Source organism: Triticum aestivum, chromosome 2A (genome assembly GCF_018294505.1).
Source record: "Triticum aestivum cultivar Chinese Spring chromosome 2A, IWGSC CS RefSeq v2.1, whole genome shotgun sequence".
Taxonomy (NCBI): Eukaryota; Viridiplantae; Streptophyta; class Magnoliopsida; order Poales; family Poaceae; genus Triticum; species Triticum aestivum.
Window position 1 is genome coordinate 103,825,760 of NC_057797.1, and position 71,758 is coordinate 103,897,517.

Sequence of the window (71,758 nt, forward strand, 5' to 3'; positions counted from 1 at the left end):
TCTCTAATACCGCGCACCTTTCGCCGGTATCATACACCCACCATATACCTTCCTCAAGACAGCCACCATACCTACCTATCATGGCATTTTCATAGCCATTCTGAGATATATTGCCATGCAACTTCCCACCATTCCATTTACCATGACATGCTCCATCATTGTCATATTGCTTTGCATGATCATGTAGTTGACATTGTATTTGTGGCAAAGCCACCCTTCATAATTCTTTCATACATGTTACTCTTGATTCATTGCATATCTCGGTACACCGCCGAAGGCATTCGCATAGAGTCATATTTTTTTTCTAAGTATCGAGTTGTAATTGTTGAGTTGTAAGTAATAGAAGTGTGATGATCATCATTTTTAGAGCATTGTCCCAACTGAGGAAAGGATGATGGAGACTATGATTCCCCCACAAGTCGGGATGAGACTCCGGACGAAAAATAAAATAAAATAAAGAGGCCAAAAAAGGGAAAAGGCCCAAATAAAAAAATGAGAGAAAAAGAGAGAAGGGACAATGCTACTATCCTTTTACCACACTTGTGCTTCAAAGTAGCACCATGATCTTCATAATAGAGAGTCTCCTATGTTATCACTTTCATATACTAGTGGGAATTTTTCATTATAGAACTTGGCTTGTATATTCCAATGATGGGCTTCCTCAAAATGCCCTAAGTATTCGTGAGCAAGCGAGTTGGATGCACACCCACTTAGTTACTTTTGTTGAGGTTTCATATACTTATAGCTCTAGTGCATCTGTTGCATGGCAATCTCTACTCACTCACATTGATATCTATTGATGGGCATCTCCATGGCCCATTGATGCGCCTAGTTGATGTGAGACTATCTTCCCCTTTTTTGTCTCCTCCACAACCATCATTCTATTCCACCTAAAGTGCTATGTCCATGGCTCACGCTTATGTATTGCGTGAAGATTGAAAAAGTTTGAGAACACCAAAAGTATGAAACAATTGCTTGGCTTGTCATCGGGGTTGTGCATGATTTAAATACTTTGTGTGGTGAAGATAGAGCATAGCCAGACTAAATGATTTTGTATGGATAACTCTCTTTGGACATGTTATTTTGAAGAGACATAATTGCTTAGTTAGTATGCCTGAAGTATTATTATTTCTATGTCAATATTGAAATTTTGTCTTGAATCTTTCGGATCTGAATATTCATACCACAATTAAGAAGAATTACATTGAAATTATGCCAAGTAGCATTGCACATCAAAAAAAATTATCATTTACCTACTCGAGGACGAGCAGGAATTAAGCTTGGGGATGCTTGATACGTCTCCAACGTATCTATATTTTTTTATTGTTCCATGCTATATTATATTCTGTTTTGGACATTATTGGGCTTTATTATACACTTTCATATTATTTTCGGGACTAACCTATTAACCGGAGGCCCAGCCCAGAATTGCTGTTTTTGCCTATTTTAGGGTTTCGCAGAAAAAGAATATCAAACGGAGTCCAAACGGAATGAAACCTTCGGGAACATGATTTTCGGAACGAACATGATCCAGAGGACTTGGACCCTACGTCAAGCAATCAACGAGGAAGGCACGAGGTAGGGGGCGCGCCTACACCCCCTCCCCCAGGCGCGCCCTCCACCCTCATGGGCCCCCTGTTGCTCCACCGACGTACTCCTTCCTCCTATATATACCTATGTAACCCCAAACTACCAGAGAGGAGCCAAAACCCTAATTCCACCGCCGTAACTTTCTGTATCCACGAGATGCCATCTTGGGGCCTTTTCCGGAGCTCCGCCGAAAGGGGCATCGATCACGGAAGGCTTCTACATCAACACCATAGCCTCTCCGATGAAGTGTGAGTAGTTTACGTCAGACCTACGGGTCCATAGTTATTATCTAGATGGCTTCTTCTCTCTTTTTGGATCTCAATACAAAGTTCTCCCCTCTCTTGTGGAGATCTATTCGATGTAATCTTCTTTTGCGGTGTGTTTGTTGAGACCGATGAATTGTGGGTTTATGATCAAGTTTATCTATGAACAATATTTGAATCTTCTCTGAATTCTTTTATGTATGATTGGTTATCTTTGCAAGTCTCTTCGAATTATCAGTTTTGTTTGGCCTACTAGATTGATCTTTCTTGCAATGGGAGAAGTGCTTAGCTTTGGGTTCAATCTTGCGGTGTCCTTTCCCAATGACAGTAGGGGCAGCAAGGCACGTATTGTATTGTTGCCATCGAGGATAACAAGATGGGGTTTATATCATATTGCATGAGTTTATCCCTCTACATCATGTCATCTTGCTTAAAGCGTTACTCTGTTCTCTTGAACTTAATACTCTAGATGCATGCTGGATAGCGGTCGATGTGTGGAGTAATAGTAGTAGATGCAGGCAGGAGTCGATCTACTTGTCTCGGATGTGATGCCTATATACATGATCATACCTAGATATTCTCATAACTATCCTCAATTCTGTCAATTGCTCAACAGTAATTTGTTTACCCACAGTGAATACTTATGCTCTTGAGAGAAGCCACTAGTGGAACCTATGGCCCTTGGGTCTATTTTCCATCATATTAATCTTCCAATACTAAGTTATTTTTATTGCCTTTTATTTTACTTTGCATCTTTATCATAAAAATACCAAAAATATTGTCTTATCATATCTATCAGATCTCACTCTCGTAAGTGACCGTGTAGGGATTGACAACCCCTTATCGCGTCGGTTGCGAGGATTTATTTTTTTTTGTGTAGGTGCGAGGGACTCGTGCGCGGCCTCCTACTGGATTGATACCTTGGTTCTCAAAAACTGAGGGAAATACTTACGCTACTTTGCTGCATCACCCTTTCCTCTTCAAGGGAAAACCAACGCAAGTGCTCAAGAGGTAGCAGGGCCTTTAATAGGCCGAAAGGTAGATTGGGCCCTGATTGTGCCAAATAACCCACTGGTCTCAGCAGGCCGAAATGGTGGCCCGTTTACAATGCAGATCGTCCACAGGCCGAAATTCAGATGGGCCGTAAATGCGCCGACCTACTACACGAGCCTTTAACAGGCCGGAAGTTCGGCCGGGCTTGATTAGTGTCATTTTTATATAGGCCGTTAGTAGGCCCGATGTGGCATTGGGACACATATGGCTCATGGATTTCGTCCGACATTAACATGCCGAAAGTCACAACAGGCTGAAAGTGGCCCAAATCTGTAGTGGGCCTCTAACAGGCCAAATGTCAGACATGGCCGAATATGACCCATATCCTTCACGGTCATCTATGGGCCGAAAGTTTCAATGGCCTATAAATGGGCACAAATGAAGCAAGACCTTTAACAGGCCGGAAACACACCGGGTCGTAATTCGGCCCAAATTCTTAGCGGACTGTTAACGGGCCAGAAGTGACCATGGGCCGCGATGATGACAAGTTTAGGACGGGCCATTGATGGGCCGATTTGACACTAGTCGTACGGTCCTTAACTGAGAATGTTTAGCCTTTAGCTGGGCCGGCCCATTATGGTCTGCAAAATCTTGTGGGCCGTTAGCTGGGCCGACCCATTATGGGCCGCTAAATCTTGTGGGCCATTTGTTGGGCCGGCCCATTATGGCCCGCTAAATTTTGTGGGCCATTTGTTGGGCCGGCCCATTATGGCCTGCTAAATTTTGTGGGCCTTTAGTTGATCGGCCCATTTAATCTTTATGGGCCACTTTTGGGCCGGTCCACGTGTCAATGTATTATAGGCGCATCTCGCCCATTGGATGAGTGACACTTGTCCCAACGGTGAGCAAACATGTGTTTCCTCCAGCCAATGAGTATTTTACACGTGGAAAATCCCCATTGGTCTGGGCTGTTAACGGGTTATCGGATCCAAAACCGGATCCGATAGCTTAACGGTGTTCCGTTACGGTGGATGTCACGTGTCGGTCACCCTTGACGAAAGCACTTCCATGACGTGGCATTTATCATCATGGAAGTGAACACTTCCGTGATGATAATTTTGGTAATGTCATGGAACACTTCTACGACAGCACAGGTATGACTATCTTGATTCTATCATAAAATCGTCATGGATGTACATGCATGACAGAAAACGTGACCTACTATGACAAACACGTATCATCATGGAAGTGTCTTTTTTTGTAGTGACTGCTAACGGGGGTCCACCTGCTAGCCCGTGCACACACTTAGCAGTAGTGCTGCCCCTCGGCCCAGCGCTACTGCTACTTCACTACCTGTAGCGCTGGTATATGTACAACGCTACCACTAACTAGCAGTAGCATTGGGCAGTTGTAACGCGCCACTGCTAAAATCCTATCTATAATATTTCTCCTAGTAGGCTGGCCATAGAGGTGCTATCTTAGCTAGTATCATGCACTTGGGAATAGCAAACACACTGATGTGATAGAGAACTAAAGAAGAGAGAGAGGGTTACAATAACATAGGTAGATACCGTATCATATTAAATGATATGCTACTTTGTGTCATGCATGGTAATAAATAAGATCATCTATGATACTACTCTATGATACTGTGCACTATGAACGTAGTATCATATACTAGTATCATATGCATGATATATACTAGTATATGATACTTCCCACTATGGGTAGCCATAGAGATGTAAGGCCTCACGGCATCTTCCAAGTTGTCACTGACCATAGTGGTCGTGGTGGTGTTTCTTCTCGGCTTGGCGGGCGCCGCCCACAGTAGGAGGAAGCTCGTCTCCAGCGGCGGCGATGAGCCGTGCAAGAAGATGATGCTCTAGTACCATGACATCCTCTACGACGGCGGCAACAACACAGTGAACACCACGTCGGCAGTGGCCACAAAACTGACGGTGCTGAGCGATAGCACCTACTTCGGCACGCTGGTGGTGTTTGACGACCCCATGACCAAAAGGAAGGCGCTGCCCGTTGGGATGGAGCAGCCGGCGGCACGCGTAGGGGTCTACTTCTACGACAAGAAAGGGTCCTTGAACTCGTGGTTCACCTTCTCACTCATGTTCCAACTCCACGGCGTACAAGGGCACCCTCAACCTCATGCGCGAGAAAACACGGGACATCTCCATCATGGGCGGCACCAACGACTTCTTCGTGGCGCGTGGCATCGCCACGCTCTGCACCGATGCCATGGAGGGCTTGTATTACTTCCGCCTGCAAATGGACATCAAACTCTACGAGTGCTATGTCTGATGTCGGCAAGAAGGTGGGATATCTGCGAGCGTGTGCCAATAAGGAGTGATATGCTGCTGCGGTGTTTGTTTTGATGTTTGGTGTGGTGTGAGAGTTGCATGCACAGGCCTATGTGTGTCATTCCCCAAGTCTGACTTTATTGTGTGTTAATTTTTTTGGACTAGCCATAATGGAGAGTAACATACACTAGTAACATACACATATCTCTAGACTATATTGCTACCTTCATAGTGGGTATTAACATAAGTGTGGTGTCATGCAAAGCTTCATTTATTAGGTTATAGACGACTCATATTGCATTGGGACATGTGATGCTACGGTAACTAGCTAAGTTACTCAAACTACCTCTCTCCTCATTAACTCATTGCCATATAAGCAAATATGTTGAGTTGGACTCAATGTTACTGTTGAAGTTACTCCCACTGTGGCTAGTCTTAAGACTAGCCACAATGGGGAGTAACTTAGACTAGTAACATGCATATGTTACTAGTCTATGTTACTACCTTTATAGTGGGAAGTAACATATGTGTGGTGTCATGCAATACATCATTTATTAGGTTATAGACTCATCTTGTCTTGGTATATGTGATGTTGCTCATACTACTAGTAACTAGCTATGTTACCACATGCCTCTCTTTCTTTATTAATTGATTGCCACATCATCTATTTTATCTAGATATGTGTGATGTTACTACATATGTTACTCCCACTGTGGCTAGTCTAAGGATCTACTCCCTCCTTTCCGGTTTATAGAGCTCAAATCTGAAATCTCATGTAACGCACCGAGACCGATGTGCCAGGTGTCCTCCAGTCATTCGATGTTGTTGCCTTGTCATTGCTTGAGTGTCATGCATTCAATATCATGTCATCATGTGCATTTCATTTGCATACATGTTCGTCTGATGCATCTGAACATTTTCCCCGTTGTCCGTTTTGCATTCCGGCGCTCCTATGTCCTCCGGTGTCCCTTTCTACCTCTTTTCATGTGCGGGTGTTAAACGTTTTCAAATTGGACCGAGACTTGTCATGAGGCCTTGGTTTACTACCGGTAGACCGCCTATCAAGTTTCGTGTCATTTGGACTTCGTTTGATACTCCAACGGTTAACCGAGGGACCAAAAAGGCCTCGTGTGTGTTGCAGCCCAACACCCCTCCAAAATGGCCCAAAACGCACCTAAACCCCCTCCATCATCTAGATCGTTCGATCACGATCGCGTGGCCGAAAACCGCACCTCATTTGGACTCTCCTAGCTCCCTCTACCTCTATAAATAGCCCCTCCTCCGAAAATCTCGGGTCCATTTCGCCCCTAACCCTAGATCCCTTCGTCCTCAGCGCGTCGAACACGTCGCTGCCGCCAACCACCGCCTGCCACGTGGCCACCCGCCACCCGCCGCCGCTGTGGCCCGCCCGGCCCGCGGAGGTCCCCCGCGGCCCACCTCCTTGCCGCCCCTCGCACACGCGTACGCCGCCGCCTTCCGCCCTCTTCCGCCGCATCGGACACGCCGGCACCGACCCCGCTGCCTCGTCTGTCGCCGGCGCTCCACCGCCTCCTCCACGCCGGCGCATGCCGCACCTCACCGCTGCATCCCCGACGCCGGCGAGCGCCGCTCCTCGCCACCCTCCGTCACCGGCCCCCTTCCCCAGCTCCGGTGTATATACTAATCCTTCATGATAATCGAGATTGTCATTTAAATCCTTCTCAACCGACGTTTTCTCTTCAGGTGGATCCAATCTTTTCAACATTCACAAGATCAACTCAAAGTCTTCTCAACGTGGGTTGTTTCATTCGTCCCAAGTTGCTTTTATTTTACCCACCCTCCCACCCTTGTTTCTTCAAGGACTCAGATTTCTTAATCAAGTATCCATCTTATGCATTGAAGTCTCTCCATTCTTTTCCGTCAATGTTCTTACCCGGTGATGCTCATGAAGATTCTAACGGAGCTTCTAGTTCATCATTCTCCATTCTTTTCTTCTCCGGTGGATTCAAATCAAGCTTGTGGTGTTGATCATATCTCTTTTCCTCCTTGCAATGCCTTCTCTTGCCGGTGCACCTCATATTTAGTCATTTCTCGCTATTCAATTATTCCGGAGTGCTGAAGATATCTCAAAAGATTTGTGTCTCCATTATCATCCGTCCAAGATATCTCGAGGTTGTTATCTCTTTCAAGTCGTTTAATTCAACCGGTGCTATCTCCTTTTCAAGTAATCGTTCAACGGTGTTTCTTTTGAGTGGGCCCTAACTCACAGGTCTTGCCCCAGGATCTTACCTGACTCTTCTATTTTCCCGGAGTTACTCCCAAATTCTTTTCAAAGTTTGATGTAAGAATGATTCATCATCAGTCAAATGCTTTCTCCAAGATCTTTCATAATCCTTTTCATCATTGGCTCAACCTTTCCATTTTTCATTCCGGAGTATCTCAACAATTTGGTGGTGTTTCTCATCGTCATTCTCAGATTTTGAAGACCGACCTAGAGTTTTTCCTGAAAACTTGTCCATTCTCTCGAAGATTCGTGGTTCTAGCTTAATGCTATCCTCTCTTTATTGTTTCGATTGTGAGAATTATTTTCACCCATCCGGAGCATTTCAAGAGTATTTCAGTTTGTTGTCTACGAAGCCCATCATTTCAGAAGATTTCTTCATTCTAGCTTTCAGCTCTCGTTCTCCAAACCTTACAGGTGCATCATTCAAGTATTCTCTAATCAGCTTGTCATCTCTTTGTTCTCATATATCTAAATCCTCTCAACTATCTTCATTCTTTTTATAAATTCTTCCCGGTGTTTCTTTATCTTTACTTCGTTCATTTTCAATTCTTATGGTGGTTCGTTCAAGATTTCTCTTCCTTGGTTATCATATAAATTCATTCGTTGTTTCAATCCTACCGGTGTTTCATTGAAGACCTTATCAAGTTATTGATATCTCTCTTAATCCTTTTCAACGAGAATAAGTAGTATGCCAAATCCATTGTTGGTCATCAATTTAAATTGATGAAGGATAAGCATAATGTAATTCTTATTCTTGTTTCATCCAAGTGATTTAATTCCCTATTCCGGAGGCTCATCAATTCCTGATTTCAATTGTTTCATCTTCTCTTTTTCCCGGAGTTCCAACCTGTTTTCAACTATTTCACCATGGAGATTCATCTAAATCGGTACAAGGATTCACCTTGTGTTTTCAGCTTCTCTTTACTTCTGTTTGATCATTCTTTTGTTTACCGGAGTTCTTCATGGAGGTTCTACATGATGGTTCATCAAGGATTTAATTCATTCTCGAAGTTTTGATGGAGATTCTTTCCAGAGGAGCTCTTGCTTTCTTCATCCTGTAATTCAGAGTGCAATTGTTTTTCCCCTTATCTTTTGAGGTGGTAATATATCATTCTTCATTCACAACATTGAGATATTTAAACCCATCTATCTCTTCATTGGAGTTATCTTGTGTCATGTTTCACCTAAAGCCTTCCCTAAGGATTGTTGCTATTTATGGTGTTTATAAATGACCCAAGTTCTTCTTTATCCTTCGGTGAATAAGTTTCTCGTCTCCTTGTTCTTACCAATCGAATCTTTTCCGTGTATGGCAAGTTGTCACCTCATAATTTTAGATGTCTCCTATAAGTCCATATCAAGCTTATTCTTTTCATTGTTGGTTTTCCAACAACTCCGTTCTAGCATTTGTTGTAAGCGTGCTCTCTCAACATCTTGTTTTCCTTCGCTTATTCCATTCCATTCTTACTTTTGTTCCTAAGGCATGGTGATGTTGCTCTCTTCAACCCATCTTCTGGTTTTGTCAGGATCGTGTTCTTTTCTTGGTTTATCCATTTAACCGGAGTGTTGCGTCCCTTTGCTCAAGCTCTTTCATTTTATCAAGTCTTTCATCTCTTTTCAACCGGAGTGCTGCCCGAATATGTTCTTCCTTGTTCCTTTTTCCTAACTGAGTGGTTGCAACTTTTTTCTTCTACGTTGCTTTCTTTCTTTCAATTTATTCAACCGCTCAAGGTTCGTGGTTTCACTCGTTTGTCAAAGAAGCAACTTAGTTTTACCTCTTCTCTTTCTCTTCCGTTTTTCCCTCCGGTGCCATTCTAGATCTCGGGACGAGATCCTCTCGTAGTGGTGGAGTGTTGTAACGCCCCGAGACTGATGTGCTAGGTGTCCTCCAGTTATTCGCTGTTGTTGCCTTGTCATTGCTTGTGTGTCATGCATTCCATATCATGTCATCATGTGCATTCCATTTGCATACATGTTCGTCTCATGCATCCGAACATTTTCCCCGTTGTCTGTTTTGCATTCCGGCGCTCCTATGTCCTCCGTTGTCCCTTTCTACCTCTTTTCCTGTGCGGGTGTTAAACGTTTTCGGATTGGACCGAGACTTGTCATGCGGCCTTGGTTTACTACCGGTAGACCGCCTGTCAAGTTTCATGCCATTTGGACTTCGTTTGATACTCCAACGGTTAACCGAGGGACCGAAAAGGCCTCGTGTGTGTTGCAGCCCAACACCCCTCCAAAATGGCTCAAAACCCACCTAAACCCCCTCCATCATCTAGATCATTCGATCACGATCGCGTGGCCAAAAATCGCACCTTATTTGGACTCTCCTAGCTCCCTTTACCTCTATAAATAGCCCCTCCTCCAAAAATCTCGGGTCCATTTCGCCCCTAACCCTAGATCCCTTCGTCCTCAGCGCGCCGGACACGTCGCCGCCGCCAACCGCCGCCTGCCACGTGGCCACCCGCCACCCGCCGCTGCCGCGACCCGCCCGGCCCGCGGAGGGCCCCCGCGGCCCACCTCCTCGCCGCCCCTCGCACCCGTGTGCGCCGCCGCCTTCCGCAACATCGGACACGCCGGCACCGACCCCGCTGCCTCGTCCGTCGTCGGCGCTCCACCGCCTCCTCCATGCCGGCGCGCGCCGCGCCTCGCCGCCGCATCCCCGACGCCGGCGAGTGCCACTCCTCGCCGCCCTCCGTCGTCGGCCCCCTTCCCCAGCTCCGATCGGCCCTCTCCTCCACGCCGACGTCAACTCCGGCGCCCCCAAGCTGCAGCTCCGGCGAGATCCCGGCCGCCTCGGTTTCTGCGCCCGATCTGGATCCAGATCCAGATGCACCTCGGTTGACTTTTTTCCCCGAAATCCTAGTTTATTTGCATACTTTGACACATCATAATTTCATCACCGTGGCTCCGATTCGTGCGTGTAGCATATCAAAATGTTTGTCTCGACGAGTACATCATTTCATCTCAGTGCATCATTTTCATTTGAGCCCATCTTGATGCCCGAAATATCGTTGGAAGAGGGCTATGTGATGATTATTTCAGATCTGTTTCAGCAAATGCACTTTTGTCATTTTTGTCATGATTAATGTGTGCATGCTATGATCCTGAGCTCTACATGTGTTTTGATGAATGACATGCCATCTTTACAGGGGTGTATGCCATGTATTTTTGTGATCTTTGTGGTGACTAGCACAAGAATGCAAAGTAGCTTACTCAATGATGCTGATTTTAGGGACTTAGAATTTCACCAAGTCCTTGCCCTGTCATTATTTTTATGCCATATGTTCATGTTGTTTCCTGTTGATCTGTGCCTCTTTTGAGCATGATCAGTAAGGATGTTTTGTAGATATTGTGGTGCTCTATCCATCCATTTCTTTGTTTGAATTTATGGAGCACCCTAGCTTGAGTCAATCGAGCTCTACTTTTGCTATAAAATGTTCCTGGCAGATTGTTAACATGTATAGCAATTTTGCCGAGCTTGTTGTTGTTGATCCATGCATGCTATGTTGTTGTTCTTTCCATTTCTAGCTTCTATGCCATGTCTATTTGCTGGGTGTATGCTTATCTTTTCATGCAATGCCTCGTAGTGAGTGCATCGAGCTCGTAAACATGACTACTCGTTATCTGTTTTGCATGCTCCAGTTTTTCACTAAGTCTGAATTTGTTTATGTTTTTGCTATGTTCACATGTTTGCAATTGTATTTTCTGATCCCTTTTGGCTCATGGTCACTAAGGGACTTTTATGTTATGCTTTGAGTAGCTTCATGCCATGCCTTTCTTTGCCATGATATGTTCCTGTAGCATGTAGTTATCATGCTCTAAACTTTGCTTCCTGATGATAAATTCGTGACATGCTGTTAATTTCACTAAGTCTGAAACCTGTTATCTTTTGCACTTTTGCCATGCTTGTTTGAACCTGTTATTGGATGAATTAGTCATAGCTCAGTGTTCATCTTTTGTCGAGCATCATGAGTGGATCCCTGCCATGTATTTTTTTGCCATTTTTTAGTGCGGTAGCTTATTTATCTTGATGCATTTAGATGGCTACTTGCTGTTAATCGCAGACCGGTGCTATATTTGTTTTGCTTGCCATTTCCAAACCATGCATCTGATTCCGGTGATCTTTATATCGATTTTGACCGAAATCAACTCCTCTTTCCAGTGGAACTCTTTGATTTCCAAGTAGAGGCCAGGTTCAATCATTTTTTTCCAAATCATGCATATGCATCACATACCGCATCCCGCATAGCATGACATGTTCATGTGTTGGTTGTTTACTATGTTGTGTGCTTCTTTCCGGTGTTGCTTCTTTGGGTTGGTTCCGATAACTTCGCGTTTGTGAGGACCCATTCAACTACGTCTGTTTGTCTTCTTCATGGACTCGTTCTTCTTCCTTACGGGATTTCAGGCAAGATGACCATACCCTCGAAATCACTTCTATATTTGCTTGCTAGTTGTTCGCTCTTTTGCTATGCCCATGCTGCGATACCTACCACTTGCTATATCATGCCTCCCATATTGCTAAGCCAAGCCTCTAACCCACCTTGTCCTAGCAAACCGTTGCTTGGCTATGTTACCGCTTTGCTCAGCCCCTCTTATAGCGTTGTTAGTTGCAGGTGAAGATTGGAGCTTGTTCCATGTTTGGAACATGGATATTTTGTTGGGATATCACAATATCTCTTATTTAATTAATGCATCTATACACTTGGTAAAGGGTGGAAGGCTCGGCCTTATGCCTGGTGTTTTGTTCCACTCTTGCCGCCCTAGTTTCCGTCATACCGGTGTTATGTTCCTTGATTTTGCGTTCCTTACACGGTTGGGTTATAATGGGAACCCCTTGACAGTTCGCCTTGAATAAAACTCCTTCAGCAAGGCCTAACCTCGGTTTTACCATTTGCACTAACAACCTACCACCTTCCCTTGGGTTCTGCAGACTCAAGGGTCGTCTTCCCCCCCCCCCCCTCGGGCTAGTGCTTCTCTAAGTGTTGGTCCGAACTAACTAGATTGCGGGGCCACCTTGGGGAAACTTGAGGGTTGGTTTTACTCGTAGGATGTCTCATCTGAGTGTGCCTTGAGAACGAGATATGTGCAGCTCCTATCGGGATTTGTCGGCACATTCGGGCGGCTTTGCTGGACTTGTTTTACCATTGTCGAGGATGTCTTGTAACCGGGATGCCGAGTCTAATCGGATTGTCTTGGGAGAAGGAATATCCTTCGTTGACCGTGAGAGCTTGTGATGGGCTAAGTTGGGACTCCCCTGCAGGGATTTGAACTTTCGAAAACCGTGCCCGTGGTTATGGGCAGATGGGAATTTGTTAACGTCCGGTTGTAGAAAACCTGAAACCTTATCTTAATTAAAATACATCAACCGCATGTGTAACCGTGATGGTCTCTCCTCGGCGGAGTCCGGGAAGTGAACACGGTATTGGAGTTATGCTTGGCGTAGGTTGTTCTAGGATCACTTCTTGATCATAGTTTCTCGACCGTGCTTTTTCCTTCTCTTCTCGCTCTCATTTGCGTATGTTAGCCACCAAATATGCTAGTCGCTTGCTGTAGCTCCACCTCATACCTTTTACCCTACCTATAAGCTTAAATAGTCTTGATCGTGAGGGTGTGAGATCGCTGAGTCCCTGTGACTCACAGATACTTCCCAAAACCAGCTTGCAGGTGCCGTTGAACCATGCAGGTGACGCAACCAAGCTCAAGGAGGAGCTCAATGAAGATTGTGTTCGCTATGTTGTTCCATTTCGAGTTGATCGGTAGTGGAGCCCAGTTGGGACGATCGGGGATCTGTGTAGCTTTTGGGGTAGTCTTCTTTTATTTTGGTTTCGTAGTCGGACCTTGATTGTATCTAATTGATGTAATGCTTTATTCATGTAATTGTATGAAGTGGCGATTGTAAGCCAACTATGTATCTCTTTCCCTTATGTATTACATGGGTTGTGTGAAGATTACCTCACTTGCGACATTGCTTTCAATGCGGTTATGCCTCTAAGTCGTGCTTCGACACGTGGGAGATATAGCCGCATCGAGGGCGTTACAAGTTAGTATCAGAGCCTTCCCCGACTTAGGAGCCACGTGCTTGATCGAATCGCTGGCGTTGTTGAGTCTAGAAAAATGTTTTGAGTCTTTTAGGATTATATATATCAGAGAGTGGGATTCTTTTACTTCCTAGTCCCTTCGTCGCTCTGGTGAGGCATCCTGACGTAGAGTTTTGACTCTTCTCTTCTCAAATTTCACTAAAAAAAATTTACGATCACGCGGGTATCTTGGAATCGTTCCGATGGTTTTGTGACGAGAACATTGTTCTTGGTGCCTCTTGACATTTAGGGGTTGTGGCACTGTCCCGAGGAGTTGAGCTCCGAGGTGTTGTCGTCACAATTTTATCGTTACAGTTCTGGAATACCTGAGTTTTTTTTCGCCGACATCGAAAATCTCTTTTATGCAGTTGTTGGTGAGATAACCTCGACGCCACCCAGTACTAGGGCGGGAGTTCGGGAGTATTGCCATAACTCGTATAGCGGATGCTTTTCGAAGGTTGAGGTAAATGATTTCCGAAGGTTTCTTGGTTATGTGTTGAAGGATGGATACAGCTGGATGTAGGATTTGCTAGTTTTGGGTGAGATATTATGCTTCCCCTGTATCCCCAACACCCGATTGCATAACTGGAAAGTTTCGGGAGTTTATAAGTGGGAATTCAAGTAGCTCTTAGGATATCTTTCCGACAGATGCATGATATGAGATTGGGGTTCGACGTCTAGTGGTCCACCTATCCACGGTTGGTTTTACAGTGGTCTCGTTGTGTCTTAAAGAGTCCTCGGCTATGCCGACTCGGGGACGCTTCGTATGTCATGTGCACTGGCTTGTACATAATGGTGCTATACGATCGAGCCCGTGTAGGCCCCACCACGAAAACTTCGGACGAAATCTCTATCATATGTTTGTTCCGGCTTATTCTGCAGGCCAATCTTTTGTTTGGCCATGAGTTGTGGTATTCGAGTTGCTTCGAAGTCAAGTGTTGATTCCATACCTTTCCTAAACGGTGTTCGCATACTCCGATGTGAATACTAATCCTTCATGATAATCGAGATTGTCATGTAAATCCTTCTCAACCGACGTTTTCTCTTCAGGTGGATCCAATCTTTTCAACATTCACAAGATCAACTCAAAGTCTTCTCAACATGGGTCGTTTCATTCGTCCCAAGTTGCTTTTGTTTTACCCACCCTCCCACCCTTGTTTCTTCAAGGACTCAGATTTCTTAATCAAGTATCCATCTTATGCATTGAAGTCTCTCCATTCTTTTCCGTCAATGTTCTTACCCGGTGATGCTCATGGAGATTCTAACGGAGCTTCTAGTTCATCATTCTCCATTCTTTTCTTCTCCGGTGGATTCAAATCAAGCTTGTGGTGTTGATCATATCTCTTTTCCTCCTTTCAATGCCTTCTCTTACTGGTGCACCTCATATTCAGTCATTTCACGCTATTCAATTGTTCCGGAGTGCTGAAGATATCTCAAAAGATTTGTGTCTCCATTATCATCCGTCCAAGATATCTCGAGGTTGTTATCTCTTTCAAGCCGTTTAATTCAACCGGTGATATCTCCTTTTCAAGTAATCGTTCAACGGTGTTTCTTTTGAGTGGGCCCTAACCCACGGGTCTTGTCCCAGGATCTTACCTGACTCTTCTATTTTCCCGGAGTTACTCCCAAATTCTTTTCAAAGTTTGATGTAAGAATGATTCATCATCAATCCAATGCTTTCTCCAAGATCTTTCATAATCCTTTTCATCGTTGGCTCAACCTTTCCATTTTTCATCCCGGAGTATCTCAACAATTTGGTGGTGTTTCTCATCGTCATTCTCAGATTTTGAAGACCGAAGAAGAGTTTTTCCTCAAAACTTGTCCATTCTCTCGAAGATTCGTGGTTCTAGCTTAATACTATCCTCTCTTTATTGTTTTGATTGTGAGAATTATTTTCACCCATCCGGATATTTCAAGAGTATTTCAGTTTGTTGTCTACGAAGCCCATCATTTCAGAAGATTTATTCATTCTAGCTTTCAGCTCTCGTTCTCCAAACCTTACCGGTGCATCATTCAAGTATTCTCTAATCAGCTCGTCATCTCTTCGTTCTCATATATCTAAATCCTCTCAAGTATCTTCGTTCTTTTTATAAATTCTTCCCGGTGTTTCTTTATCTTTACTTCGTTCATTTTCAATTCTTACGGTAGTTCGTTCAAGATTTCTCTTCCTTGCTTATCATATCAATTCATTCGTTGTTTCAATCCTACCGGTGTTTCATTGAAGACCTTATCAGGTTATCGATATCTCTCTTAATCCTTTTCAATGAGAATAAGTAGTATGCCAAATCCATTGTTGGTCATCAATTTAAATTGAAGAAGGATAAGCATAATGTGATTCTTATTCTTGTTTCATCCAAGTGATTTAATTCCCTATTCTGGAGGCTCATCAATTCCTGATTTCAATTGTTTCATCTTCTCTTTTTCTCGGAGTTCCAACCTGTTTTCAACTATTTCACCACGGAGATTCATCTAAATCGGTACAAGGATTCACCTTGTGTTTTCAACTTCTCTTTCCTTCCGTTTGATCATTCTTTTGTTTACCGAAGTTCTTCATGGAGGTTCTACATGATGGTTCATCAAGGATTTAATTCATTCTCGAAGTTTTCATGGAGATTCTTTCCAGAGGAGCTCTTGCTTTCTTCATCCTGTAATTCGGAGTGCAATTGTTTTTTCCCCTTATATTTTGAGGTGGTAATATATCATTCTTCATTCACAAGATTGAGATATTTAAACCCATCTATCTCTTCATTGGAGTTATCTTGTGTCATGTTTCACCTAAAGCCTTCCCTAAGGATTGTTGCTATTTATGGTGTTTATAAATGACCCAAGTTCTTCTTTATCCTTCCGATGAATAAGTTTCTCGTCTCCTTGTTCTTACCAATCGAATCTTTTCCGTGTATGGCAAGTTGTCACCTCATAATTTTAGATGTCTCCTATAAGTCCATATCAAGCTTATTCTTTTCGTTGTTGGTTTTCCAACAACTCTGTTCTAGCATTTGTTGTAAGTGTGCTCTCTCAACATCTTGTTTTCCTTCGTTCATTCCATTCCATTCTTACTTTTGTTCCGAAGGCATGGTGATGTTTCTCTCTTCAACCCATCTTCTGGTTTTGTCAGGATCGTGTTCTTTTCTTGGTTTATCCATTTAACCGGAGTGTTCGTCCCTTTGCTCAAGCTCTTTCATTTTATCAAGTCTTTCATCTCTTTTCAACCGGAGTGCTGCCCGAATATGTTCTTCCTTGTTCCTTTTTCCTAACTGAGTGGTCGCAACTTTTTTCTTCTTTGTTGCTTTCTTTCTTTCAATTTATTCAACCTCCCAAGGTTCGTGGTTTCACTTGTTTGTCAAAGAAGCAACTTAGTTTTACCTCTTCTCTTTCTCTTCCGTTTTCCCTCCGGTGCCATTCTAGATCTCGGGACGAGATCCTCTCGTAGTGGTGGAGTGTTGTAACGCCCCGAGACCGATGTGCCAGGTGTACTCCAGTTATTCGCTGTTGTTTCCTTGTCATTGCTTGCATGTCATGCATTCCATATCATGTCATCATGTGCATTTCATTTCCATACATGTTCGTCTCATGCATCCGAACATTTTCCCCGTTGTCTGTTTTGCATTCCGGCGCTCCTATGTCCTCTGGTGTCCCTTTCTACCTCTTTTTATGTGCGGGTGTTAAACGTTTTCGGATTGGACCGAGACTTGTCATGCGGCCTTGGTTTACTACCGGTAGACCGCGTGTCAAGTTTCGTGCCATTTGGACTTCGTTTGATACTCCAACGGTTAACCGAGGGACCGAAAAGGCCTCGTGTGTGTTGCAGCCCAACACCCCTCCAAAATGGCCCAAAACCCACCTAAACCCCCTCCATCATCTAGATCATTCGATCATGATCGCGTGGCCGAAAACCGCACCTTATTTGGACTCTCCTAACTCCCTCTACCTCTATAAATAGCCCCTCCTCCAAAAATCTCGGGTCCATTTCGCCCCTAACCCTAGATCCCTTCGTCCTCAACGCGCCGGACACGTCGCCGCCGCCAACCGCCGCCTGCCACGTCGCCACCCGCCACCCGCCGCCGCCGCGACCCGCCCGGCCCGCGGAGGGCCCCCGCGGCCCACCTCCTCGCCGCCCCTCGCACCCGCGTGCGCCGCCGCCTTCCGCCACATCGGACACGCTGGCGCCGACCCCGCTGCCTCGTCCGTCGCCGGCGCTCCACCGCCTCCTCCACGCCGGCGCGCGCCGCGCCTCGCCGCCGCATCCCCGACGCCGGCGAGCGCCGCTCCTCGCCGCCCTCCGTCGCCGGCCCCCTTCCCCAGCTCCGATCGGCCCTCTCCTCCACGCCGACGTCAACTCCAGCGCCCCCAAGCTGCAGCTCCGGCGAGATCCCGGCCGCCTCGGTTTTCATGCCCGATCTGGATCCAGATCCACCTCGGTTGACTTTTTCCCCCGAATTCCTAGTTTATTTGCATACTTTGACATATCATAATTTCATCACCGTGGCTCCGATTCATGCGTGTAGCATATCAAAATGCTTGTCTCGACAAGTACATCATTTCATCTCATTGCATTATTTTCATTTGAGCCCATCTTGATGCCCAAAATGTCGTTGGAAGAGGGCTATGTGATGATTATTTCAGATCTGTTTAAGCAAATGCACTTTTGTCATTTTTGTCATGATTAATGTGTGCATGCTATGATCCTGAGCTCTACATGTGTTTTGATGAATGCCATGCCATCTTTACAGGGGTGTATGCCATGTATTTTTGTGATCTTTGTGGTGACTAGCACAAGCATGCAAAGTAGCTTACTCAATGATGCTGATTTCAAGGACTTAGAATTTCACCAAGTCCTTGCCCTGTCATTATTTTTATGCCATATGTTCATGTTGTTTCCTAGTGATCCGTGCCTCTTTTGAGCATTATCAGTAAGGATGTTTTGTAGATATTGTGGTGCTCTATCCATCCATTTCTTTGTTTAATTTATGGAGCACCCTAGCTTGAGTCAATCGAGCTCTACTTTTGCTATAAAATGTTCCTGGCAGATTGTTAACATGTATAGCAATTTTGCCGAGCTTGTTGTTGTTGATCCATGCATGCTATATTGTTGTACTTGCCATTTCTAGCTTCTATGCCATGTCTATTTGCTGGGTGTATGCTTATCTTGTCATGCAATGCCTCGTAGTGAGTGCATCGAGCTCGTAAACATGACTACTCGTTATTTGTTTTGCATGCTCTTGTTTTTCACTAAGTCTGAATTTATTTATGTTTTTGCTATGTTCACATGTTTGCAATTGTATTTTCTGATCCCTTTTGGCTCATGGTCACTAAGGGACTTTTATGGTATGCTTTGAGTAGCTTCATGTCATGCCTTTCTTTGCCATGATATGTTCCTGTAGCATGTAGTTATCATGCTCTAAACTTTGCTTCCTGATGATAAATTCGTGACATGCTGTTAATTTCACTAAGTCTGAAACGTGTTATCTTTTGCACTTTTGCCATGCTTGTTTGAACCTGTTATTGGATGAATTAGTCATAGCTCAGTGTTCATCTTTTGTCGAGCATCATGAGTGGATCCCTGCCATGTATTTTTTTGCCATTTTTTAGTGCGGTAGCTTATTTATCTTGATGCATTTAGATGGCTACTTGTTGTTAATCACAGACCGGTGCTATATTTGTTTTGCTTGCCATTTCCAAACCGTGCACCCGATTCCGGTGATCTTTATATCGATTTCGACCGAAATCAACTCCTCTTTCCAGTGGCACTCTTTGATTTCCAAGTAGAGGCCAGGTTCAATCATTATTTTTCAAATCATGCATATGCATCACATACCGCATCCCGCATAGCATGCCATGTTCATGTGTTGGTTGTTTACTATGTTGTGTGCTTCTTTCTGGTGTTGCTTCTTCGGGTTGGTTCCGATAACTTCGCGTTTGTGAGGACCCGTTCAACTACATCCGTTTGTCTTCTTCATGTACTCGTTCTTCTTCCTTGCGGGATTTCAGGTAAGATGACCATACCCTCGAAATCACTTCTATATTTGCTTGCTAGTTGCTCGCTCTTTTGCTATGCCCATGCTGCGATACCTACCACTTGCTATATCATGCCTCCCATATTGCTAAGCCAAGCCTCTAACCCACCTTGTCCTAGCAAACTGTTGTTTGGCTATGTTACCGCTTTGCTCAGCCCCTCTTATAGCGTTGTTAGTTGCAGATGAAGATTGGAGCTTGTCCCATGTTTGGAACATGGATATTTTGTTGGGATATCACAATATCTCTTATTTAATTAATGCATCTATACACTTGGTAAAGGGTGGAAGGCTCGGCCTTATGCCTGGTGTTTTGTTCCACTCTTGCCGCCCTAGTTTCCGTCATACCGGTGTTACGTTCCTTGATTTTGCGTTCCTTACACGGTTGGGTTATAATGGGAACCCCTTGATAGTTCGCCTTGAATAAAACTCCTCCAGCAAGGCCCAACCTCGGTTTTACCATTTGCACTAACAACCTACCACCTTCCCTTGGGTTCTGCAGACTCAAGGGTCGTCTTCCCCCCCCCCCCGGGCTAGTGCTTCTCTAAGTGTTGGTCCGAACTAACTAGACTGCGGGGCCACCTTGGGGAAACTTGAGGGTTGGTTTTACTCGTAGGATGTCTCATCTGAGTGTGCCTTGAGAACGAGATATGTGCAGCTCCTATCGGGATTTGTCGGCACATTCGGGCGGCTTTGCTGGACTTGTTTTACCATTGTCAAGGATGTCTTGTAACCGGGATGCCGAGTCTGATCGGATTGTCTTGGGAGAAGGAATATCCTTCGTTGACCGTGAGAGCTTGTGATGGGCTAAGTTGGGACTCCCCTGCAGGGATTTGAACTTTCGAAAGCCGTGCCCGAGGTTATGGGCAGATGGGAATTTGTTAACGTCCAGTTGTAAAAAACCTGAAACCTTATCTTAATTAAAATGCATCAACCGCATGTGTAACCATGATGGTCTCTTCTCGGCGGAGTCCGGAAAGTGAACACGGTGTTAGAGTTATGCTTGGCGTAGGTTGTTCTAGGATCACTTCTTGATCATAGTTTCTCGACCGTGCTTTTGGCTTCTCTTCTCGCTCTCATTTGCATATGTTAGCCACCAAATATGCTAGTCGCTTGCTGCAGTTCCACCTCATACCTTTTACCCTACCTATAAGCTTATATAGTCTTGATCACGAGGGTGTGAGATCGCTGAGTCCCCGTGACTCACAGATACTTCCCAAAACCAGCTTGCAGGTGCCGTTGAACCGTGCAGGTGACGCAACCAAGCTCAAGGAGGAGCTCGATGAAGATTGTGTTCGCTATGTTGTTCCGTTTCGAGTTGATCAGTAGTGGAGCCCAGTTGGGACGATCGGGGATCTGTGTAGCTTTTGGGGTAGTCTTCTTTTATTTTGGTTCCGTAGTCGGACCTTGATTGTATCTGATTGATGTAATGATTTATTCATGTAATTGTGTGAAGTGGCGATTGTAAGCCAACTATGTATCTCTTTCCCTTATGTATTACATGGTTTGTGTGAAGATCTCACTTGCGACATTGCTTTCAATGCGGTTATGCCTCTAAGTCGTGCTTCGACACGTGGGAGATATAGCCGTATCGAGGGCGTTACATCTCATCAACCAAGGCATATGATGAGTGATGGTGGGTGGAGGAATGTATCTCGTACTTTACAAAACTAGCCAAATTAAATTGATGCATTAATTTATATTAATTGCAGTGCATGCATGCTTGGCCACTAAGATGAGTAGGAACATTATATGCATTGGTGTGTTCCTTTTTAACTCTTCCATGCAAAGATTCAATGTGCCTCGAATCTTAAAATGCGATGGAGATGAGCCCTTTAAATTAGAAAAACGAAAAAATTATAATAAGGCCTATAAACCGGAAAGGAGGGAGTATAGTATAAAAGTTCATCGAAAGTACAAAGCATCTCAAACAGAATAAAAATTACATCAAGATTCTGAGACCATCGAACGACCGCTATTGCCGCTAGAACGAGTCACCGACGCGCCACTGTCGCCACTCCCCTATCGGAGCTGGCTTGACCTTGTCGATGACAGACAGGAAGTCTTCATGTACGTGCCCCTAAGAACCAGCTCCCTGAAACCGCAGTCGTTGCCGTTGAACCCTTGCATAGCTATGAAGCACCTGACATCAAATCTCGTCGCATGACGAAAAACCCTAACCTCACCACCCGAAGGAGATGACAAGAATCTACGTCAGAGCTCCATCGACTACGTCCAGACGAATGAACTCAAGAAGGATCGAAACTCGGAAGACAAACTACAAGAAGAAGCATCGCCATCCGCCCAATCCGCATCTGCGAGCACTAAAAAATCCTAACCTAAACTACTAACAGAGCGAAGGCATCAGGATTTCCCTTCCCGCCACCTGCCACCGGAGCGACAGACAAAGAGGAAGCGAATTCATGGGTGTGGCGGCATACATGTTCGCCTAGCTCAAGGACAGAGGGCTAGGGTCGGGGCATGCTCAGTGATGGCCATCGGCAGTCACTGGTTTGTGCCCCTCCCGCCCAATCCATGGGGACTGGCTGGAGATGCAGGCGTGAGCGCCTCCTACCATGGAGGCGCCGTCCCAGATCCGGTACTTTGGTTATCTTAGCTCGTATGTGCAATCATGTGTACCTTATTAAGTAGTAGATCTAAGCGGAACGATGAGTCGTGCATAACGTCAGAGTCGTCCAGCAATTGGCACACTGATAGTCGGTTCAGGTCGTGGGAACACACGGCTACAAGCCTGCAAGTCGACGAAGTGACAGAGCCTTGAGGCTTGGAGCAACGGCCGTCGACTAGCCACCGTGGGTGATCGACCTGCATATCCGTACTATTAAAGGATTTCACTTCTATCGTTTTCACCACTCCAACCGATCTGTACTGGCACCGATACATGCCCCTTCCCTCACCGTTTTTTTTAAATCATCTAAGGAACCCCCCCCCCCCCCCCCCCCCCCCCTCCTTGGAAAGAAATCCCTTGCAAATCAATCAACAGAAATCAAACAAAATCGCCAATAGCAAGAATTTCCTTGCAAGAAAACAACAAATCGGCAACTCAACGAAATGGCAGAGCCTTGGAGCGACGGTTTTCCCGCCCGCTCCCGCTGATTTATTTTCGATAGCAAGAAATCTCTTGCAAGGAAACAACGAAACCAACTCACGTAGTTGTACTTCCATAATCTCAATCACATCATATATTTCGTTACCAATGCCAATGGATTCCCTCTACAGCATACCTCAATCTTAAGCCAATCAAAAAATTGTGGCCGATGCCATTGGATATAGGCTCTACTGTTGGTCTTCTGCCGTTTTGTTCGTTGGATGCGAGACATAGAGTTAGATTGTGAGCTACTGGCCACACTAATCAAAATTAACATAATCTTAGTTTCTGCCTTCACATTGTCAGAAAATCATCCATCCCTAATATACAACTTAACATGAAACTGGATTAATCATCAGTAACTCCACAACGAACAAAAATGATTTCCGCAAATTGCTTTGCTTCGCGTAATTCATACGGAAAAACTCAGCATCAGCGACCAATAAAACAGCATTGTACAGTGCAGTGTTATAGAAAATGCTGTTCCAGGCACATCTTCTTCAACCGAACTGCACCAACCCGACAGACCAGCCACAGCCACAGGCTTATTCTTCATGAGTTTTGCCAGCAAAAGATGTCACCCAAAAGTCTTGAGATTAGACTGATGCACTACAATTCGACAACATTCAGAGACCCTCCCATGTCCCCGCAAAAAAGGAAACCTCCCCCTTGGAGATGTTCTTGTAATGTTGAGCACACAGAGGTTAAGATCTAGCTCATCATGCCACTGGACTGGGAATGGGGGGTAATTTACTGTTCATCGGCCACTGGCTTATAATAATCCTTCAGCACTTCGTCAACAGTCTTATTGATTATGCTGTCTTTGGCCTGATATGAGTTGAAACAAAGATTTCATCAGTGACTTTGAGAGACAGTATAGGGCACTGCGGTCAGCAAGAAAAGAAAGAAAGGTTACCTTTATCCCAATGGCCAGCGCTGTTCGGACATTCGCCACTTGACCTAACCTCAACGAGCTTCCTTTGTTGTCCTTGAGGCACAATACGGGGACTTGCCTTGTGCTTGCCAGGGTTGGTATGTGCTTTGTTAGCCATTTGGGATTGCAATCAGCGGCTATAATGACAGCCTACAGTACCATGAAAAAAGACGTGAAATAGTAGTCAGTTTTAGTGTCAGCATATATGTATTGCGGATATGGACATATTTACAATACTATGAAATCCCCTTATTCTTTTGCTCTTGAATACACCTAACAGTTAAATATCCAAGATTGAGTTGATTCAATGTTGACGTGACATTCAGAACAGAGTCCATTTAACTGTTGTTGCGCAGCTGAATGAACATTAGTGTTCTACAGAAGACAACATTTTCACTTTGCAGCTGACAGCATATATTTAGAGCATGATTTGATACTAAGGCCTTGCATCGCGGTATGTAACCCAGACTAGAGTATTTTAGCCCTTCATGAATATTTGACCAGAGATGCAGTAAAGCACCCATGTCTTACATCCATGGCGCACATTGAAATGTAGACAGACATAGTTAGACCAGATACATGCTGCTCTTAGTTGATTTGACCTTACAGATGTACATAATGGAGCTCCAAGTCCATAAGAAGGCAACAGTTGTCTCTACTCTCTAAACTCTAAGGCCTTATAGCAAGTTAAGAAACAATAGTAACCTGAAGTGGCACCAAAGGAGCTCTCCGCCTAGCTGTGCTGGTCGGTGCTTCAGTGGAACAGCCAGAACGAGAAGCAGCAGCAGCAGGCATTCGTTCGAGAACCCTTGTCACGTCGTTGACCCCAACAGAAAATTGTTGCTACAAGGGCAAAAATCATGAATGCAAAAGAACATCAGAATATTCTGAATTCACTCATGATAACAGAAGTACTCTATCTGCAGTAAATAACTCTATAAACTTCATGTAAGCAAGGATGGCAATACCTTCATCCATATCTTTTCTGGCAAACCTCCCCTTGAAGCCTTGGCAGACTCCACGCTCCTACAATAGCTCTTTTCAATATTGGAATAATGCAACACAAAGAAACGTTGGGAGAGTAACGGTATTTTCCTACTAACCTGATAAGTTTCGACAATAGTTCATCAAGGGAATCTCCTGTGATGTAATCTGAAGTTACTCTGTTCATGGAGAAATGCCGAGTGATGAGTGAACTGAAGTACCTTAACTTGAATAAGAAGAAAAATAAAAACAGCTACAAAGATCACTAAAAATACAACAGGGCAAAGAGTGTACGTTTGTTCAGCATCTTTCAGCAACTTGATTGACTTTTCAGGTTTGTTCTTCTTGCTCATCGGCACCAAAAGAGTGCTATCAACCGAGAAGAAGACCTATTAAATGAAGCAATAACATAATCAAACTATAATTTCACTTATTTCTACCTTCACTATGTAGCAAACACAGTACATGCAAGAAAGGAACATCCAAAATGGGATAAATACAAAGAACTTCAAACATACTTAAACGTGACATACATCAGCACTGTATACATTGTAAAATTGAAGTTCAGTGCTAATAAAGCATTTTTTTATGGTATTATACTAGAAGGGGAGCCTTGGCACAGTGGTCAAAGTCCTGGAAACAGCCTCTTACAGAAATGTAGGGAAAGGCTGCGTACAATAGACCCAAAATGGTCGGAACCTTCTCCGGACCCTGTGCACCGGCTGCCCTTTTTATTATACTAGATGTACAATAATTTCTACATTCATCTACCAACAGTGGCAGATCCCGAAATGGAGTACGTCCAGCGCAAACTTATACAGACTAAACTTATCCCAAAAACTGCCACGAACTATTTAACACACTTACATTCAAGATTACAAAACAACATATTGGCGGGGGCAAGATTTATGATTTAGGTACACGGAGTTACAAAAAAAGATTCTACTACAGTATATATACAAAACAAAAAGAACAACCGTAATGACAATTAAAGAAAAAATCGTACTCGGTACTTCATAGCGATAATGCCTAGACTACTTTAGTGCAGTTACAAATATCAGAAGAAAATTCACCTTCCACCTGCGGCGAATTGGTTGCTGTACTAATGCTCCCAGCCTCCTCTGGTCAGCTGCTGACCTGCCATGTCAGTATGAAAACACATTGGCATGAGAGAAGAGTCTCAGTTGAAATGAGTGGATGCAGTCGTCAATGGAGACATGGAGGGAAACTGAGGAAGGGCTGAGCACCGGCACGAGACGGCGTGCCGCGGGGGTGACGCTGCACCAACAGAACAGACAGCTGCTTAGGGGCGCGAAGTGATCCTTCGGGGAGCGCGGCACGGGGTGGCGGCAGGTATTGTGTCGGGTGGCGGTGGCCGGCAGCGTGACGGCGTCGGAGTCAGGGGGGCTACGGCATCGGCGCGGCAGGGGATATGCGTTCGCGAAGGCAGTGCTTTCTCGGGGTTTTTTAGGGCCGCTTTCTCGGTGTGTCGGCCTGTTGGGTAAGCCAATTATGGGCCAAGAGCCCAAGACATTCTGCATACGAAGATTATAAGCCCAATGATCCAACTGCCCCAGCAATACAAGTCCACACGGTGTTGCAACCGTCGGCATGATCGCCACACGGTGTTGTATTTTTAGTGATCTTTGTAGCTGTTTTTATTTTTCTTCTTATTCAAGTTAAGGTACTTCAGTTCACTCATCACTCGGCATTTCTCCATGAACAGAGTAACTTCAGATTACATCACAGGAGATTCCCTTGATGAACTATTGTCGAAACTTATCAGGTTAGTAGGCAAATACCGTTACTCTCCCAACGTTTCTTTGTGTTGCATTATTCCAATATTGAAAAGAGCTACTATTGTAGGAGCATGGAGGCTGCCAAGGCTTCAAGGGGAGGTTTGCCAGAAAAGATATGGATGAAGGTATTGCCATCCTTGCTTACATGAAGTTTATAGAGTTATTTACTGCAGATAGAGTACTTCTGTTATCATGAGTGATTTCAGAATATTCCAATGTTCTTTTGCATTCATGATTTTTGCCCTTGTAGCAACAATTTTCTGTTGGGGTCAACGACGTGACAAGGGTTCTCGAACGAATGCCTGCTGCTGCTGCTTCTCGTTCTGGCTGTTCCACTGAAGCACCGACCAGCACAGCTAGGCGGAGAGCTCCTTTGGTGCCACTTCAGGTTACTATTGTTTCTTAACTTGCTATAAGGCCTTAGAGTTTAGAGAGTAGAGACAACTGTTGCCTTCTTATGGACTTGGAGCTCCATTATGTACATCTGTAAGGTCAAATCAACTAAGAGCAGCATGTATCTGGTCTAACTATGTCTGTCTACATTTCAATGTGCGCCATGGATGTAAGACATGGGTGCTTTACTGCATCTCTGGTCAAATATTCATGAAGGGCTAAAATACTCTAGTCGGGGTTACATACCACGATGCAAGGCCTTAGTATCAAATCATGCTCTAAATATATGCTGTCAGCTGCAAAGTGAAAATGTTGTCTTCTGTAGAACACTAATGTTCATTCAGCTGCGCAACAACAGTTAAATGGACTCTGTTCTGAATGTCACGTCAACATTGAATCAACTCAATCTTGGATATTTAACTGTCAGGTCCTCTTCCAAGCCTAAGCATGTTCACACATGTCATTTCATCCCTCCATATTTTATTATCTAGGTACTCACTTCTCATCCTATCCCTCTCATCTATTGGCCCATAACATATGACAGCACGCCTTTTTCTTTTTCTAGACTGAACTACCAATGTCATCACCGAGACAAGCATATATGACACAACCGCAAATATTAGCCTCTTTTGCTTGATATCCATCTACAATGCAGCATAGAAACAATAGTAAATTGATATGAATCTGCTCAATGTCCACTTAATTGAAATATCATAACAAATACATGTTCATGGCAGAAGTACATAGCAAATGCTTTTAAATCTTGCTTATTTTCTCATGGCAGAAGTACATAGCAGAATGGACAGCAGTTTATACCTTGAGAAAAGCAGAGAAGTTGCAAACAAACAGAGGATGCAAAAGAGTGTCTCCCGTCCAAGCTGCAGAAAATAAACGAGAGGAAGAAATTATTAGACGCATATATGGGAAGAATATAGAGGTTCGAAACGAACAGAGGGGCTCCTCCCGCCGGCGCTCCATGTTTCTCTGAAACCACCGACCAAACCATGTCGTTCCCCACTGCCACAGCGACCAAACCCTCCCGTTCCCCACTGCCATAGACCCAGCAAACCCCTTCCCCTCGCCCCCCCCCCCCCCCCCCCCCCCCCCTGGCCAAGCAACCGGGAGAGGCAAAGGACAGGGAGGATGGACAGGGGAACGAGGAGGAGTAAGATCTGTACCTCCGTTGCGCCGGAATCCAAGCCGAATCGCGCCGCCGCCTCGATCCAAATCGCCGCCAAGTCCGCCGCTTCTTCTATTGGGTGAGGGGATTGTGAGGGTCTCGGGTGAGGAGTGAGATAAGAAGGAAACGAAAACCAGTTCGCGCGCTGAGTGGTGACAGAAGCGGGAAAAAGAGGCGCTCGCGCGCGGGTGGCTGCCCTCGCCCGCGAGAATTTCGCGACTTTCCTCAGCCAGATTTTGGGCGAATATTCGACAGTATCTGGCTATCCGTATCCTCCCTGGCTGGTCAACCAAACGGGTGGCATCCCTAGCAAAATGGGCTATCCCTGTCCCTAGGGTGGATAGCCACACAACCAAACGCCACCAGAGCGGACGAGCTCGCCTGCTCACGCTACATGTGCCAATGGGACAACGACGTGTTGTGTACGTGCATTGAATGCCATCGTAGGGAGGAGGGAAAGGTAGGTAGCGTCCAACAGTAGCATACGGTGAATTCGACGCCTGGTGTACGACGGCTTGACGGTACACTGTTTATATGTTCCGTTGGTACAGGACAAGGTAATTCGGCGTTTAAATTGGTACGACTGCATCGCGTCGGTAAACACTATTTCCCGGTTGCTGTCGATGAAGATTGTAAGCATTCCGTCACTATGTCGTTTGACCATACAGGACATTCACAGGGCAACTGAAAGTTGACTTGCTTTGACAATGGCTGCACAACTCAAAAACTTCGTCCCGGACCAGTAGCAGTAGCTGCGGAGAAACTATGATTTAGAGCAATGGAACTTCCTTTCATAATGATCCATTAAACTTACATTAGCCAAACTATTACGAGTTAATCAACGGATACGCATAACATGTGATCGTCACTCATCAGGTGGAAAACCGACTAGAGTGAACGATTCATTCGCTAGGGTAGGTTCGATCAAGCAAACCTAAATCCCTCCCTCAAACGGGGTTTCAGCGCGACTCAAGCTGGCTAATTTTTCTTGGTATATACAATTAATTCCTGTGGTACAATACATTAAAAGAAACATATGCAAGATAAAATTGTCGTCGTATTTGTATGATAAAACATCCAGAGTTAATTTTTGTCATGGTCCATGGCAAGTTTGACAGAAAATATTCTAAAGATCATGGGAAACTTAGCTAAAAAGCTTGTTACTAGATCAATCATTTTTAGGATTTTTTTTCTGAAAATGCCATGTCACTACAGCAATCATTCTTAAATTTGCCATGCCGCAGAACACTACATTTTTCTTGGGGCATCTCCAATGCCGACCCTAGAACCACCGGCAACAGTCGAACCATGCTGTCCGGATGTGTTTTGCCCTCTAACGCGGGTTTGTATCGATCCGCCGATCAGTCTGGACCACTGCCATGCCCGCGTCTGACAACCGTGGCCCACCCAGAGCATGCATCAGCCGGCTTTGATGTCGAGCTATGTGACTGGACGGGAGGGCAGCGCTGACGGACGCGATGTCTCGGGCGTCGCTGCGTCCTGAGAAACCAACTGAGGCCGCTACGCCGCATTGATGTTGGCTAACCAACCCTTCACATGGACTGGCCGAGATTATTTAAGCCGTGCACCGACAATGCACACATCCACACTTCATCCTCTCTAAGCAACTCCTCCTTTCCGAGTGCCTCCTCCTCCCCGAGCATCTCCAACTCCGACGATGTCGAAGTCATTGTTGTCCGTGCAGGCAGGCGGAGGCGGTGGCAGTTCTTCGCCAGGAGGCTCATGGTGCCACCTCACTCGCTCTCCAGGCCCTTCGGCATCCACGACGGTCGGCTCCTTCTGCAAGAAGGAGATCATCATCTCCTCCCGCGACAGGGAGGACCAGGCACCACCGCGGGAGTAGCAGTCGTGCCTCCTCGCAAAGGCCTCTCTGACAGACGAGGAATCCGTTCGTTAGATGAAACTTATGACAGAGCAATCGCTTCGTCAGATGGGCCCGACGCCACCCTTGCGGTCGTGTGTGATCAACGAGGAGCCGCCGTCCCCACCACGAAACCGCGACATCCAAATTGGGCGCCGCGTGAAGGAAGAGCAGGCGTCGCCGCCGGTGCATAGCCGCTACACCCGTATTGACGGGCCTGCGTCCCCGCCCCGTCGCAACCGTCGCGGAAAGTTTATCAAGGTCAAGCTGCCGTTCGCGATCACCAAGGCAGGAGGCCACATCCTCCACTACATTGGAGGCGATGGTGACAGCGGTCCCTCGGGCTCGAGGAACATCGTGCTTGAGGAGGAACAGGCGACAGGACAACAGGCATGCTACGAGCAGTGCATCGCCACCTGTCGTTCCGTGTTCGCCAAGTCTGACACGACGCTGAATAGGTCAGCAATGACCCAGACCTCGCCGCTGCCTGGACCATCGACTGCTCCGTCACCACATCGCAGACGGCCGCCAAGGGGCGCCGCGGCCTTGACGCTGAGTTCATCAAGATCGGCGAGGAGGTGTTCGCTTAGCGACTCTTCCGCCAACGCCGGTTGGGGCAAGGCCGCCACTAGAGCTCTATGGGCGCCGTTGGCATTAGACGCGGCGGCCCTCCGCACCACGCAGACCCTCCGCACCACGCAGGAGGAAGCAGATAGGCTCCTCCGCGAGCGGTAGGCAATGGCCAGAAAATGTTGTCATGATGGACTGGCGCCATATTGCTATTGGAGGGTCGATGGCCACGATTACACGACGACGACGACGGTGTGGCCGGGAAGGGAGCCCACGCGTATGAGGTGGTCGTCTGATACATAGCGTAGGTTTTTTTGTTTTCAGTAAAACTGCCGAGATATCGGTCGTTTTATGTAAATTATGATCAAACTGGAATGAATTTTGCGTGTTTGATTAAATATTGTCCAGCCTGTTCAAATACTCTTTGAAAAGTATATGGATAGCTTTAAATGGCCGACTCCCGCATTAGTGTCCGTGGATAGTTTTGAATGAATTGTGTTATTTTTTATATTTATTCTAAGTGTTGCGGACTTAAAAATATAAAAATGAACGTTTTGCGAGACAGAGTTGGATGACCAGCTCTCGTATATATGCCGGTGGACTCTCCGGACTAGTCTGCAGACAAATATAGTGTCCGTTTTGAGGACGATCAAGGACGCAAGGGAGTCGGCGGGCAGCGAACGGCGGCAGGATGGCAGCACAGTGTGGCAACAGACCAGCAACCGAGGGACATGGGCCGTGCACTCGACACTCGTGCAGATGACCAATGAGCTGAGGAAGTTACTGGAGCGTTATGACGACGGCGGGCGGAGGTCGAACATGAGGTCCAGCGTCTGGTCACATGTGTCATGTATATTTTTTCAAGTCAATGTGTGTCATCTGTGTGCTAGTTATCCCGAGGCCTCTCTGGCGCCTTCAGCGTCGGTTAAAAGCTAATTCGCCAACCGGCGCACACCCCTCATGACCATTTACCCTTTTTCTGTTAAACTTTTTAAAAAGTGTGCAGGCGACATGACTCAAACTCGTGACTTCTTCATTGGGAGAGAACTGCACCAACCAACTAGGACATCTTAACGCTCATGGCTATTACCTTCTTTTTGTTCCTTTTCTTTTTCTTCAGTTCGCGAAAGCCCTCGGTTTTGGGAAGCTTCCCCAACCGGTTTTCCCGGTTTGCTAGTCAGTTTTGGGTGGTTCTTATTTGGTTCTTCTTTCTTTTTCCTTGTTTCTTTTTCTTGTTTTTTTATTTATTTTCTTTCTTTTTTTCTTAAATGCCAAACTTTTAAAAATTCATGAACTTTTTTCCCCGAATTGATGAACTTTTTTCCAAAAATTCATGAACTTTTTCATCAAAATCAACGACCTTGTTATTTTCAAAATCAATGAAGTTTTTTCAAATCCGTGGAATTTTTCTCAAAATTCGTGCACTTTTTTCAAATTTGTGAACTTTTTGTCAAAATAAATGCACTTTTTTGCAAAATCAATGAAAAAAATTCAAATTCATGAACCTTTTTCAAATCCATGAACTTTTTTTCAAAATCATGTTTTTAAAAAGTTTGGAACTATTACTGAATTTGCTTGTTTTTCAAATCCAAGGACTTCTTTGAATTCGATAACATTTTTGCTTTTTGGATTTTTTTTTCGTTTTTGTCAAAAGTCAACTGCTGACCAGTCAATGGGCTGAACCCTGACCCATACAAAATTCTATATATGTAATACCTCCAAAATGTTATCTAAAAAACATTAAAATAATATGTAATGCCTAGTGTTGGATATTTTGTGATTTGCATCTAAACAGTAGATCAATAATTTGTTGCTACTACAGTGTTGCATCAGTGGTCCAGTTGCTACAGCAATTTTGTCATGATCGGGGGCAATTTTCCTCCAACTTAGTGCACACTGCACAGTGCATATAAATACTCCCTCCGTTTTTATTTAGTTCGCATATTAGCTTTGGTCAAAGTCAAGCTTTACAAACTTTGACCAAGCTTATAAACAAAAATATTAAGATATACAATAACAAATCAACAACATTAGATTTATTATTGAATGTACTTTCACATCGTATATACTTATTATGATAAATGTCTATATTGTTTTCTATAAACTTGGTCAAACTTTATGAAGTTTGACTTCAGTCAACTCTAATATGCAGAGTAAATAAAAACAGAGGGAGTACATGTGAGAGGAGATCCGTACGCGGCTGCTCTAAGCTCATGCTCTCACCCTCACTCAAGCTCGACCCCAAGCTCAGGATCAGAGCAAGCACTGAAGGCATTGGGAAGGACCAAACAGACATCATATTAAGATCTAGAAGGAGAAGGAAGAAGAAGAGAAGATGACAAGACCTCAAGATCAAGGTAACTGTCCATCTTCTCATTTCTATGTGGCTCAAGCTTAACCTGGTTGATCCTGACAATCAACACATGGGGCGCAGCTCTGCTCTTGTCCATAAATTTAGACTTTTCTGGTAACTAGTTGGAGTATGAAAAAAGCGTCAAGAGGGTGCAAGCACAAGGAGCTAGGAAGGATGGAAGAGATCTTTACCCTCTTTTCACTTCACTACTCAAACTTTTTGTTAGAAAAAGCGAAAATAGCTCAGTGGGAGGAGACGTTCTCGTCGACGACGAGGCGCCTACGGTGACTTCGTAAATCTCAAGATGATATGCCGGCTCAGTCTCTCGGAGGTGCTCATAGGGGTAGGGTGTGCGTGTGTGCGTTCATAAGGATGAGTGTATGCACGTGTATATGAACGCTTATGTCTGTACTGATGCTCAAAAAAAATTGCGGTCTACATTGATCTTAGCCTAATTAAGCACCAAAAGAGTCTAGACGTGAGGTGAAGTGTTGGAATTGGTTGGTACATAGATTCACCCATGGTGGAAGGCATGTTATCAACTCTTTTTTTTTTGGCTTTTGGGTGATCTGGCCGGTGCGTGCACTTCTACAGCAATGAGCTAGGGTTGTTATCATTTGCAAAGTGAGTCTTTATATAACACAGGATAAAGGTGCGGTACATTTTACACTCGTATTGGCGTATAACACGACAATGACACACGATCCACATGCATGCCCACACATGCAACGCACATCACAACACAAACACATCGGCAGCAGCTTCAGCACACATGCATCACTCCTAATCGGCAGTTCGGCACTAGCATATTAATCCCACCACCTCCCTACGGCATCCCATGATCTCATCAGGTGATATTCGGAGCCTCAGACGTAGCACTCGTAGAGCTTGATGTCCATCTGCAGGCGGAAGTAGAGCAACCCCTCGACGGCGTCGGTGCGGAGCGTGGCGACGCCGCGCGCCATGAAGAAATCGCCGGTGCCGCCGACGACGGAGATGTCCCGCGTCTCCTCGCCCATGAGGTCGGCGCCCATGAGATTGAGGGTGCCCCTGTGCGCCGTGGAGTTGAACACGAGCGAGAAGGCGAACCACGCGTTGAAGGACCCCTTCCCGTCGTAGAAGTAGAACCCCTGTGCGCGCGCCGCGGGCTCCTCCTCGGCCCCGGCGGGCAGCGCCTGCCCCACCGTCACCGGGTCATCGAACACCACCAGCATGCCGAAGTAGGTGTCGTTGCTCAGCGCCGGCGGGCTCGTCGCGGCCGCTGACGTCGCGTTGGCCGTGTTGTTGGCGCCGTCGTGGAGGATGTCGTGGTAGTAGAGCGTCATCTGCCTGCACGGCTCGTCGGGGCTGCCGGAGACGAGCCTCCTCCGGCCGTCGGCGGCGGCGGCGACGCCGAAACCGATCAGGAGAAACGTCGCGAGCATGACGGCCCTTGAAGATGCCGCGAGGCCTTGCATTGTCGTCGATCGGTGCAACTCTTGCCTGCTATATGTGCTTAAGCAGGCAGTGCCAGTAGCTAGCTGATCGAAGGGCTCGGCTCGTGCATGCTGTGTAAGCAAATCCGCATATATATAGGCGTGGAGCAGACAATACTAGTGGGGTTGGTTCGGTGAAAAGGACCGACCCGGTAAAAGGGGGCCGGCCGGCCGGGCATAAATCTGAGTGAAAAGTAACGGTAGCGATCAGACACACATGGCGTGGTTGGTATAGTGTCGTTGTTCCAGCACCATGCTGTGAAAACTTGTGCAAAATAACATGCGTTGGTGCCATTTCCGCGTCACTTTGAACCTCATCAACTACTCCCTCTGGGAGTACTATTTATTTTTCTACTGACATAGGCTTATGCGCAAAACTCCCCTACGTGCACTTTACCTACGAAACATGTCGCCAAACTGCACATTTAGTAGGCAACATGGTCACAAAACTACAACACTACTCTTCTAAGAGAAAAGTTTAATGATATTTACTCGTCAGTAACACTCGACTGTGACTTGGCATGCCAGCGATGTTTGGCTTCGTTGATTTGGCCGTACATACTGGCATACTTGGCCCAGCTGTGAGGTGTTGACAATGAAGAAAGTAGCCCTAACAATGCATTGTTTTTCCCTAAAAAAATGCATTGTTTTTTTAAAGGAGGTTAACCCACAGCCTCTGCATTATTGCGATGCACACAGCCATAAGATGTCCACTAGAAAAACTCTACCATGTCCACAGCTTTCACATATTCACCATTCACCATTACTCCAGGCACTAAGATGGCAATACTCTCACATATACTACTGCTATCCAAAATACAACAAGGCAATGCGGACGGTGCTACCATACATTTACAACGGCGGTGATACACGGCAGGACCAATCGGGTCAAGAAACAACAAAAGCATGCACTTGATCACAGTGCGTTGATCCCTCCATCAAAACCTGCGGCTTTTCGGGCTGGGCTGGGCTTCCGTGGAAGTGCTGCATCGCTTGAGGTAGGTGTCAAGTGTCTTCTGCTTCGAGGGGCTTGGTCTCGTTTCAATCTGCGAGACGTTCAGCGTTTTCTCCTGCCCGTCCAGCATCTGGTGACAACAGAACATCACATTGTCAGACCCATTCATGGCATATCAACCGTTGATATGAGAAACCTCAATGGACATTATAACTGCCGAACAGTTTCAGGGTAATTATAACTAAAATCACTAGAAAAGCCAACGGGGTCAGCTATCGTTATGCGCTTATGATGGAATGAAATGTTGGTTATCGTAGAAGAAAATAGTGTGCAAGTGCAAGGACAGAGGGAAAGAGGGACAAATAGCAGACCTGCCCCAAATTCTCAAGTTTGCCTTGAACAACATCCCTACAGAGCAATAAAAGTGGCAAAGACACTTCAGTGGATGATCTTAAGTACAACAGTTGTGTATGGAAAACAAGATTCAGGCATACCATATAATATCATCTACTGTGTCGTTTGCGAGAAGGTAATATATGTTCACCGAAGAAACCTGGAAATTTGGGAAGAGAACAAGAGGAAAAAAAAGGGTCAGAAAGGTGGACCCACAAATTATCAACTGCAGAGAAGCCACATATTAGGCTAGAACAAGAAATGCGATGTTCACCTGACCAATCCGGTGGGCACGATCCTCTGCCTGAATAATGTCACCTGGAGTCCATGATAACTCAGCAAAGATAACTGTACTTGCTGCTGTCAAAGTTAACCCCACGCCTCCAGCTTTGATGGATAACTGCAATGTTAAGGCTTCCATGAGGTTACACACAATAAATAAACAGAACTTTCCATCCAGAAATTTTATAAAATGATGTCTGTTGGTTGGAGCATTGCATTATGCTGTGTGATCTCAATTGTGACTTAACTACATATGCTTTCAAATCTTTGTGATTGTTCGCCTTATTATTGAATAAGGCAAACATATCTCTACCATGGCCTAGCCTTGGTGCTCTCTTCCAGCTCTAGAAGCACAAAGGCTTCAGAAAAGGTCATAATTCACTGGCAGTTTCAGTCAGCATTGTGCCACCCAAGGATCATTTTCGTGGGCAAGTGAACAATATGCGAAAAATATATGCCGGTAAATAAACTTAAAGTGAATAAACATGTAGGTATCATTTGCAGTTGTGCACACACGTTGGTATCAATCAGCTTATATGCAATTAACTCTGGCAGAACGCTATGCATTCCAAAAAAAAAACTCCAGCAGAACGCTAACTATAATATAATGCCCAAAATTAATAGGAATTAGCACAACTCTGGCAGAACGCTAACTAGAATATAATGCCCGGAATTAATAGGAATTAGCACAACTCTGGCAGAACACTAACTAGAATATAATGGCCAAAATTAATAGGGATTAGCACATACCACTGCTGCCTTGATGTCATCCTTGTTCTGGAAATCTGTGACCAAATTTTGCCTTACAGCTACAGGTGTTTGGCCATCAATTCTTATACATTTGACTTTCTTTTTCTGAAACACGGCAGTATGTAGGTATGTAGTAGCTCCAGATGTATCATAAACAGGTCAAATCGAAATAAACTCTTAGGAACTTACCAAGAGATGTTGGTGAATAGCATCAATCATGGGTTGATGGTGTGCAAATATTAAGAATTTGCAGTCAGCCTGACAAATAAAGCCATCAGTCAAATGTGAATGACTTGATAAAAGACATATCAAAGCCATTTCACAGAGGGCTTCTCCAATTCCAGGCTGGGTGATGATTATGCCATACTAGCTAAATTCCCATACTTTGTCACCGATAAAAAAAATTGATCAATTAAGATATTATCTGTTGTTGCCTCTCTCTCTCTCTCTCTCACGCCGGACAGAGGTGGAAGTAAGAGCACACTTTTTTCCCGGCGACGAACGCCCCGGCGCCCAAACGCCTCATTTATATTCAGCACATAGGCTACATCACGGCTGAGAGCTTCACCGGCTCCTTCCACAATCAGTACACAAGCGTTTTTATATCCGACGCACACACATACTAGCACACGCACGCATGCAAGACCCGGCCACCACACCGGCCACTAACTCCACGCACGCAGTAATCTTGCTAACTAACCACAGCGTGCACGCCTCTTACTTGACCGGCACACGCTATCTTATCCATCTACCGCATGCATGCACGACCGCACACCACGGCTGCCTAACTGATCGGCCGAAGCTGCTGCTCGTTGCCAGCTCCGCGTAGACGACTCAGCCACCATCAAGCATTGTGGCTTACTCCTAACATTCTCCCCTTAAGCCACAACCCCACCGTCGTCAGAGTTGTTGCAGTTCCTGTCATTGTCGTCGTCACGGCCGTGACACAGCTCGCGGACCCGAACCGGCGCTTCGACACCGGTCACACCGCACGGACCCGACCTGGCGCACTGACGCCAGTCACACCGTACTCCGTCACGACCCCGGCGACATATGCCGAACTCCTTCTCCGCCGGCGACACACGCCTGACATCCCTCGACGCCCCGCACGTCCCGCGCGCACCCGACGCGCCCGACCGCCCCAGTGCGTCCCGCATGTCCCGCGCGCACCCGACGCGCCCGACAAGCCCAACCACACCAGTGAGTCCTGCACGTCCCGCGCGCATCCGACGCGCCCGACGAGCCCGACCGCACCAGACGCTCACCGCGCGCCCGCGGTCCCGACACGTCCAGTGCGCACCCATAACACGCACCGGTCGCGCCCGGCTCGCCGCCGCGGCTTATTGCCCTGCACCGCTGCGCCGTCCATGCCGCCACGCCGTGCTGCGCCGCCGCGCCACCACGCAGCGCCTCGGCGGCCTCCGCGGTCACCGCCCGCCGCCTCTGCCACGCGCCATGATAGCCACAGCGTCGCCCACCTCCATGGGCCAACACACGGCCCGGAGCTCCGTCGCACAGCCGCCGGCGAGCGCTGCCACGCCTCTGGCACGGCAAGCACGCCCAAGACACCAAGCTCATGATACCAAATGTTGTTGCCGCTCTCTCTCTCACGCCGGACAGAGGTGGAAGTAAGAGCACACTTTTTTCCTGGCGAGCAACGCCCCGGCGACGAACGCCTCATTTATATTCAGCACATAGGCTACATCACGGCTGAGAGCTTCACCGGCTCCTTCCACAATCAGTACACAAGCGCTTTTATATCCGACACACACACATACTAGCACACGCACGCACGCAAGACCTGGCCACCACACCGGCCACTAACTCCACGCATGCAGTAATCTTGCTAACTAACCACAGCGTGCACGCCTCTTACTTGACCGGCACACACGCTATCTTATCCATCTACCGCATGCATGCACGACCGCACACCACGGCTGCCTAACTGATCGGCCGAAGCTGCTGCTCGTTGCCAGCTCCGCGTAGACGACTCAGCCACCATCAAGCATTGTGGCTTACTCCTAACATTATCATCAACTAAGCTGGATTTTCCCTCAGCATGGCTACTATACCACCCCCCCCCCCCCCCCCCCCCCCCCGCGTCATGCTACATTTTCATTAGAGATTTTTCAAGAGGTGGTTAAGTTAGTCCGTGAACAAGCTTCATTCTATTTTATAGTTAGTTAAACTGTTATGTCTTGTCAGACTTTCTCGCATAGTGGGAAAGAGAGGTCAAAGATGCGGATGAACTGCATCAACAGCTCCCACTTATAATTCACTTATTTAGTTCAGCTCAAACTAAAGTTAGTAAACTGAAACAGGCAGGCTATAAAAATGGATTCTATTTTTCAAGAGGTGGTTAAGTTAGTCTGTGAACAAGCTTCATTCTATTTTATAGTTAGTTAAACTGTTATGTCTTATCAGACTTTCTCGCATAGTGGGAAAGAGAGGTCAAAGATGTGGATGAACTTTGCATCACCAGCTCCCACTTATAATTCACTTATTTAGTTCAGCTCAAACTAAAGTTACTAAACTGAAACAGGTAGGCTACAAAAATGGATTCTAATTTTCATATGGTATCATGCATGCAAAGAATGTGGTCCCACCGAAGTGTGAGGCACGTATAGTTCAATATAAATTAGTCAAAAGCTGTGGGGTGTCTACTTCAGCTAGCCAAGTTATGATACTCAAATTGGAACCAAAAACTGGCAGTCATGACAGTTTTATCAAATCTGGTCTTATTAGAGTAGCTAAGAGGACAATCTACAAATATCTCATATAGTTACCTCAATTACAGTGGCCAGGTAATCAAGCACTGCTGGAATTTTGGCGTCAGCCGAATTATTATAGATCTGCGATTAGGCATGAAAAATGAGCAGTGATACCAATAACAAATCACTTTTAAGAGATTGAAAATACAAGCCTGTGATAGTAAATAATATAACAAGAACTGTGGAGAGAATTATATATTCTATTTCAAATGCATGTCCTCGGTGTATCTTCATGTTAGGCGCATATAAGAATATTAAATATAAAGATATGGCACAAAAATTGTGCTTCACCACATTAAAAAAGGAAAAATATGTCCTCAATAAAGCAAGAAAATATGGCAAAATGTATGAATTTACTAATGACGAACCTAAAACCCTATCCCTGTGTTTAATTGCTCCTAATATTGAATGAATGAAGATGAAAGTCGAAATCAAGTCTAACAGATAACACTGTAACAGTGTAACTGCATGCTATTAAATGCAGATAGAAAAAGAATTAACTATCCTCATGCAAAGCAATGCAGTTGAGCTGCATCAATTGTTGCATCAAATAGGCATCAGTTATATATAAATTTAAAAAAAAATAACTATTTAATTATCATAAAGTTGCTCCTAATATGGTCTAAGAAGATAAAGAAATGCAAAAGTACCTACCTAAAAAAACTGCAAAAGTACCTATTTATTCGTCATCCCAGTCTAAGGCAAAAACTTCAACTAGAAAAATAAAAACGCAATTGTAAATAATATCTCTTCACATGCCTAGAAAAAAAGTAAATGAAATACGGCAACAGTATGTTTTTCCTCTATATTTTATGCAGCTTAGTTTACTAAGTTCACAACAGAAAGGGTGGAATATTTCAAGTTCATCAAGAAAAAAAATCAAAAAAAGTTCATCAAGAAAATGATGACCAACTTCAGAGTAGCATAAAGGCATACAGAATATACATATTTAGATTACCTTATTGATAATATTCTTTTGATTAAATTTCAGAGAGTCGATCGTCTCCTGTGAGTCACACGACTGCATTTTGATCTTGACAGTCTCCAACTACAAAAAGACAAACCACATCACGACTCTGGCACTAGAATATTACCTTATCATATAACTGATCTAACCATAAAACGATGGACCAATTTATCATATATAATATCTCTCTTTTCTTTATTAAAAAAGGAAGATTAACCATTTCAAACATCCATATATGGTTGACAACAAATAGTGCAACGAAGAGACCCATAACATTTTGGTTAGCTTAACTTCAGAAAAAGATCATAAAATTTCAACTTCAATAATTTCTGGTATATAAATCAATCATAAAGTTTTAACTTTGATAATTTCTGGTATATATGAATCAAATGTCTCACTGGATGATAAAATAAGTGGAGAGGACAGGCTGTCCCAGCACCCATATAAAAGCTCTTCATTAATCCAAAGAATTAAGTCCAACAATCAAACAATGTGGCTAGAAGTGCCGACGCGTTGAGCTACAAGAAGTGATTACTACAAGTTTTCATATGCTATGACTACAAGTCTACAGGGTATCATTTGCAGGAAAAAGATAGTACATTAAAGTAATACTGATATACTGTACCTCACGAAAAAGAGCGCGGATATGTTTCATCTCTTTCTCGCTTAAGTCTAGAAAGACCTGAAAAGATTGGCAACATACGAACATTAGGTATAGATGTTAAAGGATCATCCACATATTCTGTATAAGATAATAAGAAAAAAATGAGCATTTAAAAGAGAAAACCAAATCAACACAAGAAGGCCCAGAAACAATTAGGGTTGGTGATCAACAGATCTCATGAAAATCATTCTGAATTGTTTACCGTAAACTTTGATGCAAGGCAAAAATGAAATTTTGTAGATACAGCAAGTCCAGTTCTATTTTTCATCTTTATATCGGAAATAAACCCAATGAGGTTACCTGTTGCCTACGCTTAACAGGCAACTCCGAAAGAACATCTTTCTTCAACCTGCGGATCATGACGGTTGCTTTCATCAAATTATGTAGCTCCTCATGATTGCTAGCGCCTTGATATAACCCAAAATATCCCTGGGAAAGAACCACAGTAAATAGTAATAATTGGTGGCAGAAAATGAAGAAAGCAATTTCGTTAAGCTAGTACTTACACCTTTGCAGTATCTATTGCCATATTCATTTACGTTCTTGTAGACAGTAGGATATAACGCCTGGAGCTGCACAAATAGAGAATTAGTTGCTTCTCTACGGTGGAAAATCTCCTGTCATCAAGTATGTGCAACTAAATCTCAAAACAGCCTGTACCTGAGTAAACAACTCGATGGGGCGAGATAAGGCAGGCGTTCCACTTAGCAAAACCACATATTGAGCTTTCTGTAAGTATGAAGTCACAATTGGTTAATTTTGTTGATACTGTCATGTGATTTATCTTTTGGTATGCTGTAATTAGGCAAGAAATTGTTCAATGGAATGAAACCTGAGAGAGCACAATACATCCTAAGGAACTGGTGGTATTAACGGGAAAAAAATATTCAAGGTCACAGCATGTACTCTCTCCATTTCACTGTAAATTTGTTCACACCCCACCATGCACCCAGACCAAGGAAGCACCAAGTCTAAGAAGCATTTAGGCCTTGTTCGGTTCCTTCAGATTTGAAGGGGTTTGGAGGGGATTGAGAGGGATTAAATCCCCCACAAGTCAAAATCCACCTCAATCCCCTCCAATCCTCTCCAATCCCCTTGTGGGAGGGATTAACCGAACAAGCCCTTAATGAGAGAAATGACCGTGCATAGCCCCAACTAAGTGACACACTAAGCTACTTAACAATCATCTAAGATATTTTAGTATGATAGAGAGCAGCAACATTGCAATAACTATACTCATAATTCCCTCAATGGATGAACAATTAAAGACGGAGACCTGAGACCCTGTTTGGAAATTCTGGCCATCAGAAGGGCTAGTATGAAATAACTAGACAAGAACCAAAGATCATACTGTGAGTGGCATTTGGTTGGGATGAAGTGATGCAGACTACCCAAATTTATCAAACCTATTCAACCAAATTAAACTGTAACAACGAAAAAATAAGAAATTTCTGCTCCAGAAATAAAACTCGTTTCCTCATAAGAGACATCAAACCTGCAGAACAGGAAGTGAAGCGATTGTTCTCTTCGCTTGGCCATTCTTCAGGAAGTGTGACTCATCAGCTATAACTATCTGAATGAAAATCATTCAAAAGCAAGTATAAATGGATTATGAATAGCAATATTCTGAGTTCATGGTAATTAGGACAATTACGATAGAGGTCGCTATATTCACAATACAGAGTGAAGCGAATATCCATATGATGGGGGTAAAATGGAACATGTTGATCCTTTTGCTTTCCATTGGCAAGAAACCTAATTGATGTGCTTGCCTATGGAAGCACCAACCAGAGTCAACAAATGCATCATCACAAAATGGAACTTATCAGTTTCTTCACAAGGTTTAGATGAAACTCATTTGTCAGTCCCAGAGGTGAAACCTCAATCCCCCAAGTACTCCTGATTTAATGAATAGGGGTAAATTATAATTAATCCTGCCAACAGGCTGCAGTGCTCTCAACACAATAAATTCTTGAGACGTCAAATATATAGATTGCTCTATCCAATGCTAAATGGCGTCCATTAAACAATAACTAAAAATATCTTTATAAAAGCAGTCTTTAGTCTACATGCACGGCCCTTTCCATCTACTTGAAATCTGTGTAATCATGTTCATTACTTCAGTGTAACTGCAAATGCTGGATGCAGGATTATGCTCTGCAATCAATCATATGGCTGGGTGCCGCGTCAGTCATTTGGTGAAAGAATTAAAGATTCATACTCGAATAAGTTATTTTGCAGCTATGGCAGGCTGTGCAGCACACCACCCTCTCCGACGAGCCAGACCAGCTGATCTGGAAGTGGTCTGCCAATGCCACCTACTCTGCACAGTCCTGCTATTTGGCCACCTCCCACGGGTCCACGCTGTGCTACTCCTGGAAGCTCTTGTAGAAAAGCTGGGCGCTGCCGCGGGTAAATTCTTCCACTGGCTGGCCGACCAGGATCAATGCTGGACCACTGATAGGCTTGCTTGCCGTGGACTCCAGCACCATCCCCGCAGCCTCGCCAAGTCCTGGAAAGTATATGGCATCTGCTGCTGGACTGCCCCTTCACCTGCCAAACCTGGCATGAAATCCTAGCTTGGCTCAGAATGACGATCCGTGCACCAGACCATGAAGCTACGCTAATGGATTGGTGGCTGCATGCGAAACAGGGCACGCCGACGCTGCAATGCAAGGGTCTGACATCTATCACCCAGCCCATGCCTTGGATGGTCTGGAAACACCGGAACGAGTACGTCTTTGAGGGTGCCCAACCTTCAATCGCTACACTAGTTGGCATGATCGAAGACGAGGCCTCCTCCTGGGCAAAGGCTGACACTCGAGGGATCAGGATTGTACTGCCCTAAACCTGGGATGTTCACTAATTTCCATTCATCTTTTTTGTACCCCGCACCTCCTCGAAGGATTGTAACTGAACTTCTGCCTTTTCAATGGAAAGAAACTCAAAGGTCTTTCGCGTTTTCTCGAAAAAAGAAGTTATTTTGCAAGAAACCTATGCTATTGGTTTATGTGTTCAGTAGCTAAATGGTAAATAACAGCCTGTGTACTGGGAAGTGGGAACACATTCTATGAAAATTTAAAATCACACAGCCCATATCCATAAATGAAACAGAAGATTAGATGAATCCATACCTTAAAATCCAAGTCCAGAAGAGTGCTTTGTATCTTGGGAACTACATCATAAGATATGACATTGAACATCCCATCCAAATGAAAATCTCCTTTGGTGTTTGAATATACCAATCTGAATCCTGCCTTATTTGATCCTCCAGTTTGTGGTAACACCACCTGAAAAAACTGTTGTTGATATCCATGGATAGAAGGAAATAAGATGTATCTAATATTGTTTCCTTAAGACTTGTCTAGCTATGTAAATTTACTTCCACAACAAGTTCCAATTAACAAAAAACATTCGTATGATATGAACTATTAACATGCAGTACAACTACCATAAATGCGGTTTAGTTGGGAACTGCTTATGATTTAACAGTTCCTTCATTTCTTCAGCAAGTGACACCATCAACTGTAGCAACTTATCACCAGCTTCTTATAGCCAGTGCTTTGAAGATACATTTTAATGGCATAAGAAGTTAAAAACACTTCAAAGAAAGTGCAGGGTGAAAAGTAAAGAGTTAAGTTCTGTTCACCTAAGAAATGAAATACTGAAGCAACATATGTTCAGAAAATATGGTCTTACAATTAAGAGATGGTTATGATTATGCTCAAATGTGGTTAAGGGGAAGAATATGAATAGAATGTTCAACATAGTAAAAAAATATCCATCCTTGTTCACCTGACCACGCAAATCAACCTAGAATTCAAGGAAACAAACATGCAAGACATATAATGTTTTTTCTATGTGCCACAAGATCATGTCCAATAGAAGTAAGGGGCAGATTCACTGGTGGAAAGAATTTGACACAAGTAGAGTTCCTGGTAAACCAAAAATGGGGCAAGGGATTTAGAACAATTACGAAAATCTAGTTAAGAATATTTATGATCAAGCAACATGTAGGTGAGAGATTTTAAGAGCAATCAAACCGAAAGAAGTGTTTACATTGAAAAACAAAGAGGATATACCAAGATATCTTCCGTAGGGATGTTAAGCCACTGCTGAATCATCTGTTATAATCGCAAAGCAGCAAATTCAAATCTCCCTTGAGGATAAAGGAAACTGCTGTTGAAATATAAATATGAGTTTTAAAAGTCAGAGATACTTACAGAAGCCCAATGTAGTCGCAATGAAGATGGAGAGATAACAAGAACTGGCCAGGCATCATGAAGGCAAGAAGCAACAGCAATTGCCTACATAGAGAAAATTAGGCAACAAAAACAATGACTGAAAGATTTGGACGTTGTTGTCTTGTACATTTTCGCTCGGCAGGTTTGAAAGTTACTGACTGCATGCTGCCGAGCAAAACGAACAGACACAAGTCCTTCCCCTGGGCGAGACGGTCATGTGCATCTGTATGTGTGGCGATCCTTTGCTAGTTTTTTCAGGGTGTGTGGGTGTGGCGTGTGTGTTTGGGGCGAGGGTATTTTTGCAACCCCCCCCCCCCCCCCCCTCTCTCTGTACTTTTATTTCATCTTAATGAAATGATAAGGAGCTCTCCTGCGTGTTGTAGAAAAAGAAGTGATTATGGTCCAGAGAGAATGTATAAATTACCTGCAATGTTTTTCCAAGACCCATTTCATCTGCTATCAGCACTCTGCCCCCATGTTTCAAAGCGAACCTACAATAACGAGAAAGAAAGGGTACGATGCTCAACTATGGGAAGGTACCACTGATCTTTAGTTCTTTACAGCCAAATCTAAATGTGCTGAGTGGTTAAGGACCAAATAAGCAACTTACATCCCATTTTACAACCTAATAATGTTTCATCCCAAGTAATAGATGTTGACGGGTACCCTCAGCACCATACTGTGATGGCATGACCAGGAACCATGAAGGTGTCAGTGGTACACAGGGAGGTATACGTAGACTGGGGACGGACGACAGCAGCCAGGATTTCAGGATCAATTTCTTGCTTAATCTATTAGGCTTAGCTTATGATTGATGTGCCACTGCCTAGTCTTGATTAAGGGCCATGGTTTCTGCTACATTTAACATCCTATAGCTGCACGACAACTACATGATTAAGTTCAACATTACACCAGTATGAATCTAAGAAAAGACATTTCCCACTGTTATGAGCAAGGATGTTGGATATACCTGACTCCGTCACGCTGAAAGGGCATAAGTTTTGACTCAACATCCGCTGGAATCTTGTCATACAAACCTTCCGCAAAACAAAAACAATAAAAAGAACAGTTAGATTAGCATTTTAAGAGAAAAATAGAAAAGTGGCAAGGCAATGGAAGCCTCACACCTGAACGCAAGACCTATCTGGGAAAATTAAATGTTTGCACAGGTCATTTGGATTTACACCTATGTGATAACTGTTGAAGAAATATTTTACTTCTGCATAGTCTATTATGAATATAACTGGACTAGAGGTTACTAGAAAGTAACACAGTTCTTAATATCTCAAGTGCATGTAATTTGGTCCATTCAAACAGCATCTTAGCAACGAGTGGATGAAAAAATATAAGCATGTGGTGTTTCCAATGTTTACTTTAGAAATTTAGATACCTCGGAGATCTTTGGCAGCTAAAGCAGCATCAAAAGCCCGCTGAACTAATGGGTCCAATTTTTGAACCTGACAGGTAAGTAAATGTACATAATATGGTCAAAAACGAATTGTCTATAGATGCACTACCAATAAAAACATCAAACAACCAATTTGGTGGATCCAGTAACCAACAGATTATTATTCACAGGCAAGAAACTGTTAGTTACTCTTGCTTGAGATGTAGAAAAGGCTCCAATTGCACAGACGACAGCACACTGAGGCCTATGTCTTGGGCCTTGTGGCTATGGAGTTCTTTTTTCCGAGAAACTGAAAATACAAGCTTCTCAAAGTTCCTTGAAATAACAAGAATAGTGGACCTCGCACACCAATGGCCTCACAAACAATAATACTTGACACTTTTGACTTTTCAAAGTCTGTGAGATGCTACTTACAAACTTCCGCCCTTTATTTTTACAACTTTACATTAAGATGTGCTAGTAGAGTTATGACTTCACAGAAAAATAACCAATCCAATGGTATATTCCGAATATATCCACCTAGATTTAAATTTATTGCCAGTCAAACTTTAGAAAGTCTAATTCTAGGATGTCAAGTAAAACCAACAGGGGTAGTATTTTCTTCAACAACATCTAAAAAAACTTGTATTATATATTCTCAAACCCGGAAGCTAATAAACATCATGAGAATGACTCAGTGGCTGAGTAGGAACAGAGCAGTTCAGCCAACCAGTCAATAAGGCAATAGAACAAATTCAACGAAACAAAATAGAAGATCACTACTAGAAATAGCAACACGGCTATTCGAAGTGCATAAAATAACTGTTACCTCAACAACTAATCCAGGTACAGCATGAAGAACTTCCTCCGCTATTGACAAAGATGTCGGAGGGAACATCCACACCCTAAGAATTTCACAAGTAAAACCGAACCAGGAATAAGTTATGTGTTTTACACAAGGCATCAAACTTTACTATGCTATAGAAAACATCTGGTGAAACTGTCAAGTAATAGAATAAGGGAACCTTTCTTTTCCATTCCAGCTAGCTTTCGGGATCTTGTGAAATGCATCCACGAGTTTCTGGGAGAGAAACGGGAGTAAGAAAATATATTGTAGACTATATAATTCTATGGCAACTGATTAAAGATTTGGCCGCTGGTGATAAAGGCAAAATGAGATGTATGGATATGTTAGGCAATAAGGGAAATGTACCTGGTTATAAGGGAACTTCGCTGCAATCACACCACTAGAGTGAAGGAAAAGATGTATAGATATCTTAGGCCAACTGCCCTGAATATTATTCACTTCAATGACAATTGAAAGGAAGAATGAGATGGGCCACAATTCATGTTAGAATAAACAGAAAACGTAGAGAATGTTGTATACCTGCGTTTGGTTGACTAAGCCGAGAAGGTGAAAGTGATTCTACCTGAAAAATAATGAAGGAATAATAAGGAATAGTATACAGATTTCCTTTGTCGGCAAGATGGAAGTTGGTAATATAACACAAAATAGATAAATTTCTGCTTCCATCAAACATGTATATCTCCATAATCAATTCAAAATTATGGAATCATGAATGAGGCCATTAATGGAATAATCCCAAATATCCAAACTCTGAAGAACGAATAATGCATTTTTCATTGCATACCCCAAAGGCTATCAAAGTATTGTGTGCAGTTCAAAATATAATGTTGACAGTATCTGCATCAAGATTTATCATGATGGGCAACTCAAAACAACAGAATAGCAAATGATACTACTCCTAAAAATGCCCAACGCTCTGAAGAATTAAGAACGAATTGTTCATTACATGCCCCAAAGGCCATCAAAGTATCGTATGCAGTTTTAAGAAAATGTTGACTATAGCTGCGTCAAGATTTATCTCATGTTTAGAAATTTGTACCAGCTTATTTCCAAAATTACCATCTTTTGACAAGACAAGTTGTACCTAACAAAGCTTCCAAACCATAGAATTTCAATTCTCAATGCAACACTGTCAGCAAGAGAAACTGAAATGCGCTTGAAAAAAAAGTTAACTACAGCCATCTAAGTTTGTTCCAGATCACCAAACCCAGACCATTGGACCATGTGACCTAAACTTCCAAGTCATGGTTCAAAGGTGCTAGATAGTCCTTTATCAAAAAGATGGAATCAAATACCTTCAACATATCAAACTTAATACTTTAATAACGGTAGGCTCAGTTCTTGACTTGCTGAAATTATTCTATGCACAAAAAGGCGAGCCTAAAAGGTAAAAAACAACGTCCAAATTCATCATACTTCAACAGAAAGCTTAGTTTCTCTTAACTCTAAACTACAAAGAATAAAGAAACATTTCTGACTCGAAAAGCATGAGAAAATTGACAGATTTACCACAATACAAGCGCATTAAGCTAAACCCCTGCCACATTTCCGACCAAATCACCAACCCACGAATCTTGGGCAAGAACATGTCTATTTCTTTCAAGAAATCACTACTGCATTCACAAAAGCTAGGTAAAAGAAAGAAGGGGATTTACCGCGGTGAACAGTACTGCATTCACGAAATGGCCCGTCATTCCAAATTCATTGGACATTACAGCAACAAAGATTTCCAATTTTCCGTGTCACGCACAAACCCAATCCCTAGTATTCAAACAATAAAGAACTCCCAAAAATACCTCTCCCAAACAGCAAAAGAACAGAGGAAACCCTAACCTTGCCGAAGCGAGACTCCAGGGAGACCCTGGAGGCGGGGTGCTCGTTCCGGAGCGGCGAAGAGACCGTGGCCGCCGGCGATAGGGCGCGGTTGGGGTGCGGCGAGATTGCGGGGGCGGTGGAGGCGGCGGAAGAGGAGGCCTTGCGCTCCGCAATCGCGCGGTAGGCGTCCTGCTCGAGCTTGGCGTACTGCTCCTCGCTTAGGCCCCAGTCGTCGTCGTCTAAGCCGCCCCAGCCGCCGGCGCCGCCTAGGCCCGCCATTTTCAGGCGGGCGTTTTGGGAGGGAGCTGTTTTGGCAAGGGAGAGGGTCTCAAACAGCGGTGCTCAACGGCGGGATCCCGACATAGGGGAAACGAAAACAAGTCTTCACTTTTGCACAGTATATTTACCACGTTTTCACTCTAGGGCATCTTTAAGGATCGACCCCAAACGAACACCGCAGAGCCATCCAATAAAGTCCCACATTGCTCGTGGACCAGTTTGGATGTTGATTTAAGTTTGCGAGTTTGGACATGAGCCAGGTAAAACTCCGACACCGTCGTCCACACAGAACTGAAGTGGAGCACGCACACTTGGAGTTGGCCGCACTGTTTCCACGATAAAAAAAACTTTCTCAACCCTCTCCTCTATCATCCCGTTGTTCTCTGCCTCAATTTTCGTCCCTTTTCCGTCCTCGTCGTTGCATGGACCCGTACAAAAAGATGTCAGAGACGTCGATGGTGAAGGATCAGCGAAGGCAGTCGCCCGAAAGATCAGCTCGGCGAACAAGCATGTCGCCTCAAACAGAAGGCAAAGGAGGCAGCGACGCTCAAAAAGAAGGGAGGTGGGCGTGACCGCGAACGTGCAGGGGGTGGGCCTGGCTTGGGATCGGTGGCGTCGTCGCCGGCCATGAAGACATCATTGTCGGAGTAAATGACCACGGGTAGCTTCATCTGCTTCCCATGGCGATTCAAGACATCGGGGCCGGCTGCGCCCCTCAAGTCTCGAAGACGAAGAGTCGCCTTCTCAGGGCTGGCTGGTCCAAGCGGCCGGTTGCCAGAGGGCGGCGGTCCTTAGAAGAAAGCCATGAGACGGGCCGATTCCTAGCAGGCAGCCTCCAGAGAGGTCGGCTCCTAGCAGGCGGCCCCTCACGCCCTCAAAGTTAGCACCCACATAATTACGACGAGACGGGCATGGCTACAGTGCAGCCTACCGCCCCCGAATCCAGGGCAGAGCGTGGCCACAGTGCAGCGTACTAGACGAACATCCCCGTCCGGCGCGGCGCTATTGTCACGTGGCCCATGACATCACCCATGGCGGAGGAGGCCATGCTCCCACTACGGACTATCGGTACGGCCCGCAGGCGACGGGCCCTACCAGTCCGTGAGAAGCCAGAAGGCGGCGAGCTCCGACCAGTCGGCACAGGGGAAGGCCGACTCCCAGCAGGCGGCCCTCCCTCTCCCTCAAAGTATGTGTGCCATTAATCAGAAGAGACATGGAGTGGCTACAGTGAACGCCCGCCAGGCGGCGGTACTGTAGCCACGCCTTCCCTGACAAAGCACACATCATCAGTGGCATTGCCACAGTGCTAAGCAGCCGGCAGGACCCGCAAGCGGCGGGCGCAGCCTGTCGGTGAAGTCTGAGAAACCGGCGGGACCCATCAGGCAGCGGGCCCAAGTGGCCGGTGATACATCTCCAACGTATCTATAATTTTTGATTGCTCCATGCTATATCATCTACTGTTTTGGGCAATATTGGGCTTTATTATCCACTTTTATATTACTTTTGGGACTAACCTATTAACCGGAGGCCCAGCCCAGATTTGCTGTTTTATGCCTATTTCAGTGTTTCGAAGAAAAGGAATATCAAACGGAGTCAAAACAGAACGAAATCAACTGAAGAAGTTATTTTTGAAAGGAAACATACCGGATAGACTTGGACCCTATGTCAGAAGATGAAGGAGGTGCTCATGAGGGTAGGGGGCGCGCCCACCCCCCTGGGGCGCGCCCCCTGCCTCGTGGCCCCCCCTTCGGTCCACCGACGTACTCCTTTCACCCATACATACCTACATATCGTAGAACTTCCAGAAGAGCACAATAGATCGGGAGTTCCGCCGCCAGAAGCCTCCGTAGCCACCGAAATCCAATCTAGACCCGTTCCGGCACCCTGCCGAAGGGGGCAATCGCTCTCCGATGGCCATCTTCATCATCCCGGTGCTCTCCATGATGAGGAGGGCGTAGTTCTCCCTCGGGGCTGAGGGTATGTACCAGTAGCTATGTGTTTGATCTCTCTCTCTCTCTCCCTCTCTCTCTCTCTCTCTCTCTCTCGTGTTCTTGAGATGATACGATCTTGATGTATCGCGAGCTTTGCTATTATAGTTGGATCTTATGTTTCTCCTCCCCCTCTTATCTCTTGTAATGAATTGAGTTTCCCCTTTGAAGTAATCTTATCGGATTGAGTCTTTAAAGATTTGAGAACACTTGATGTATGTCTTGCCGTGGATATCTGTGATGACAATGGGATATCACGTGATTCACTTTATGTATATTTTGGTGACCAACTTACGGGTTCCGCCCATGGACCTATGCATAGGGGTTGGCACATGTTTTTGTCGTGATTCTCCGGTAGAACTTTGGGGCACTCTTTGAGGTCCTTTGTGTTGGTTGAATAGATGAATCTGAGATTGTGTGACGCATATCGTATAATCATACCCACGGATACTTGAGGTGACATTGGAGTATCTAAGTGACATTAGGGTTTTGGTTGATTTGTGTCTTAAGGTGTTATTCTAGTACGGACTCTAGGGCTGTTTGTGACACTTATAAGAATAGCCCAACGGATTGATTGGAAAGAATAACTTTGAGGTGGTTTCGTACCCTACCATAATCTCTTTGTTTGTTCTCCGCTATTAGTGACTTTGGAGTGACTCTTTGTTGCATGTTGAGGGATAGTTTTATGATCCAATTATGTTAGTATTGTTGAGAGGACTTACACTAGTGAAAGTATGAACCTGTAACACCCCGGATGTAACTTTCCCAATTTGCACTCCAACTCTTGCCGTTTCCGGCGTTAAGTTATATTTATTTTCTCGGGTTCGGGTTTTGTCTTCGTGTGTTGTTGTCGTTGTCATGCATCTCATATCATGTCATCATGTGCATTGCATTTGCATACGTGTTCGTCTCATGCATTCGAGCTTTTTCCCCGTTGTCCGTTTTGCATTCCGGCGCTTCGTTCTCCTCCGATGGTCATTTCTAGCTTTCTTTCGTGTGTGGGGATTAAACATTTCCGGATTGGACCGAGACTTGCCAAGCGGCCTTGGTTTACTACCGGTAGACTGCCTGTCAAGTTTCATACCATTTGGACTTCGTTTGATACTCCAACGGTTAACCGAGGGACCGAAAAGGCCTCGTGTGGGTTGCAGCCCAACACCCCTCCAATTTGGCCCAAAACCCACCTAACTCTGCTCCATCATCTAGAGCATTCGATCACGATCGCGTGGCCGAAAACCGCACCTCATTTGGACTCTCCTAGCTCCCTCTATGCCTATTTAAAGGCCCCTCCGATTTTCGGATCTCCTCCTACCTCCGAAACCCTAAAAATCATCTCCGCGTGGCCGGACGTGTCCGCCCGCCGCGGGACGAAAAATCCCGCCGCCACCGCCGCCACGTGGCAGCCTCCCATTCGACCGCGCGCCGCGCCCACTTCACCGCGTCGCCACCCGCGTCCCCGGCCTGCAGGGCCCAGGCGGGGCCCTCCCCGGCCCGCGGCCGCCCGCGCCGCCCGCGCCCGTCTCCGCCTCCGGCGATTGGACCCGCCGGCCGCCACGCGCCGCCGCCTCGCCACCCGGCGGCCTCGCCGCCTCTCCTTCGCCGGCGCCGTGTCGCGCCCCGCGCCGGCCGGCCGCGCCTCCCCCGCCGCCTCTCCGGCTCCCCGCCGGCCGGATCCGATGAGGTCTGGCCCGGGAGCACCTCGCCGCCGTCATCCCGCTCCGGCGAGCTCCGTCAACGCCGGTGAATAGTGCTCGCGCTGCCGCCTCGGTTTGCGTGCAGATCTGGAACCCTAGGTCGTTTTTTTCTCTAACTCCCGAAATTGCAGATCCAAGTGCCTCTATTCGTGGCCTCGTAACTTTGCAACCGTAGCTCCGATTCATGCATATAGCATATCAAAATGTTCATCTCAGAGAGTGAATCATTTCATTCCATTGCATTATTTTCATTTAAGCTCATCTTGATGCCCGAAATGCTGTTAGAAGAGGGCTACTTGAGTTAATTGTCAGATCTGCTACTCTGTTTAGCACTTTTGTCATTTTTGCCATGATTATTGTGTGCATGATATGCCCGTGAGTTCTACATGTGTTTTGTTAAGGGTTTTATCATCTTTCTAGAGGTGCAACCCATGTATTTTTATGATGTGTGTGGTGACTTGTGCAAGCTTGCAAAGTGGTGCACTTGCTAATTCTGTTTTCAGGGACTTAGTAATTTCACTAAGTCCTGGAGCGATTTATCTCATGATGCCATATGTTCATGTTGTTTCCTAGTGATCCGTGCCTCTTTTGAGGATGATCAGTAAGGATGTTTTGTTAATATTGTAGTGCTCTATCCATCCATGTCTTTGTTTGCAATTATGGAGCACCCTAGCTTGAGTCAATTGAGCTCTACTTTTACTACTTTGTGAATCTGGGCAGATTGTCAACTTGTTTGCAATTTTGCCGATGATGTTGTAGTTGATCCGTGCATGCTATGCTATAGTTCTTGCCATGTCTAGATTGCATTTTGTGCCTTCTTGATGGGTGTATGCTTGTCTTGCCATGACTTGCACGTAGTGAGTGCATCGAGCTCGTAAACATGCCTACTTGAGTTATATTTCAGCATGTGTCAGTTTTCACTAAGTCTGAAAACTGATTATGTTTTTGCTATGTTCACATGCTTGCAATTGTATTTTCTGATCCCTTTTGGCTCAAGGTAACTAAGGGACTTTTGTTAAGCTCTTTGAGTAGCTCCATGCCATGCTTTACTTTGCCATGTTCAGATCCTGTAGCATGTAGTTTTGTTGCTCCGAAGTGGGCTACCTGATCTGAAATTCCAGACAAGTGTTAATTTCACTAAGTCTGAAATCTGTTTGTCATTTGCATTTTTGCCATGCTTGTTTGAACCTGTTAATGGATGATTTGGCCGTAGCTCAGTGCTAGATTTTTGTTAAGCATCTTGTGTGCATCCCTGCCATGTATTTTGTTGTCATGTTTGGGTGCTGTAGCATGTTCATCTCATTGCATTTAGATGCCTACTTGCTGTAAATCGCAGACCGGTGTCATATTTGAATCGCTTGCCATTTTCAAACCGTAACTCCGATTCCGGCGTTCTTTATATCGTTTTCAAGCGATTTCATCTCATCTTTCCAGTGGCACACTTGGATTTCCAAGTTGAGGCCAGGTTCATGCATTTCCTGTCATATCTTGCATTTTGCATCCCGCATCGCATCCCGCATAGCATATCATCTTTGCATCGTGTTGTTTGAGTTTGCACGTGGTTGATTGTATCCTTGTTGCTTGTTTGTCTTGTTTGGGTAGAGCTGGGAGACGAGTTCGCTAACGAGGAGCCCATTGAGTTTGCTTTTGAGGATCCAGTCAACTCTGACAACTGTGCAGGCAAGATGATCATACCCTCGAAATCACTACTATCTTTGCTATGCTAGTCTGCTCGCTCTTTTGCTATGCCATTGCTATGATGCCTACCACTTGTTTGCAAGCCTCCCAAATTGCCATGTCAAACCTCTAACCCATTATGTCCTAGCAAACCGTTGATTGGCTATGTTACCGCTTTGCTCAGCCCCTCTTATAGCGTTGCTAGTTGCAGGTGAAGATTGAAGGCCGTTCCTTATTGGAACATTTATTTACTTGTTGGGATACCATTATATTGCTATGTTATCTTAATGCATCTATATACTTGGTAAAGGGTGGAAGGCTCGGCCTCTCGCCTAGTGTTTTGTTCCACTCTTGCCGCCCTAGTTTCTGTCATATCGGTGTTATGCTCCCGGATTTTGCGTTCCTTACGCGGTTGGGTTATAATGGAAACCCCTTGATAGTTCGCCTTGATTAAAGCTTTTCCAGCAATGCCCAACCTTGGTTTTACCATTTTCCACCTAGCCTTTTCTTTCCCTTGGGTTCTGCAGACTCAAGGGTCATCTTTATTTGAACCCCCCCGGGCCAGTGCTCCTCTGAGTGTTGGTCCACCTATTAGCTACCGGTGGCCACCAGGGGCAACTCTGGGCTGGCCTACCCGTACCTAGGAAAATCTGAGTGTGCCCCGAGAAAGAGATATGTGCAGCTCCTATCGGGATTTTTCGGCACATTCGGGCGGTGTTGCTGGTCTTGTTTTAACCTGTCAAAGTGTCTTGAATTACCGAGATACCGAGTCTGGTCGGAACGTCTCGGGAGGAGGTCTATTCCTTCGTTGACCGTGAGAGCTTGTCATGGGCTAAGTTGGGACTCCCCTACAGGGATTTGAACTTTCGAAAGCCGTGCCCGTGGTTATGGGCAGATGGGAATTTGTTAATGTCCGGTTGTAGATAACTTGAACCTTAATTACTTAAAATGAATCAACTGAGTGTGTTACCGTGATGGCCTCTTCTCGGCGGAGTCCGGGAAGTGGACATGGTGTTGGAGTAATGTTTGTGCAGGTGGTTCTCTCGTTTCTCGCTCGTGCTTTGCCTTCTCTTCTCGCTCTCTTTTGCGAATAAGTTAGCCACCATACTTGCTAGTCGCTTGCTGCAGCTCCACTCATATATTACCTTGCCTTACCTATAAGCTTAAATAGTCTTGATCGCGAGGGTGCGAGATTGCTGAGTCCCTGTGGCTCATAGATTACTATTACACCAGATGCAGGGCCTGATGATTCCGCTCCAGGAGACGCGTATGAGCTCAAGTGGGAGTTCGACGAAGACTCTCAACGTTACTATGTTTCCTTTCCCGATGATCAGTAGTGGTGCCCAGTTGGGGGTGAACGGGACCGTTGTCGCATGTTGGGTTCTCTTTTATTTTGGCGCCGTAGTCAGGCCATGAGTGTTTGGATGATGTAATGTTATTTATGTACTTGATTGACGTGGCGAGTGTAAGCCAACTATGTTATCTCCCCTTTATTATTATTTATATTACATGGGATGTTGTGAAGATTGCCTAACTTGCGACATATGCCTTCAATGCGATTATGCCTCTAAGTCGTGCCTCGACACGTGGGAGCTATAGTCGCATCGAGGGTGTTACAGAACCCTAGGCCTTGTTTCAACACATTGCAATACCGTTTACGCTCACTTTTATAATCCGTCACCTTGCTGTTTTTATCATTTCAGATTACAAATACCTTTATCTACTATCCATATATCACTTGTATCACCATCTCTTCGCCGAACTAGTGCACCTATACAATTTACCATTGTATTGGGTGTGTTGGGGACACAAGAGACTCTTTGTTATTTGGTTGCAGGGTTGCTTGAGAGAGACCATCTTCATCCTACGCCTCCTACGGATTGATAAATCTTAGGTCATCCACTTGAGAGAAATTTGCTACTGTCCTACAAACCTCTGCACTTGGAGGCCCAACAACGTCTACAAGAAGAAGGTTGTGTAGTAGACATCAAGCTCTTTTCTGGCGCCGTTGTCGGGGAGGTTAGCGCTTGAAGGTATATCTTTAGATCTTGCAATCGAGTCTTTTAGTTTCTTGTTTTATCACTAGTTTAGTTTATAAAAGAAAACTACAAAAATATGGAATTGAGTTTGTCTCATACGCTTCATCTTTTTAATATCTTTTGTGAGTATGATGGAAATGATAATTGTGCTCAAGTGCTGGAAGAAGAAATCTATAAAATGTTTGGCACTAAATATTTGAATGATGAGCATGATTGCAATGTTGTTAGTATGAATTCCTTGAATATCCATGATGCTAATGATATGCAAGGCCACAAGCTTGGGGAAGCTATGTTTGATGAAGATGCTATTTTTTGTCCCCCAAATTTTGATGAGCAAATTTATTATGATGAAAGCATGCCTCATATCTATGATGATTATTGTGATGACACGTATGCTTTAAAGAATAATAATAATCATGAAACTTGTCATCTTGATCTTAATTTTCAATCACATGATAGTTATTTTGTTGAGTTTGCTCCCACTATTATTCATGAGAAGAATTTTGCTTGTGTGGAGAGTAGTAAATTTTCTATGCTTGTAGATCATAAAAATAATGCTTTAGGTGCTGGTTATATTGTTGAATTAATTCATGATGCTACTGAAAATTATTATGAGGGAGGAATATATGCTTGTAGGAATTGCAATAATATCAAGTTTCCTCGCTATGTGCTTAAAATTTTGAAGTTATGCTTGTTTTACCTTCCTATGCAAGTTGATTATCATTCCCATAAGTTATTTGCTCACAAAATCCCTATGCGTAGGAAGTGGGTTAGACTTAAATGTGCTAGTCATATTCTTCATGATGCTCTCTTATATTTCAATTCTTATCTTTTATGTGAGCATCATTGAAATCATCATGCCTAGCTAGGGGCATTAAACGATAGCACTTGTTGGGGGGCAACCCAATTTTATTTTAGCTCCTTGATTTTTTTCCTGTTTAATAGTAAATAATTCATATAGCCTCTGTTTAGATGTGGTTTTATGCTTTTAGTTATTGTTTGTGCCAAGTAGAACCTTTGGGAAGACCTGGGGAGAGTCTTGTTGATCATGCTGTAAAAAACAGAAACTTTAGCGCTCATGAGAATTGCTGCCATTTTTATTTGGAGAGTGCTATTTAGTTAATTATTTTTGCAGATGATTAATATATAAATTACTAATTTCCAGAAATTTATTTGAGAATTTTATGAGTTCCATAAGTATACGTTTGATCCAGATTACTACAGACTGTTCTGTTTTTGACAAATTCTGTTTTTCATGTGTTGTTTACTTATTTTGATGAATCTATGGCTAGTAAAATAGTTTATAAACCATAGAGAAGTTTTCACACAGTAGGTTTAACACCAATATAAATAAAAAATTAGTTCATTACAGTATCTTGAAGTGGTCTTTTGTTTTCTTTCGCTAACGGAGCTCACGAGTTTTCTACTTTAAGTTTTGTGTTGTGAAGTTTTCAAGTTTTGGGTAAGGATTCGATGGACTCTGGAATAAGGAGTGGCAAGAGCCTAAGCTTGGGGTTGCCTAAGGCACCCCAAGGTAATATTCAAGGACAACCAAGAGCCTAAGCTTGGGGGTGCCCCGGAAGGCATCCCCTCTTTCGTCTTCGTTCATCGGTAACTTTACTTGGAGCTATATTTTTATTCGCCACATGATATTTGTTTTGCTTGGAGCGTCAATTTATTTTGGTAGGATTTGCTTGATGTTATTTAGAACAATGTTTTGCATCTTTTATTTCAATAAAAATGGCATTGATAGCCTTTACTATGCCTATTTTAGAAGTCCACATGTTGCTGTTTGAAAACAGAAAGTTTACCGCTGTTGCAATAATTCCCTAGAAAATTAAGAATGTGATAAAATGTTGAAACCTTTTTCATATTAAGATATGATAAATTTACTACAGTGGGAATTTTATTTAATAATTTTTGGAGCTAGGGAAGTATGGATGTTGCAGCATTCTTTACAGACTATCCTGTTTAGGCAGATTGCTGTTATGTTTGCATTGTTTGCATATGTTTGCTTCTTTAATAATTCTATTTGAGGATAGGAATATTAAATATGCAGAGGCATTTAGTATGCAATGTTGAATAATAATTTTAGGGATTTGCTATAGTAGAGTATGATAAGGTTTTGGCAATGGTTTATACTAACTTATCTCACGAGTCCTTATTGAGTTTTGTGTGGATGAAGCTTTTGAGATTTAGGGAGACCGTGGTATGAGAGGAATTAAGGAGACACAAAAGATCAAGCTTGGGGATGCCCAAGAAACCCCAAGATAATATTTCAAGAAGTCTCAAGCATCTAAGCTTGGGGATGCCCCGGTTGGCATCCCACCTTTCTTCTTCAACAATTATCGGTTAGTATCGGTTGATCCTAAGTTTTTGCTTCTTCACATGATGTTTGCTATTCTTAGATGTCATTTTATTTTGCTTTGCTTGCTGTTTGAATAAATTACCAAGATCTGAAATTATTAAATGTTAGAGAGTCTTCACATAGTTGCATAATTATTTGACTACTCATTGATCTTCACTTATATCTTTCGGAGTAGTTTGTCATTTGCTCTAGTGCTTCACTTATATCCTTTTAGAGCATGGTGGTAGTTTTATTTTGAAGAAATAGATGAACTCTCATGCTTCACTTATATTATTTTGAGAGTCTTAAATAGCATGGTAATTTGCTAGGTATTCAAGAATAATAAAATTCTCTTATGAGTGTGTTGAATACTATGAGAAGTTTGATACTTGATAATTGTTTTGAGATATGGAGATGGTGATATTAGAGTCATGCTAGTTGAGTGGTTATGAATTTGAGAAATACTTGTGTTGAAGTTTGTGATTCCCGTAGCATGCACGTATGGTGAACCGTTATGTGATGAAGTCGGAGCATGCTTTATTTATTGATTGCCTTCCCTATGAGTGGCGGCCGGGGACGAGCGATGGTCTTTTCCTACCAATCTATCCCCCTAGGAGCATATGCGTAGTACTTTATTTCGATAACTAATAGATTTTTGCAATAAGTATGTGAGTTCTTTATGACTAATGTTGAGTCCATGGATTATACGCACTCTCACCCTTCCACCTTTGCTAGCCTCTCTAGTACCGCGCACCTTTCGCTCGTATCATACACCCACCATATACCTTCCTCAAAACAGCCACCATACCTACCTATTATGGCATTTCCATAGCCATTCCGAGATATATTGCCATGCAACTTTCCACCGTTCCGTTTATGACACGCTTCATCATTGTCATATTGCTTTGCATGATTATGTAGTTGACATCGTATTTGTGGCAAGGCCACCGTTCATAATTCTTTCATACATGTCACTCATGCATCATTGCACATCCCGGTACACCGCCGGAGGCATTCATATAGAGTCATATTTTGTTCTAAGTATCGAGTTGTAATTATTGAGTTGTAAGAAAAATAAAAGTGTGATGATCATCATTATTAGAGCATTGTCCCAGTGAGGAAAGGATAATGGAGACTATGATTCCCCCACAAGTCGGGATGAGACTCTGGACGAATAAAAAAAGAGGCCAAAGAAGCCCAAATAAAAAATTTATAAAAAAGAGGCCATAAAAAAAGAGAAGGCCCAAATAAAAAAATAAAAAAATGAGAGAAAAAGAGAGAAGGGACAATGCTACTATCCTTTACCACACTTGTGCTTCAAAGTAGCACCATGATCTTCATGATAGAGAGTCTCCTATGTTGTCACTTTCATATACTAGTGGGAATCTTTCATTATAGAACTTGTCTTGTATATTCCAATGATGGGCTTCCTCAAAATTCCCTAGGTCTTCATGAGCAAGCAAGTTGGATGCACACCCACTTAGTTTCTTTTGAGCTTTCATAAATTTATAGCTCTAGTGCATCCGTTGCATGGCAATCCCTACTCACTCACATTGATATCTATTGATGGGCATCTCCATAGCCTGTTGATACGCCTAGTTGATGTGAGACTATCTTCTCCTTTTTTTCTTCTCCACAACCACCATTCTATTCCACCTATAGTGCTATGTCCATGGCTCACGCTCATGTATTGCGTGAAGATTGAAAAAATTTGAGAACATCAAAAGTATGAAACAATTGCTTGGCTTGTCATCGGGGTTGTGCATGATTTAAATATGTTGTGTGGTGAAGATGGAGCATAGCCAGACTATATGATTTTGTAGGGATAACTTTCTTTGGCCATGTTATTTTGAAGAGACATAATTGCTTAGTTAGTATGCTTAAAGTATTATTATTTCTATGTCAATATGAACTTTTGTCTTGAATCTTATGGATCTGAATATTCATACCACAATTAAGAAGAATTAAATTTAAATTATGCCAAGTAGCACTCTGCATCAAAAATTCTGTTTTTATCATTTACCTACTCGAGGACGAGCAGGAATTAAGCTTGGGGATGCTGATATGTCTCCAACGTATCTATAATTTTTGATTGCTCCATGCTATATCATCTACTGTTTTGGGCAATATTGGGCTTTATTATCCACTTTTATATTACTTTTGGGACTAACCTATTAACCGGAGGCCCAGCCCAGATTTGCTGTTTTATGCCTATTTCAGTGTTTCGAAGAAAAGGAATATCAAACGGAGTCGAAACGGAACGAAATCAACTGGAGAAGTTATTTTTGGAAGGAAACCTACCGGATAGACTTGGACCCTACGTCCGAAGATGAAGGAGGTGCTCACGAGGGTAGGGGGCGCGCCCACCCCCTGGGGCGCGCCCCCCTGCCTCGTGGCCCCCCCTTCGGTCCACCGACGTACTCCTTTCACCCATACATACCTACATATCGTAAAACTTCCAGAAGAGCACAATAGATCGGGAGTTCCGCCGCCAGAAGCCTCCGTAGCTACCGAAAGCCAATCTAGACCCGTTCCGGCACCCTGCCGAAGGGGGCAATCCCTCTCCGGTGGCCATCTTCATCATCCCGGTGCTCTCCATGACGAGGAGGGAGTAGTTCTCCCTCAGGGTTGAGGGTATGTACTAGTAGCTATGTGTTTGATCTCTCTCTCTCTCTCTCGTGTTCTTGAGATGATACGATCTTGATGTATCGCGAGCTTTGCTATTATAGTTGGATCTTATGTTTCTCCTCCCCCTCTTCTCTCTTGTAATGAATCGAGTTTCCCCTTTGAAGTAATCTTATCGGATTGAGTCTTTAAAGATTTGAGAACACTTGATGTATGTCTTGCCGTGGATATCTATGGTGACAATGGGATATCACGTGATTCACTTGATGTATGTTTTGGTGACCAACTTGTGGGTTCTGCCCATGAACCTATGCATAGGGATTGGCACACGTTTTTGTCATGATTCTCCGGTAGAACTTTTGGGCACTCTTTGAGGTCCTTTGTGTTGGTTGAATAGATGAATCTGAGATTGTGTGACGCATATCGTATAATCATACCCATGGATACTTGAAGTGACATTGGAGTATCTAGGTGACATTAGGGTTTTGGTTGATTTGTGTCTTAAGGTGTTATTCTAGTATGAACTCTAGGGCTGTTTGTGACACTTATAGGAATAGCCCAACGGATTGATTGGAAAGAATAACTTTGAGGTGGTTTCGTACCCTACCATAATCTCTTCGTTTGTTCTCCGCTATTAGTGACTTTGGAGTGACTCTTTGTTGCATGTTGAGGGATAGTTTTATGATCCAATTATGTTAGTATTGTTGAGAGGACTTACACTAGTGAAAGTATGAACCCTAGGCCTTGTTTCAACACATTGCAATACCGTTTACGCTCAATTTTATAATTCGCTACCTTGCTGTTTTTATTATTTCAGATTACAAATACCTTTATCTACTATCCATATATCACTTGTATCACCATCTCTTTGCCGAACTAGTGCACCTATACAATTTACCATTGTATTGGGTGTGTTGGGGACACAAGAGACTCTTTGTTATTTGGTTGCAGGGTTGCTTGAGAGACACCATCTTCATCCTATGCCCCCTACGGATTGATAAACCTCCACTTGAGGGAAATTTGCTACTGTCCTACAAACCTCTGCACTTGGAGGCCCAACAACGTCTACAAGAAGAAGGTTGTGTAGTAGACATCAGCCGGCGACCATAGACACTGATAGTCGGGTCCTACACCCGGTCAGATTACCATTGTACCCCTGGGGGGTAGGCCTATATAAACCCCCAGGGTACCCATGCAAAGGGTTCAGACTTTAGTCCACCCACACACACATAGAGAGCGGAAGCTAGGGCTAGCCTTGTTCTTCTTCCCCCTCTAGAGAAACAGCTCAAGGAGCAAGCTTGTAGCCACTATTGTTGCTTGAGTGATCATCCAGAGACCCCGCAGAGCAGGACTAGGGGTGTTATCTCCTAGGAAAGGCCCGAACCTGGGTAAAGTTCGCCGGCGTACATGTCTACGCCTCATCCCGTTTCCTGGCACTGGCGACGTCTTACTATCCTCCATCATGATAAGCCATCCTTTGGCATATGTCGCACGACACCCCCGACAATCGTCCTGGCCGAAACAATACAAGCCTCCCTGCTTCTACGTTACCCAGTAGCTCGGCAGGCAATGCGTGGAATCCGCTGCCGTACACGTGCCTTATTGTGTCGATATCCATGCTACAACACTCCTTTTTCGAGTCTGCATCGCCTCATTTGTCCAGTCATGAATGTTAGGTGTGGAGCAGCACGGTGTGCGCTCTCGATTCGCCATTATGTCCCAACCGGGCAAGCAGGTGGATGACTCAGAGTATTAGGTGCACGCTCAATAGTCGGAAAGGTACACGCAGTCCGACACGTGCACCCAGTCGGGCACGTACACCGGCCGCCAGCAGGAGCGGGAGGGCGAGGAAACCTTTATCCGGGCGAATCTGCGGCTGATCCAAAGAAGGGTAGAGGAGAAAGCTTCAGCATGCGGGAGACGAGTTGTTGTGCCATGCATGTTTGGCCACTAGCATCAATCCGATACATGGCATGAAGCAAAAAAGGCGTAATATTTTGGGCCAACATTCATATTTGGTTGCATGACCACAAGCATTTCGAGCCCTACCGTGACGAACTCATTAATACATCCCAAACATATCTACTTTTTCAAACAATTTTTCTCTTGTTTTGCCCTCTAATCTGCATGTTTTGAATGAAACTATCATGGTGTTGTTTTTGTGCATAAATAAAAGTGTTCGAAATTGGATAGGGATTTTTGAAGAATTATTTTAGAATAAATAATGATTTTGGAGTGAAGAAGTACCAGAGAGGGAGCCACCAGGCGGCCACACAGGCTGGTGGCATGGCCGCACCCCCCCTGGGGGGGGGCTATGCCACGTGGCCTTGTGGGGGCCCTGGCCACCGCCTTCCGATGATTCCACCGCCATAAGTTTCCATATATCCCAAAAAATCACAGAAAATTATCATTGCATTTTACGATACAGAACCGTTGCCACCTCCTATTCTTCATCGGGAGCCCTGATCTGGAGTACGTTTCTATCTCCGGAGAGAGGGACTCATCCTTGTCATCATCAAACATTCTCCATCAACAATTTCATGATGCTCACATCCATGTGTGAGTAATTTTCTTTAGGCATATGGAGGTAGATGAGATTTGGATGAGGGTTCATATGTAATCGTTGTATGATTCGTGAGGGCTTGATGCCTGCTATCCACTATGTTCTAGATTGATGTTGTTATGACTTTGTTATGCTTAATGCTTATCACTAGGTGTCGGTACTAAAACCGACAGATCCCGGGCAGGGGTTCCCGAGCTGTGGATCTTAGATCGATGATGAACATGAGACAAAGGGCACGATATTTACCCAGTTTCAGGCCCTCTCGAAGAGGTAAAACCCTACGTCCTGCTTGATTATATTAATGATGGAGTATCGAGTACATGTTGATCTACCTTGAGATTGTATGTTGTGTTCTAAACCCTAAGGCTAGTAATTGTGATTGTGTCTCTATGGACTAAACCCTCCAGCTTATATAGGCACTAGGGGTATCTAGGGTTACACATGGTCGGTTACTAACTAGGGATAAACATGTCGATAGACAAAGTAGTCGTTGAAGTACACGCCAAGTCTTCGGCTGAGACCGTCTAACGTTTGAGTTCGAGGCTTCTGGAGTCATTCCTTGTGAGATCGGTGGGCCATGAGCTCAGCCCATGGACGATGGGCCAACTAGTCTGGTAACCCTTGGTCCAGGACACCGTCAATAGCCCCTAAACTTGTCTTTTGAGTCGGAAGATGACAATTTGCTCTGACTAATGACTTCGGCTTAGGGTCTTTGGCTTGATAGGCGAGTTCTTCTCTTCAGATGATTCTTCATGTGGCTCGAGGTCTTTTCGTATTCGGAGCATTTATCGAGCTTGTCCTTAAAGGGACTGCCCACCAACCACATGCTTTTGAGGTTCCCACTTTGCCACCCGAAGTCTTGAGATAACTTAGCCTCGAAGGCTAACCACATAGGTGTGAACAGTGTTCTGGCATGACAACTTTTACCGAACCATCACCACACATGGCATGTGAGCCAGTTACTGTAGCTCGGATCGCGGCCCGAGGCAGCGCTCTTATTAACACGTCTCATCAAAGTAGAGATTGTGCCCCGTATTTCGGCGGATATCATCAAGGATTGTTTCACCACACGCGCACATAACGCCACCAAGGATTGAGACGTGGTGATTAATCCGGCGCAGTAAAGGGGACCTTTGGTATTTTACTAACCTATAAAGGCAAAGGGTAGTAATCCCTCTTTCCCCACACTTTCATCCTCTCACCATCGCACACAACCTCCAGAGCTCTAGTGCCCTAGATCCATTCCAAAAGCCTCTGTAAGCCTTCTCCAGCGCTCGTAGCTCTTCTACGGTGATGGCCGACGCCAACTTGAAGGGCCAATGGGTGGCCTCCAACGTCACGTAGGGCGTCATCCAGGAGCTCTGGACCGTGGGGTACATCCCCGCCGATGCCACCTACCGGGCCCTAGAGCCCAACCAGCGAATCCCTTCTCCCAAGCCAGGGGAGAGGGTAGTCTTCCTCTCCCCACCTCGTCTGAGGTCTGGGGTTCCCCATGCACCCCTTTGTGTGTGGGGTGCTTTTCTACTACGGCTAGATTTCCACCATCTAGCCCAAAATCTATCCTTCACCTTGCGGCGTTCATCACCCTCTGCGAGGCTTTTCTCCGTATCGATCCATGATAACCCACGAGTATAGGGGATCGCAATAGTTTTCGAGGGTAGAGTATTCAACCCAAATTTATAGATTCGACACAAGGGGAGCCAAAGAATATTTGTAAGTATTAGTAGCCGAGTTGTCAATTCAACCACACCTGGAGATTAATTATCTGCAGCAAAGTGATCGGTAGCTCAGTAATATGATAGTTTTGATAGTAGTAGCAATAGCAACGGTAACAGTGATAGCAGTAATAACTTAGCAAGAACAATATAATAGAAATTCGTAGGCATTGGATCAGCGATTTGTTGGATGATATTTATCATGTGACAGTCATAACCCAGGGCGATACGACACTAGCTCTAGTTCATAAATATAATGTAGGCATGTATTCCGTAAATAGTTATACATGCTTATGGAAAGAACTTGCATGACATCTTTTGTCCTACCCTCCCGTGGCAGCGGGGTCCTATTGAAAACTAAGGGATATCAAGACCTCTTTTAAATAGAGAACCGAAACAAAGCATTAACACACGGTGAATACATGAACTCCACAAATTACGGTCATCACCAGGAGTGGTCCCGACTATTGTCACTCCGAGGTTGCCGGATCATAACACGTAGTAGGTGACTATAACTTGCAAGATCGGATCTAGAACATAGATATAATGGTGATAACATAAACGGTTCAGATCTAAGATCATGGCACCCGGGCCCAAAGTGACAAGCATTAAGCATGGCAAAGTCATAGAAACATCAATCTCAGAACATAGTAGATACTAAGGATCAAGCCATAACAAAACTAACTAGATTACATGATGAATCTCATCCAACTCCTCATCGAACAACGAGCCTACGAAGGAATTACTCACTCCCGGTGGGGAGCATCGTGGAATTGGCGACGGAGAAGGGTTGGTGATGAATAAGATCGAAGATCGCCCTCTCCGAAGCCCCAAACAGACTCCAGATCTGGCCTCCCGATGAAGAACAAGAGGTGATGGTGGCTCCGTCTCGTGGAACGTGATAATTCTTCCTCCCTGATTTTTCTGGAAAAATAGGATTTTATAGCATCGGTTTTAGGGTCTGCGGGGCCACCAGGCGGGGACAACCTACTTGGGCGCGCTTGGAGGGGGGCGCGCCCTGGTGGGTTGTGCCCACCCAGGTGCCCCCCATCCGGTGGTTCTTGGCTCCAGAAATTCTCTTTTGTTGTACAAACAATCCTCGCAAAGTTTCGTTCCATTCCGAGAACTTTTATTTCTGCACAAAAACAACACCATGGTAGTTCTGCTGAAAACAACGTTAGTCCGGGGTTAGTTTCATTCAAATCATGCAAATTAGAGTCCAAAACAAGAGGAAAAGTGTTAGGAAAAGTAGATACGTTGGGGACATATCAACTCCCCCAAGCTTAAACACTTGCTTGTCCTTAAGCAATTCAGTTGACAAACTGAAAGTGAAAAAGAAAAACTTTTACGAACTCTTTTGCTCTTGTTTACATAAATAAGCTTAAACATCACCCAGGTTTTCAGCCAACATTATAACTAACCATGTTGATAATAACTCTTAAAAATTATATTAACTCATATCAATGACATAATCAACTAGCAAGCAATAATAAGATATCTCAAACAACAACACGTTATCAAAACAACTATGATATAACATGACAATAGTGGTATCTCGCTAGCCCTTTCTGAGACCGCAAAACATAAATGCAGAGCACCTCCAAAGTTCAAGCGGCGACTAAACATTGTAATTCATGGTAGAAAAGATCTAGTCATGATGCACCCAACATTAGCTACACACAATGCATCAACATGACAGCAGTGCTCTCAGCTTCTAGCGCTTGTTTTAGAAGGTGATGACACAACATAAAAGTAAATAGATAGTCCCTTTGTAGAGGGAAGCAGTGATTTGCAGAGGTGTCAAAGCTCAAGTTTTTAAAACAGAGATAAATGATATTTTGAGACATGCACCCTTCTCATTTACTTCACGACTACCAGTTATCAATATATTCCATGCTAAACACGCTAGTGGCGGTTCCCAAGCGATAAAAAGTAAAGGTTTTGACTCCATTGGGAGTTTTTGTTTGATTATTTGAGAGATTAACTCTTTTTGTGTTTACAGTTTGGGACCGGTGATACGTCCATTTTGCATCATACTTTTATATCAATATTTATTGCATTATGGGTTGTTATTATACATTATGTCACAATACTTATGCCCATTCTCTCTTATTTTACAAGCTTTACATAGAGAGGGAGAACGCCGGCAGCTGGGATTTTGGGCTAGAAAAGGAGCAAATATTAGAGACCTATTCTGCACAGCTCCAAAAGTCCTGAAACTTCACGGAAGACGTTTTCAGAATATATAAAAAATACTGAGCGCAAGAAGTTTACCAAGGGGGCCACACCCTGCCCACGAGGGTGGGGGGTGCGCCCCCCCTACCTTGTGGGCCCCCTGGTGGCCCTCCGATGGCCATCTTCTGCTATATGGAGTCTTTCGATGAGGAAAAAATCATAAGCCATCTCCTCGGACGAAACTCCGCCGCCACGAGGCGGAACCTTGGTGGATCCAATCTAGGGCTCCGGCAGAGCTGTTCTGCCGGGGAAACTTCCCTCCGAGAGGGGGAAATCATCGCCATCGTCATCACCAACGCTCCTCTCTTCGGGGGAGGCCAATCTCCATCAACATCTTCACCAACACCATCTCCTCTCAAAACCCTAGTTCATCTCTTGTATCCAATTCTTGTCTCCAAGTCCGGGATTGGTACCTGTGGGTTGCTAGTAGTGTTAATTACTCCTTGTAGTTGATGCTAGTTGGTTTAATTGGTGGAAGATCATATGTTCAGATCCTATATGCATATTAATACCCCTCTGATTATGAACATGAATATGCTTTGTGAGTAGTTACGTTTGTTCCTTAGGACATGGGAGAAGTCTTGCTATTAGTAGTCATGTGAATTTGGTATTCGTTCGATATTTTGATGAGATGTATGTTGTCTCTCCTCTAGTGGTGTTATGTGAACATCGACTACATAACACTTCACCATTATTTGGGCCTATAGGAAGGCATTGGGAAGTAATAAGTAGATGATGGGTTGCTAGAGTGACAGAAGCTTAAACCCTAGTTTATGCATTGCTTCGTAAGGGGCTGATTTAGATCCATATGTTTCATGCTATGGTTAGGTTTACCTTAATACTTTTGTTGTAGTTGCGGATGCTTGCAATAGAGGTTAGTCATAAGTGGGATGCTTGTCAAAGTAAGGACAATACCTAAGCACCGGTCCACCCACATACCAAATTATCAAAGTACCGAACGCGAATCATATGAACGTGATGAAAACTAGCTTGACGATGTTCCCATGTGTCCTCGAGAGCGCTTTTCTCTATATAAGAGTTTGTCAAGGCTTGTCCTTTGCTACAAAAAGGATTGGGCCACCTTGCTGCACTTTATTTACTCTTGTTACTTGTTGCTCGTTACAAATTATCCTATCACAAAACTATATGTTACCACTTGTTTCAGTACTTGCAGAGAATACCTTGCTGGAAACCACTTATCATTTCCTTCTGCTCCTCGTTGGGTTCGACATTCTTACTTATCGAAAGGACTACGATAGATCCCCTATACTTGTGGGTCATCAAGACTCTTTTCTGGCGCCGTTGTCGGGGAGTGAAGCGCCTTTGGTAGGTGGAATTTGGTAAGGAAAATTTATATAGTGTGCTGAAATTTACTGTCACTTGTTACTATGGAAAGTAATCCTCTGAGGGGCTTGTTCGGGGTATCTTCACCCCGACCAGTAGAGCAAAGAGTTGCTCCTCAACCTACTGAACCTACTGAAAATGAAAATGTCTGCTTTGAAATTCTTTCGGGTATGATAGAAAAACTGCTAGCTAATCCTTTTGCAGGAGACGGAACAACGCATCCTGATGAGCACCTAATATATGTGGATGAAGTTTGTGGATTATTTAAGCTTGCAGGTGTACCCGGAGATGTTATTAAGAAGAAGGTCTTCCCTTTATCTTTGAAGGAAGATGCATTGACATGGTATAGGCTATGTGATGATACGGGGTCATGGAACTACAAACGATTGAAATTGGAATTTCATCAAAAGTTTTATCCTATGCATCTTGTTCATCGTGATCGCAATTATATATATAATTTTTGGCCTCGCGAAGGAGAATGCATCGCTCAAGCTTGGGGGAGGCTTAAATCAATGTTATATTCATGCCCCAATCATGAGCTCTCAAGAGAGATGATTATTCAAAATTTATATGCTCGGCTTTCTGATAACAATCGCACCATGCTCGATACTTCTTATGCTGGCTGTTTTATGATGAAGACTATTGAATTCAAATGGGATTTATTGGAAAGAATTAAATGCAACTCTGAAGATTGGGACCTCGACAAAGGTAAGGAGTCAGGTATGACACCTAAGTTTGATTGTGTTAAATCTTTTATGGATACCGATGTTTTTCGTAAATTTAGCACTAAATATGGACTTGACTCTGAGATAGTAGCTTCTTTCTGTGAATCTTTTGCTACTTATGTCGATCTCCCCAAGGAGAAGTGGTTTAAATATCATCCTCCCACAGAAGTAAAAGTAGCTGCACCTATTAAAGTTGAAGAAAAGACTATCACTTATAATGATCCTATTGTTCCTACTTCTTATGTTGAGAAACCACCTTTCCCTGTTAGGATAAAGGATCATGCTAAAGCTTCAACCGTGGTTCGTAAAAGCAATATTAAAACTTATACACCTCCTTAGAAAATTAAAGTTGAACCTGATATTGCTATTGTTAAAGATCTCTTGTCTGATAATATTGATGGGCATGTTATTCATTTCCTTGATGAGACTGCTAGAATTGCTAAACCTTGTGCTAAAGATAAAAACAGATCTGTGGTAGCCATGCCTGTTATTTCTGCTAAAATAGGAGATCATTGTTATCATGGCTTATGTGATATGGGTGCTAGTGCTAGTGCAATACCTTATGCCTTATACAAAGAAATTATGCATGATATTGCACCTGCTGAGATAGAAGATATTGATGTCACAATTAAGCTTGCCAATAGAGATACTATTTCACCAATGGGAATTGTTAGAGATGTTGAAGTCTTGTGTGGGAAAACTAAATATCCTGCTGATTTTCTTGTTATTGGTTCCCCACAAGATAGCTTTTGTCCCATTATATTTGGTAGACACTTCTTAAACACTATTAATGCTGAGATAGATTGCAAAAAAGATGTTGTTACTATCGGTTTAGATGATATGTCTCATGAATTTAATTTCTCTAAATTTAGTAGACAAAACCGTGAAGAAGAATTACCTAGTAAGGATGAAATTATTGGTCTTGCTTCTATTGCCGTACCTCCTAGTGATCCTTTAGAACAATATTTGCTAGACCATGAAAATGACATGTTTATGAATGAAAGAAGGGAAATAGATGAAGTATTCTTTAAACAGGAACCTATTCTGAAACACAATTTGCCTGTTGAAATCCTAGGGGATCCTCCTCCACCCAAGGGTGATCCCGCGTTTGAGCTTAAACTGTTGCCTGATACTCTTAAATATGCTTATCCTGATGAGAAAAAGATATATCCTGTTATTATTAGTGCTAACCTTTCAGAGCATGAGGAAGAGAGATTATTGAAAACTCTGAAGAAGCACTGTT

At 44.2% G+C, this 71,758-nt stretch overlaps 3 protein-coding genes and 1 pseudogene across 5 annotated transcripts; 1 reads left to right on the forward strand and 3 right to left on the reverse strand.

The window, feature by feature from the left end:
* Positions 1–4,585: 4,585 nt before the first annotated feature.
* LOC123184929 (disease resistance response protein 206-like) lies at positions 4,586–5,159 on the forward strand (annotated as a pseudogene).
* Positions 5,160–22,879: 17,720 nt separating this feature from the next.
* LOC123187818 (uncharacterized) lies at positions 22,880–28,148 on the reverse strand. 3 transcript variants are annotated; one of them, XM_044599775.1, is made up of 9 exons: positions 27,907–28,148; positions 27,545–27,606; positions 25,610–25,673; positions 24,831–24,925; positions 24,656–24,715; positions 24,521–24,578; positions 24,258–24,395; positions 23,535–23,702; positions 22,880–23,446 (listed from the first exon to the last, which is right to left on the reverse strand). In XM_044599775.1, exons 4-9 carry the CDS (start codon positions 24,887–24,889, stop codon positions 23,369–23,371), a joined length of 561 nt encoding a protein of 186 aa, XP_044455710.1. In that variant the 5' UTR covers positions 24,890–24,925; positions 25,610–25,673; positions 27,545–27,606; positions 27,907–28,148; the 3' UTR covers positions 22,880–23,368. The 3 variants fall into 3 exon arrangements, with proteins under 3 accessions (XP_044455710.1, XP_044455708.1, XP_044455709.1); XM_044599773.1 differs by having other exon boundaries at positions 24,831–24,905; positions 27,907–28,098; XM_044599774.1 differs by lacking the exon at positions 25,610–25,673 and having other exon boundaries at positions 27,907–27,975.
* Positions 28,149–33,579: 5,431 nt separating this feature from the next.
* On the reverse strand, positions 33,580–34,170 carry LOC123187820 (dirigent protein 5-like). The gene is made up of 2 exons (XM_044599777.1): positions 33,827–34,170; positions 33,580–33,727 (listed from the first exon to the last, which is right to left on the reverse strand). The coding sequence occupies exons 1-2, from the start codon at positions 34,168–34,170 to the stop codon at positions 33,580–33,582; spliced, it is 492 nt and encodes a 163-aa protein (XP_044455712.1).
* Positions 34,171–34,777: 607 nt separating this feature from the next.
* Positions 34,778–49,684, reverse strand: LOC123187819 (SWI/SNF-related matrix-associated actin-dependent regulator of chromatin subfamily A-like protein 1). The gene is made up of 24 exons (XM_044599776.1): positions 49,303–49,684; positions 47,989–48,031; positions 47,815–47,906; positions 47,627–47,682; positions 47,431–47,506; positions 46,605–46,671; positions 46,185–46,251; positions 45,639–45,705; positions 45,194–45,277; positions 45,053–45,094; positions 44,105–44,260; positions 42,466–42,543; positions 41,631–41,699; positions 41,477–41,542; positions 41,271–41,399; positions 40,932–40,988; positions 40,298–40,387; positions 39,355–39,420; positions 36,758–36,826; positions 36,569–36,673; positions 35,811–35,936; positions 35,638–35,696; positions 35,515–35,551; positions 34,778–35,273 (listed from the first exon to the last, which is right to left on the reverse strand). The coding sequence occupies exons 1-24, from the start codon at positions 49,561–49,563 to the stop codon at positions 35,127–35,129; spliced, it is 2,109 nt and encodes a 702-aa protein (XP_044455711.1). The 5' UTR covers positions 49,564–49,684; the 3' UTR covers positions 34,778–35,126.
* Between the last annotated feature and the right edge of the window lie 22,074 nt (positions 49,685–71,758).

Bases quoted from the DNA above. Each gene is read 5' to 3' on its own strand.
- LOC123187820 (XM_044599777.1), bottom strand. From the start codon at position 34,170: ATGCAAGGCCTCGCGGCATCTTCAAGGGCCGTCATGCTCGCGACGTTT. The intron at 33,728-33,826 runs CGGGAAGGGGTC...CGACCTCATGGG, and splicing joins CAGGGGTTCTACTTCTACGA to CGAGGAGACGCGGGACATCT.
- LOC123187819 (XM_044599776.1), bottom strand. From the start codon at position 49,563: ATGGCGGGCCTAGGCGGCGCCGGCGGCTGGGGCGGCTTAGACGACGAC. The intron at 40,388-40,931 runs GTACAGTATATC...GTCTTTTTGTAG, and splicing joins TCCGCGCTCTTTTTCGTGAG to TTGGAGACTGTCAAGATCAA. The intron at 35,552-35,637 runs GTATGCCTGAAT...ATTGCTCTGTAG, and splicing joins ACAGTAGATGATATTATATG to GGATGTTGTTCAAGGCAAAC.
- LOC123187818 (XM_044599775.1), bottom strand. From the start codon at position 24,889: ATGAGCAAGAAGAACAAACCTGAAAAGTCAATCAAGTTGCTGAAAGAT. The intron at 24,716-24,830 runs GTACACTCTTTG...CTCCATGAACAG, and splicing joins CTGAAAGATGCTGAACAAAC to AGTAACTTCAGATTACATCA. The intron at 23,703-24,257 runs GTTACTATTGTT...ATGGTACTGTAG, and splicing joins CTCCTTTGGTGCCACTTCAG to GCTGTCATTATAGCCGCTGA.